General features: G+C 40.2%; 2 long non-coding RNA genes across 2 annotated transcripts; one reads left to right on the top strand and one right to left on the bottom strand.

Moving 5' to 3' along the window:
• Window positions 1–20,982: 20,982 nt before the first annotated feature.
• LOC125311847 lies at window positions 20,983–23,245 on the bottom strand. Its single transcript, XR_007196535.1, has 3 exons — window positions 23,135–23,245; window positions 22,377–22,739; window positions 20,983–22,139 (listed from the first exon to the last, which is right to left on the bottom strand). It is a non-coding gene; the product is annotated as an uncharacterized LOC125311847 (long non-coding RNA).
• Window positions 23,246–28,831: 5,586 nt separating this feature from the next.
• Window positions 28,832–40,686, top strand: LOC125312017. Its single transcript, XR_007196555.1, has 4 exons — window positions 28,832–28,878; window positions 36,909–36,977; window positions 40,369–40,491; window positions 40,588–40,686. It is a non-coding gene; the product is annotated as an uncharacterized LOC125312017 (long non-coding RNA).
• The last annotated feature ends 31,403 nt before the right edge of the window (window positions 40,687–72,089 follow it).

Here is a 72,089-nt window from a genome sequence, read left to right as displayed (position 1 = left end):
TGTTGGTGTAAGATGGTCATGCTGGTTTGCTAGAATGACCAACATAAGCTGGCATGGCCAGTTAAACCAGCAGTGTAGACCAGCAATACCAGCTAAAATGACCAGCTTGAGGTGGTACAACAAGCAAAACCAGCCTAATTACCATCATAAGCTAGGTAAACCAGCTGAAGGTATGTTTTCACAAGAGTTTTGGGTCAACCATCATAAGGTGGTCAAACTAGCTGGTTAACAAGCTGGTCAACCAGCAAACCACCTTAAGCTGGTCAGGCTGTTTTTTTTTTCAGCAGGGTACTCTTTCTTTCGGTAGTTTTGATGTTTACATAGTCATAGAACTCACTGTTCTATGGGTCTTGTAAAATCAGTCAAAAGACTGTAAAACGCTTGGCAGTATGGGGCGCTCTGCACTGAAAATGGCTGACATTTTGCCACACAGCCTTTATCAACGTTCACAAACAATAAAAAGTAAAAAATGTGTTGTTCTGTTCTCAAATAACTTAGCTCTGCGCTTCATGGCTTGTTTGTTTTTTAATTAAATTAGGAGGAAATACTTGTACATCACAATGCACAAAATTATTTTGCATGTGGTGAACTTATAAGGGAGTGTGTGCGTGTGTGTGTGTGTGGGGGTGCTGTTTCACATCTGTACTACAAACTTGACTTTGACCCCAATGTCACTCAGCACTGTGTTGTGGAGGAGGAGTCATGCAAACAACAAAAGGTTTGATCACACACACCTACACACACACACGCACACACACATGCACTCTCACACACACACACCACACACACACACACAGTGGTGGAATAAAACACACACACACCCCACACACACAGTGGTGGAATAAAACACACACACACACACACACACAGTGGTGGAATAAAACACACATACACACACACACACACAGTGGTGACATGAAAATAGCTTCTGAGACATCCAGTCCTCTGTCTCATCCCCCCCATCAGTTTTATTAACCCAAGTTGAGAAATATGCTGAGGAGTGTGTGTGTGTGTGTGTGTGTGTGTGTGTGTGTGTGTGTGTGTGTGTGTGTGTGTGTGTGTGTGTGTGAGAGAGAGAGAAAGAGAGTCAGATAAAGAGAGAAACAAAAAAGCAGTTGTGTAGAAATCTCTGATTTGATGTGAAATGTAGTTTCTTCACAGGAACATTAAAACAAAACATGGTGGATTACACTGCACTGAATTGCAGACGCCTTTGTCCAAAGCGACTTAAAATGTATAAACATTGCATTATTAGTTTAAAGAGTTTTCATATTTACAAGAAAACATAAGCATACAAACCATAACTTTGTAAGATAATTTATTCAAGTGCAGGCAAGGTGAACAGATGAAGTTTTCCTCTTTGCTGACTTAAGTAGCTTTTTTACATAAAACAGTATGATCATGAGAAATGCAGTTGTACGAGTGTGTGTGTGTGTGTTTATAGGGGCAACTGATTGTGAGCATCTCAGTAGCCTGCAGTGCCCAGGTCACGCCTCTGTGAACCAAGAACCCTGTCAGTAAACAACACGATGGAAAACAAACATTGTCGTTGCAGGCAGTTGGGTAGTGCGCAGGGCACACAGCAGGTAGTTGGGTAGTGCGCAGGGCACACAGCAAGCTGGCGTGTATCTGGGACCAATAAAACCATAAAGCATGAACTCAAGTCACCGTGCTGTGGTGCCCTTCTGCTTTTGTTTGCTTTTGTTCATGTAAAGCACCATCATAGGCGTGCATACATAGACACTAGGTGGTGCTAAAGCACTATGAAGTTTTCCCTTTATCAACGAAAATGCCCTTTTGAAACTTTTTTTTTATTTTTTATTATTAATATTATTAAGATTTTACTGAGGTCAGTTTTGAAATGATCTTTTGAAAACCTGAGCCATTAAAAACGACTGAAACAATGCCCCGAAATGAGCCACCTCCTTGCGCACACCCGACCAGCCTATCTCTCTTCCTTTGTCACGTGAATTTCGCATGTCAGCGCAGGGGACACGCCAGATGCGCAACACCATAGCAAGTACAGTAAGCGTCTTCAGATAGCAGGCTGCTTCTCCCATGCCCCATCAGCCAGGTAACATACAGATCAAGCAAAATCTTACAGTTTGCCCTCTAAGCCCAACATGTAATAATTTTGTTGTGCAGCTGATAAACTAGTTAGATGAAGCTAGATAAAGTTTTACGCTGTAGCCCAAATCAATGACAGATAACGTGACGACCACATACAAATAATTTCGATTTTGCAAATTTATGTGTTAAAAAGAACATTTTCTGTTGTATATGTTTTGTTATGCAACTTGTATTAACACATTCATTTGTGACAGAAGAAACGGGAAGTTCCCCATTACCTGTGAAAAATGCCCATCTGCATTCATGCAATGACAACCGTCAGTAGCCCACTATAACTCCTTCTCGTACTGTTTGGTCTCTTTATTGTCTTACAGATTAAGTAAAATCGTACAGTTTGCCCTCTAAGCCCAACATGTAATCATTTTGTTGTGCAGTAAAATGTCTCATACAGCATCAAACAACTAAGCATTTTTAGCCGACTAGTCATCTGATAAAGTTTTACGCTGTAGCCCAGTCAATGACAGATAACGTGAGAATGACGACAAAGGCTACAAATAATTTCGGTAGAGTTTGCAATTGCAAATCTGTGTTAAGACGAACGTTTTCTGTTGTATAGGTTTTGTTAGGCAACATAAATTAACACATTTTGGTCTCTTTATTGTCTTAATTGTATATTGATTTACTAATTGCAGCACAAGTTAGATTTCATTCAACATGTGCGTGTAATTTTTTTTATAATTAAGTGTTCCGTCGCTAAAAGTGCCCCCCCTCCTGAGCACCTGCCCCCCAAAATGTCTGTGCATGCCACTGTAAAGCACATTGAATCGCTGCTGAAAGAACCAGCTTATGCTGGTTAGCTGGTCTTTGCTGGTTTTCTTCCAGCTCTTGCTGGATATGCTGGTGTGACCATCTGAGGAAGCTGGTCATGCTGGTTTGACCAGCCTGTCGTGTGGGATACAGCTGGTGCAAGATGGTCATGGTGACCAGCCTGTCAAGCTTGACAAGGTCATGCTGGTTTGCTAGAATGACCAACATAAGATGGCATGGCCAGTTAAACCAGCAGTGTAGACCAGCAATACCAGCTAAAATGACCAGCTTGAGGTGGTACGACAAGCAAAACCAGCCTAATTACCATCATAAGCTGGGTAAACCAGCTGAAGGTATGTTTTCACAAGAGTTTTTCTGGTCTAGCAGGTCAACCATCATAGGGTGGTCAAACAAGCTGATCAACCAGCAAACCACCTTAAGCTGGCCAGGCTGTTTTTTTTCAGCAGGGCTGTGTATGAAATGCGCTATAAAAATAGACTTGAATCTTTTTTTGTTCAGGCCTCAGTTGGGAAGGTCGTGGCCCACTGGTTAGGGCTTCGGGCTTGGAACCGGAGGGTTGCCGGTTCGATCCCTGACCAGTGGGAACGGCTGAAGTGCCCTTGAGCAAGGCACCTAACCCCTCAAGGCTCCCCGAGCGCCGCTGTAGCAAGGCAGCTCACTGCGTCGGGGTGTATTCACCTCACTATGTGTTCACTAATTCATGGATGGGATAAATACGGAGACCAAATTCCTTGTATACGCAAGTATAGTTTCATGTCTTAACATATTCCTCACCAGGGTTGTGCACAATCATGAATGTTACCTTAGCTTGTTGTGAGAAGCATTTTCTTTCCAAATGGTGGTTGTGGGGTAAGATGAGCAACCAGGGCTGGGCTAAGTTGAGCCAGCACACTCGTACTTGTATTGCATCTGTAAGATTTTTAAGTTTGCCTTGTTTTTGTGACCTCATTCTAAATAGTTCCTTAGTGTTGCAAAGAGCTACAGAGCGCAGGCAGCAAATTAATCTGATTTATTTAAATGAATTAAATGGGCGAATTCAAAGGTAAACAGGCAACCAAAGTTAGATGCCTAAACCTGTCTTGGCAAAATTGCTCATCTTACCCCATTCTCCCCTCGCAACATAGTGGCCACAGGCTTTAGGAGGGGCAGAGAGACGTTGAGACAAGATAATTCAACTAGTATGAGTATATATAACTAGTATGAGTATATATAACTAGTATGAGTATATATGGGGGCGGTGGTAGTGTAGTGGTTAAGGAGCTGGGCTAGCGTACAGTAGCCTGTAGGGTGGTGGTAGTGTAGTGGATAAGGAGCTGGGCTAGCGTGCAGTAGCCTGTAGGGTGGTGGTAGTGTAGTGGATAAGGAGCTGGGCTAGCGTGCAGTAGCCTGTAGGGTGGTGGTAGTGTAGTGGTTAAGGAGCTGGGCTAGCGTGCAGTAGATGGTAGTGTAGTGGTTAAGGAGCTGGGCTAGCGTGCAGTAGCCTGAAAGTTGTCGGTTCAATTCCCAGCTTCCACCGTTGTGCCCTTGAGCAAGGCACTTAACCCCAAGTTGCTCCGGGGACAATGTGATCCCTTGTAATATAGCTGACATATGTAAGTCACTTTGGTCAAGAAGTGTCTGCTAAATGTAATGTAATGTAATGTAATATATAACTAGTATGAGTATATATAAGTATAAGTATATATAACTAGTATAAGTATATATAACTAGTATAAGTATATATAACTAGTATAAGTATATATCAGTAGTATGAGTATATATCAGTAGTATGAGTATATATAACTAGTATGAGTATATATAACTAGTATGAGTATATATCAGTAGTATAAGTATATATTAGTAGTATAAGTATATATAACTAGTATAAGTATATATCAGTAGTATGAGTATATATAACTAGTATAAGTATATATCAATAGTATAAGTATATATCAGTAGTATAAGTATATATAACTAGTATAAGTATATATAACTAGTATAAGTATATATCAGTAGTATAAGTATATATCAGTAGTATGAGTATATATCAGTAGTATAAGTATATATAACTAGTATGAGTATATATAACTAGTATAAGTATATATCAGTAGTATGAGTATATATCAGTAGTATAAGTATATATCAGTAGTATGAGTATATATCAGTAGTATATATCAGTAGTATGAGTATATATCAGTAGTATGAGTATATATAACTAGTATTAGTATATATCAGTAGTATGAGTATATATCAGTAGTATGAGTATATATAACTAGTATTAGAATATATCAGTAGTATAAGTATATATAACTAGTATGAGTATATATCAGTAGTATGAGTATATATAACTAGTATGAGTATATATCAGTAGTATGAGTATATATCAGTAGTATGAGTATATATCAGTAGTATAAGTATATACAACTAGTATGAGTATATATAACTAGTATAAGTATATATCAGTAGTATGAGTATATATTAGTATATATAACTAGTATGAGTATATATGAGTATATATAACTAGTATGAGTATATATGAGTATATATAACTAGTATAAGTATATATCAGTAGTATGAGTATATATATAACTAGTATGAGTATATATAACTAGTATAAGTATATATAACTATTATTAGTATATATCAGTAGTATGAGTATATATAACTAGTATGAGTATATATCAGTAGTATGAGTATATATAGCTAGTATGAGTATATATCAGTAGTATGAGTATATATAACTAGTATGAGTATATATAACTAGTATGAATATATATAACTAGTATGAGTATATATCAGTAGTATGAGTATATATAACTAGTATGAGTATATATAACTAGTATGAGTATGAGTATATATAACTAGTATGAGTATATATCAGTAGTATGAGTATATATCAGTAGTATGAGTATATATAACTAGTATGAGTATATATCAGTATAAGAGCATTTCAATTGTGGAGACGTAACAGACGTAAACAGTTATTATACAGAAATGAATTCTCAGTGATATCGCGTGCGTGCGTGCGTGCGTGCGTGCGTGCGTGTGTGTGTGTGCGTGTGCGTGTGTGTGTGTGTGTGTGTTATCGGTTAAATAACAGTCATAAATGAGACCTTGTGGTGTGTAAGTTGAGATCATGAAGACAGATATAAACAGGCTTGTGGTCAGGAGCGACACACTAGTGAATGGTTAACTATAGTCCCTGATTCAGCCCTCAGCTGGCTGGGTCCAATAAATTGCACAGGACTGAAGACAGGCTTGAAGAGGAGAGGAGAGGAGAGGAGGAGAGGAGGAGGAGAGGAGAGGGGAGGAGAGGAGGAGAGGAGGAGAGAGATGGGAGGTGGGGAGAGGAGAGGAGGAGAGATGGTGGGAAGAGGAGAGGAGAGGAGGAGAGGAGAGGAGGGGAGGAGAGGAGAGGAGGAGAGGGGAGAGGAGGGGATGCCTGAAGACAGGCTTTGAAGAGGAGAGGAGAGGAGAGGAGAGAGATGGGAGGTGGGGAGAGGAGAGGAGAAGAGGGGAGAGGAGGGGATGCCTGAAGACAGGCTTGAAGAGGAGAGGAGGAGAGGAGGAGAGAGATGGGAGGTGGGGAGAGGAGAGGAGGAGAGGGGAGAGGAGGGGAGAGGAGAGGAGGAGAGAGATGGGAGGTGGGGAGAGGAGAGGAGAGGAGAGGAGGAGGAGAGGAGGGAGGAGAGGAGGAGAGATGGGAGGGGGGGGAGAGGAGGGAGGAGGAGGGAGGGGGGGAGGGAGGAGGAGAGGAGAGGAGAGGAGGAGAGAGATGGGAGGTGGGGAGAGGAGAGGAGGAGAGAGATGGTGGGGAGAGGAGAGGAGAGGAGAGGGAGGAGGAGGGAGGGGGAGGAGAGGAGGGAGGAGAGGAGGAGAGGGGAGAGGAGGGGATGCCTGAAGACAGGCTTGGAGAGTGTGTGAGAGATGCTGCTAGAAATTGTGGGACCTATGAAACAAAATTCAGATTTGACAGCTCAGTGGTGAAGTGTTCAGAAATGTAAAGAAGCTACTGGCAGGGACGGATCATGGCTTGTGCCAAGTGTGCACGTGCACAGGGGCCCTCAGCCAATGGGGGCCCTCCGGGATAAAAAAAAAAAAATTGCCATGAATTTAGGCTAGATTATGCCCGGTGCTTCTGTCTGTTAATTTGCGGCACAACTGGAATGGTATTATGGAACCGTGACGAAAAGAAAAATAAACTAAATGTTTTCTGATCAATAAATACTTCTTAATTCATAAAATATAGAGGCATAACATTAGGTGGAAGTGGTAGGCTATGAGTGCTCATTCAATGTGTTTCGCGAAAAAGTGAAACTGACCCACTAAATTAGGGTGAATGAAGTGGATTCCTGCAATGTTCATGAAAACAGCATAGCGAGTGGATAGCCTAATAAATCGCGACTTGTTGTGGGCCTAACAGTATTTATATCGTAGCAAATAGCCTATGGCGATGCCGATGACAGATAGGCCTACACTTATTTCACTCGTCTCGCTGGGTGGCTGCATAATGTTAGCAAAGAAATTAATTAGGAGATGATCTGCATCTCCATTTACCAACAGCTATAGTTTTGCTAACATCTCCACTGTTAACGTGAAATATGTCTCCATGCATGTAGTGTCAAGCAGCAGTGAAGTGAAAACTTATCATGCAGGTAGCCAATGTTCCACGTCACCTGAGTCAGACAGAAAAGCGGGCCCTGCTTGCTCTGTTAAAGTTTGTATGCCCCTTCCAAACTCGCGTTAAAGGGTATATTTAACAGCCAGAATTTCTAAATTTTCCCGGAGACACCCCCGACACCCGTAATATGATCAGCACCACCTCTCACAAAAAATACTATCAGCGTCCCCCACTACGGTCCGTCCAGATATGACAACTGTGTCAGTCCGTTTAGTGAAAAATGCTTGTCCCTTGGTCAGGGGAAAGGGCCTTTTTGATATTGTGCACAGGGGCCCATATTTGTTTAATCTGTCCCTGGCTACTGGGACATCCCCTCCCCCATGAGCCTGTTAAAACCAAGACAAATATGAGATATCAAAACAACCCTCTCACATACCGGCCCTCATTTATCAACCGAGTGAAACCAGTGCAGATCTGCGGGCAGGAATCATGTCACAACAGGACTCACGAGGGATTCAGGAAACGTTCACAATACTCCACTTCCAGCGTAAGAATGAGCGTGTGTTGGCTGTGTTGAAAACAAGCAAGATTTACATAGTACCACACCAACATATATGCTCATTTTGGAGGCCTCGTTCCCAGAATCTACAACATTGCACTTTTCTGCTTTTTTGCACTTCTGGTTAGAGGCAAACTGCATTTTGTTGCATTGTATTTGTAGGCTACTCTACAGAATGACAATAAAGTTGAATCTAATTATAGTGGATGGAATCCACTATCTTGAAATCTCCTGGCTTCTTCTTATTATTATACTGTAGTGGATGGAATAGAAATGGCCAGTTTTCCCGCTTTCTTGACTGTTCTCTTCTGGGCGTGTTCCGCACCTCAATTAGTATTAGATTAGATTAGTATTAGATTAGATTAATATTAGATTAGATTAGTATCAGATTAGATTAGTATCAGATTAGATTGGTATTAGATTTAGTAAAATGAGTACATATTCTTCTGGGCCCGTATTCACAAAGAATTTTAAGGCTAAAGGTAGCTCCTAACTGGTGAATTTAGGAGAAACTCCCAAAAATAATAGCCGTGTCACTCGCAACTTTAGGACTCCTAATTTTTTGGACTATGAGTAATTCACAAAGCATTTTTACACTAAAAGTAGCACCTAATGCCCTCCTTACACTGAAAGACTGCAAAGATTACAGTCAAGATTACACTACAGTCTCAGAGTTGAGAGAGAGTTGAGTCACAGACTAGTCACAGACTATGATTTTGCAACAACTAGGGATCATGTAATTTTTTTATCATGTGTGTGTGTGTGTGTGTGTGTGTGTGGTTTGTTGTTTGACTTAGTCGTTGACATAGGGTAGGAGTCATGGTAACAATAATGTTGCGGTTAGGTTTTGACATCTCAGTGGTGAAAGTCTTACGTAATGTAAAGAAGTTACTGGGACACCTCTCCCCCATGAGCCTGTTCAAACCAAGGTGAGAAATATGCTGAGGAATGTGTGAGACATCAGTGTATGTGTGTGTATGTGTCTCACCAAGGTGAGAAATATGCTGAGGAATGTGTGAGACATCAGTGTATGTGTGTGACATCAGACCCATTAGGATACACCTGAGTCAATGTGTTTACACACTCTCTTCCTCTCTCACTCTGTGTGTGTGTGTGTGTGTGTGTGTCTCCGTGGCTACACAACACCACAGGTGGCTACACAACACATCAGGTGGCTACACAACACCACAGCTACACAACACCACAGCTACACGACACCACAGGTGGCTACACAACACAACAGGTGGCTACACAACACCACAGCTACACAACACAACAGGTGACTACATGCTGCTCTCCTGTAGAAATGCAGACTGATAACAACCAAATGACAACACAGGATGATCTGATGTTGCAGTTTGCTCACACAGAGGATGCTAACTACAAGACAACTTTTTATTTATTGATAGGCATGACCAGGTCAGACACTTCTGGATTTAAAACTGAAATAATAACTGTGATGTCCCATTAAGCGAAATCATCATTGGGCACTAGGCAGTATCCTCTTCCTAAGCAGCAATAACTACAACCACCTTGTTTAAGCACAAATAATGCAAACAATAAAAGGTATATCCTCTGCAATAACCTTGTTTAAGTACAAATAACACAAACAACACACATTCACAAACAGTAGCCTAATTATCTTGAGCACTGGTTTTTCAGGTTCAGTTAAGGCGAAAAGACACCCTGTGTCACTTTCTTAAACTTGTTTGTGTGTGTGCGGGTAAACTTGTTTGTTTGTTTGTGTGTGTGTGTGTGTGTGTGTGTGTGGGTAAGAGAGAGAGAGTTGTAATTTGGGAAACACCAGAATTAAGTCACCCCCGAGAATGGAACATTTGGTTTGAACCACCAGGTGCGCCACAACATGGCTGATACAACACTGAAAACAGATACCGTCAAATAATGCCAGAGGTGGTTTATGCAAGAGCAATAAATTCATTTTCAGTGATCTCTGTAAACTAAGACGTAGTGGTGCATAATAGAGAAAAATTAACACAACATTTTATTATCTTTTCCTTTCTGTGCGGCTCAGTAGCACACAGTGTGAACGCTCAGGCTGACCACTGCAGCTGTGGTTAAATGGCCCACATCTAACTGAAACAGCATGATACCACTAGACTAGATGACACTGGTATTAGTTTTAAGAGAAGAGAAAGTATGCTAATACAAAACAAAGTCAATTACACAATATCAGAATATTTTTTATTGCCAAGTTGCAATATGCATTGCTCCCGAAAAATTTACACTTTCATGTTTTCATGGCCTTCTAAACAAATGTTGTTGTCTCCTTGGCCAGGAGCCAGGTCCACTCCTAGGCCAGGAGCCAGGTCCACTCCTAGGCCAGGAGCCAGGTCCACTCCTCAGGATGTTTATTGCTCCTTTTTGTTCACTATTATTTCCTATTATCTTATAGCTTGGACAAGTTGATAATGACCACCCCCAACTCGGCCCCGTTTCATCTCAGGTGCCCAAAAACACCCTTTTTGGGAAAAGCTTTTGGCGGAATGATGTAATTGTGAATATTAAGATACTGCAGTTACATACATAGTCATACTGTATTACCCTCAAATTCTGTATTCTGACACATAGGGGAAAGTAACAAAAAAGATTCTGGGGATTGCTGCCTTTTTTCTGTCAAATATCACCGTCAACATACCCCGAAAAAACAAAAAAATGTCTGTCCGCCTGACAAATTGGCAATATCACACAGACCTTACTGCCCTGTAACTGACCCTAGGCAGATGGGTCAGCCCTTGAGTCGTGGATCTGCTCGAGGTTTCTTCCTATATGTATCTCCAATTCTAGGGAGTTTTTCCCCTGTTCCCCTGTTACCCTGTTCCCCTGTTCCCCTGTTCCCATGTTCCCCTGTTACCATGTTCCCCTGTTCCCATGTTCCCCTGTTCCCCTGTTACCCTGTTACCCTGTTACCCTGTTCCCCTTCTTTTCTTTTCTTCTCTTTTATTTTCTCTGATTGTTTAACACTCTGTAAAGCGCCATGACACATGTGTAATGTTTTGGCACTCTATAAGTACAATTAAATTGAAATTGAATTAAGAGACAGCTGGATAAAGCCTGTTCTGTAATGTCAAATATTCTGATGATTGGCAGACACAAGCATTCTGAATCCTGCTGATTTTCCTGCAGTTTGTCTGGTTTTACACAGTGCTGTGGTGGACAGCTGGAGTTCTCTCTCCTCTTCTCCCCTCCTCTCCTCCTCTTCTCTCCTCCCCTACTCTCCCCTCTCCTCCTCTCCTCCCTTACTCTCTCCTCTTCTCTCCTCCCATCTCTCTCCTCTCCTCTCCAAGCCGGTCTTCAGTCCTGCAGTGTGCAATCGGGGCTGAATCAGGGACCATAGTCATCCATGTCATTCATTAGTACATCTCTCCTGACCATGAGCCTGTTTAGGTCTGTTTATATTTATGTGTTTATGATCTCAACTTATTTACTAACTCTCTTCCTCATTCCGTATTCCTCCTCATCCCTCCAACATCAGTTGTGCTGCTTGACAGTTCTACCCTCTGCACACTGTAGGAGTTTGAGTCGTGTCATGTCTGTACCTGTACAACAGGTTTCTCTCCCTCCTGGAGGAAGTGACCATGCAAAGCCACACACATGCAGGGCCAGAATGTGCTCAGGGATGGACTAGGACTAAAAAAAGGCCCTGGACTTTCTTCCTAATAGGCCCACTACCATACACAGTACACACACACACACACACACACACACACACACACATACTGTACACACACACACACACACACACACACAAACACACACATACACACACCCTTGCTGTCTCATATTATTTGCCAGTCAAGGTATCACATTCAAAAATAGGTGGTCACATTTTACAAAAATATTAATTATTGATTGGGTGCTGCTGGAGAATTTGGGCCCAATGTCATAAAATACTTTTGGGCCTTGGAAATTTATTTTGGAAAATTAAATGAGGACTTCTGGTGAATTTTGTGGAAACTAATTGATAAATTGACTTAAAATATATTATATTGTAATATCTAGCCTATAAAAACCTACACAGGTTGTTATATTCAACTAATTTTAAGCAAGTCTATTGGGAGTTTGATCTCATCACATACTACATCAAGCAAGTAAGCCTAGCTCCTGAGCAAGCTTTGAATAATGTAAAGGTCACACCTGTTAGAAAAAAATTAAATCTGATAAACCTTATCTTATAGCCTAAACAAAACAACACTGTCAGGCCTATGTTTTACCTCTAGTCTGTAGGTAAGGCTCACTGCAAATAACCCCAGAGAGAGTAATGATCCACCTTCTGTCAAGGTCCCCCCTAAGGTCAAAGGTCATATCAAGAATGTGCTGATTCGGGGGGGGCGGTGGGCGTTACCTTCCAGATCATTGTTGATCACGTGAGGTAGGTGTATCTTATGACATCATGATGGGAGGTCTTACTTTCTGCAGGCGTGTCTTATGACGTCGCGCAAAGGGGAACTTTTGGACGTCTGGAACTTTTAGATTTAGAGAACATTTAGATGTTTAGACTTTTTTTAAAATGTATAAAAGAAGTAATACTTTTTTTAAAATGTATTATTGAAAAATAAAAAGAAATTAAAATAAAAGTCTGTAAAGCACAACCTGAGTGTGAGAGGCAACAGTGTTGAACAGAATTTTTGAGAATAAAAGGAGCAGATACAATCAGGCCTGGGCAACCCTTTTAAAATTCTCTTTTAAGCCTTATGGTATAGGATTGAAAGTTCAAGCACAGCAGGGGGTAGGAGTTGCACATGTATTGCACAAGTATGTTGCAAACGCGAGCATTCCTTAAGCATTAAGACACGCTGAGTCATCAAGGACGAGGGATCGTAAACACAGAGAGAATAAAAGGAGCAGATACAATCAGGCATGGGCAGCCCTTTTAAAATTCTCTTTTAAAGGGGTGGTTCAGGATTTTGGACATAAGACCTTATTTCCAAGTAAGCAAGTGTGATATTTATCAGTGGAGACCGTTTTCAGCACGTTTCATCCAGTCCTTCTAATTGCAGAGTTCGCAGGTGCTAGGCTAGCGCAAGTCAACGGTATGTGCTAGCCTGCCACTAAAGACAGTCTTACCCACTCCAACGAGTTAGGAGGAAAAGAGAGATGGTGTAATATCGTTTTAGGAAAACGACTTTTTATTTTCAATTGGGGCAACTGAGTCTGTAGACCTATTCACCCCTTGCGAGTGACGTCACGTTTTGTTCGCGCCACAGCAAAATAGCCTTGTGGACGGCAAGAAATACCTAATCAAATCAATGGGTTGTAATGGGACATATCGCATACAGGGAGAGATTATAGTGAGATTTAACCGTAGTAATGCCCCTTCCACCACTGTTGGCTTATTGTTTGGAATACAACAACATCCCATGTTCTTGCATAGATATATTTTGGTTTGTTTTCTTTGTGTTTCGGGAGTATTTCTAAACCACAATTGCATGCTTATCTCCTCAGTGTATGAAGTACAGCAGCGGTTGCTATAGCAACCATAGACTCTGAACAGGATGGCAGATAGCACTTAGGCAAAGTCTTTGGCAAGATCTGAATGTAAACAGATAATACCGTTCGTTTTTTTTTTAATTTCCTATTTCTTTCAATTCTTTTAACTTAAGACATGTAAGAAGTAAAAGTTTATTCGCTGGGCAACGCACAAACTGACGAAGTTACATTAGCCCCTAGCACTATGAGCTACGATAAACGTTAGCTAGAATAGCTAGCTTCTAAGTGTGGCAGCTAGTTATTATTTCATGTTCTGATATGACATTCTTAACGTTTTGACTATGTTACAACTGATAAAAGCAAGACAAATAAAGTAACCAAATCGCTTTGCAATATTTTAGTCCAGAAATACTTATGGGTGTTCATTTACCATAATGTTAATTACAGTAGCCTAACGTAACGTTATCTCCCTTGCTGTTACCACCAGTTTTAATAACTTTACATTTGCATCATCATGACCCATTTCATCTAACAACACCACTGGCATCTTCTTTGACTATCAGACCCCAAACAGCAATACTTTGAACTACAAAGATGTTATAGTAATGGTGTTCAGTTCATCATAATTTTTATGACATAATGTAATTTGCCGTCCGTCTCCCATCATTTTGCCGTCCAGCATGGAGCCGTCACGTGACTTAAGTCACGTGTCTGCAAGGGGTGAATAGTCTACTGCGACGGGACAGATCGAGGGGTCTCCTCCGGACAACGCTATCATTCTGAGATCTTACGACTTTAAAACGTGTCAAGGGATCATCGGTAACTGTTTGAAAGGTAAAACGGAGGGAGAAGAGAGTATCTCTGCGGTGTGGTGCTCTGTACCTACAAATGATGAGAACGTGTCTATCAGGTGTATCAGGAGAAGAGAGTATCTCTGCGGTGTGGTGCTCTGTACCTACAAATGATGAGAACGTGTCTATCAGGTGTATCAGGAGAAGAGAGTATCTCTGCGGTGTGGTGCTCTGTACCTACAAATGATGAGAACGTGTATATCAGGTGTTTTTGTTGCCTGAAAAATGAAGCTCCGCTGTCTTTCTTTACTCTCTCTCGTCAAGTGGGTGAGGATGAGGAAAAGGCTACAGTGTAAATTGTGATTAGTTCACTTTACTTAAAAAACTGTGAAAACCTGTTGCCTTAGAAAAAGTAAGTAAATTAACTTGGTAAAGTTGTTGTTACTCACACACTCACAAACACACACACACACACATATGTACATGTATATAGACACACACACACATTCAACAAAATGTAGTCATTCAAACTAACTTGAGCTTCAAACTAACTTGCTTGCTTACTTAAAGATTATTAAGTAATTATTCCGGTTGTTAATACAACTTATATAGCACATTAACTTCCACAACTTTGCATCGACATAGAATGTAATGCTAAACTGTTTTCATTCAAATAATGACAATATTTACCACAAACATTACAGAGTGTGCACCCTGCATGTATGAAACTCAGGCTTTTAATACACATTTTTTGTTTGTGCAGAAGGTGATGTTGGAGTAAGGGGTTGCATGAGAAATGTATGTTAGATTGTGTAAAAGACCCATAGGGTTTATAGGCGTATAAAGGCCTGCATCTGCATAATGTAGGAGGTCAAACATCAGTCTATATGACGATTTTTCCGATTTTTCATAAAGCCAGATTGTATTTGAGTATATAGGCCTACTGTAGACATATCAGCATCACTACTTTAACTAAAGCAAACATTTTATATTCAACAGTTAATATTGAGATTGGATGTCAGTTGTCAATAAAAGACTGCGTCGTTACATTCCTTGTGTCACTGATTCCTTGTGTCATTGTCTTTTGCCTCACACATTCTTTATACATACATAGCACCGAACCCTTATTATAGCCCCAAAATGAACACGGAATTCTACTAAACATAGCATTCTACCTTGTTTTGAAGGGGACTGGTTGTTTTGAATGGTCTGGCACTTGCCTAAAGCTAGCCTCTAGTGTGAATTTGATGAGGTTTCACGTGTACTCTTCAGTTTTGTTCCAAAACTTATACCACTCAAGTCAATAGCTTCTTGCTTAACAACTTTGTTATTGTACCAAAAGTTAAATAATCCTAAGCACTGAGATAAACATTTTTCAAGGAATATAAGGTACAATTAAGCAATATCATTATTAAAAGTACCCATCCCCATATCATCAAATATAAAAAATAAAGTCATTACCAGTAGGAATTATGCATCCCTGACATCATCTTAAACCATCATCTAGTACCCCTACTCATGCTAATTCATAATAATACATTGTATTGTTCTGAAAACTGGATTGTAAACTGTATGTAAGCCAGCTTTCACAAATATTAGCTATCATTTTCCTAACTAGCAGTGTTAGCTCATAGATATGAGCATAGACTAACATGGTAAGCCAAACATATGCTTAATTCAAAAAGGATGGTAACGCTATAACATTAGTGTTGGTGAAAGAAGCCTGGTATGTGGATGCATGCAGTAAGCATGATCAGGGCTGTACGCTAACTTTTTTTTGTAAGTAACACCGTGCTACAGAGGTTAAAAGTTTTGTAGCACCAGCCATAAATTCTGTTTCATCGGAATAAAACCTCTAAAATCTCTAAAAACAATCACAAGTAGAGCAGTTCATCACAGTTCATCAATTGTGGTTAAGATCTAGGTCTACTGCAACTGGATTGATCAAAGGTCATGTAGTTGTAAACATCTCACCCGGCTACATTGTGTTTGAGAAGAGCAAAATCTATCAGCATGGTATATATATGCCATGCTATTTTGTTGTTGAATTTATAAAAAAACAAAAAAATAATCCCTGTCAGTTCGATGCAGTTCGACTTTTCAATGGGTATCAGAAAGAGAGGTCATGCTACTCGTCTTCAGTGTCCCACCTGCGAGACGGTTATCCCCCCTCCCCCTCCCCCACCCCCCAACATTCTAAACCAATTGTATGCACCGTATTGCTATGTAGCATGGTAATGGTATACACCATAGGTTCTCAAAGTGCGGCCCGGGGGCCAATGGCAGCCCGCGGAAACATTTCTGGCGGCCCACGATAGCATCTAATAACATCTGTAAAACTGTTAAAACTGTACAACTGCACTGTGTGCTTTGAAAAGAATGAATATCCGTTTAGTGGTGTTTTGTGGCCGTCAGGTTTTCCTGTGGTGCTTTGATAGCTAGAATTAGCCCTGAATAAGGCCTATGCTGATAAGAAGCAAGGCACACTGAGACTGTTTGTTCTAAATAAATTTGTACTTGAAATGGACTGCAACCAGAACTGTTATATCCCAAATTTGTCTGTTGAGGGTAGAGAACCCCAGGGATTGTGTGTGCATTGCAATTTTTCTTAAGATTTTCACAAGTTTTCCAGGTTTAGCTTCAGTTATGAATTAAAATGTGTTTAATGCTATACATATAAACTGTAGAGATGCAACCTGCTCATTAAAATCATTACAAATGGGGTTTAATGCAATACATATAAACTGTAGAGATGCAACCTGCTCATTAAAATCATTACAAATGGGGTTTAATGCAATACATATAAACTGTAGAGATGCAACCTGCTCATTAAAATCATTACAAATGGGGTTTAATGCAATACATATAAACTGTAGAGATGCAACCTGCTCATTAAAATCATTACAAATGGGGTTTAATGCTATACATATAAACTGTAGAGATGCAACCTGCTCATTAAAATCATTACAAATGGGGTTTAATGCTATACATATAAACTGTAGAGATGCAACCTGCTCATTAAAATCATTACAAATGGGGTTTAATGCAATACATATAAACTGTAGAGATGCAACCCGCTCATTAAAATCATTACAAATGGGGTTTAATGCAATACATATAAACTGTAGAGATGCAACCCGCTCATTAAAATCATTACAAATGGGGATTAATGCTATACATATAAACTGTAGAGATGCAACCCGCTCATTAAAATCATTACAAATGGGGTTTAATGCTATACATATAAACTGTAGAGATGCAACCCGCTCATTAAAATCATTACAAATGGGGTTTAATGCTATACATATAAACTGTAGAGATGCAACCCGCTCATTAAAATCATTACAAATGGGGTTTAATGCTATACATATAAACTGTAGAGATGCAACCCGCCATTAAAATCATTACAAATGGGGTTTAATGCTATACATATAAACTGTAGAGATGCAACCCTCATTAAAAATCATTAAAATCATTACAAATGGGGTTTAATGCTATACATATAAACTGTAGAGATGCAACCTGCTCATTAAAAATCATTACAAATGGGGTTTAATGCTATACATATAAACTGTAGAGATGCAAATGGGGTTTTTTCCAGGTTTTTTTTTTTTTTTTCCCCCCCGCCCCTTTGGTGGCCCTCAGGTCAACGTTGGGTTCCTGAATTGGCCCTCAGCTCAATGTTGGGTTCCTGAATTGGCCCTCAGCTCAATGTTGGGTTCCTGAATTGGCCCTCAGTTAATGTTGGGTTCCTGAATTGGCCCTCACCAATCAAAACTTTGAGAACCCCTGGTATACACCATTTGAAAGCTTGGACTCCAAACATGACAACTTTTTTCATGTACAATCTGTATAGTGCTTTACATTGTCAGATTAATCTTACTATGTCTCACTTACATTTCATCAAAAATGCCCCCCTTCCCCTCTATCACCTTTGGTGCTTCCCTATCTTCTAGCTGCAGTGTATATCCTTAGCAATAAGTAGATTCAGCATATTGGGTCTTGACATATTCACAGGAATCCATAGAAATGGAATCTTCATGCTGTTCTATCCAATATTCGATGTGCAGATGTATAGTCCATCTTATACACACCCATTGAAGCAACAAAGAAAATAGAACAAAATGACACTTTTGTGTAATTATTCCATATTTTATGTAGTCATTCTATATCAGAAACCCTGACATACAATTCAAATAGTCTACAAGAAACTTCAGAGTGTTATCTTTCATTTGAGACCAAGATTATGCTTCTACACAAAAGGGGTTCATATGCATGTAAGCATTTGATTATCAGTATGCATTTTGGATAACCAATAGTCCTATGGGGAGTTTCCATAGGGCATTTTACGAAACGCACGAGCATATCTTGGCAAATAATGGTCTAAAGTACCCATTTTCATTCTATATTGATCTACTGTTGCACACTGCTTCACAAGACCTGGTGCTAGGGCACTGCTTCACAGGGTGCTGGTGCTAAGTCGTATCAAGTCACCTAGAGGGCTGAAATGTGGTCAGTTCAGAGATGCTTGTAATCCGACAGAAAGAAAAATCTATATTCTAGCCTTTGTAACTCTGTGTCAGTACAGTTATTCTGATTGTTTCCAAAGAAACTACAGTGTCTCTGTCAAGCATTGGATAGGTGGCCTCTGAAGCAGGCGCTGTGCAATTTCAGGCAAAAATGTTAAATTGGTATTGAGAATGAGGCGGTTCATATTTTTTTATATTTTTGAGCAAGTAGAAGATGTGCTGAAGATTTTGTTCCACTAAGATTAAATTCATGTTTAGTTCATATTACCAAGTAAGACCTTCCATCATGATGTCATAAGATACACCTACCTCACGTGATCAAGAATGATCTGGAAGGTAACGCCCACCCCCAGCCCCGCCCCCCTGAATCAGCACATTCTTGATATGACCTCTGACCTTAGGGGGGGCCATCCATCATCTTGACAGAAGGTGGATCATTACTCTCTCTAACCCCTTATAACATGTAAATGATCTGTTTACATATTATATTCTTGTTTTTAATTTTTTCGTGTAATTATATATTTTTAAGAATGAAAAGGCCTTCTGCCTTTATGGGGACTTTTAATTTGAAAAGGGGTTATTGTGGTACAATACAGTATGTAGGCCCAGTGTATGTCTGCTGCAGATCGACGGCCGTTCTGGACTTTTCCCGAACGCACAGATTACCAGTCCACTACCTGAACTTGAACTTATTTCAAACTGATAAAATGAAATGTTTGACCGCGGTGGTGGGGTTGTCTCACAGCTATACTACTTGGCTTCAAACTTTGACTTTCATGTCACTCAGCACTGTGCTGTGGAGGAGGAGGAGTCATGTGAACAACAAAAGGTTGTTCACAGAAATGAAAATAGCTTCTGAGACATCCTGTCCTCTGTCCCATCCCCCCATCAGTTTGATTAAACCAAGATGAGACATATGCTGAGGAATGTAGTGAATGAGGTGTGTGTGTGTGTGTGTGTGTGAGTCAGACAAAGAGAGAAACAAAAAAAGTGGCCCACACTGCACTGAGTGACATTTCATGACAAAATTAATAGATTTTACTTTTTTGTATGGCTTATGTTTATGTTTTTGATATTTTGGCAGGTGCTTTTGTCCAAAGCGACTTTCAATATATAAACATTGCATTATTAGTTTGAAATAAAAGCTGACATCAGATTTTTCATATTAACAAAAAACCATACCATTTCATATTACATAAAACAATATATGCATACTGGCAGTTATACAAGTATAGTGGCCAGGGCCTTTAGTAGGACTAGAGCGAAGTTGCACAACATTTCAGTTGTGGAGGGCAATATGGGGAGGGATTCACCACAACAGTGAGGCTGGCTACAGGAAGTGACCGAGCGCACACTTCCTGACTTGCTGGCAGTGCGCATGTATTTTCAGTCATGTGCTGGGCAGCAGCCGCACTAAGACAACTGAACAGACTAGTACGACTGCTGGCTGTGGCCGTGGAGACTCTTTGCATAGATAGCAAGAGTGGATTTCAAACAGAACAATGCCGTGATTAGTGATGCAAAGCTCCATCACCACATGAAGAATGGGAAGCGCGCCAATTAGTTATCTGATCCTCCATACAGTCATGAGCCTTCAAACAGTAAGGTGCAGCACTGAAATGACACCGCTAAAATGGACAACAAAAGAGGTGTGACAAAAACAAGGCAGCTGTGGTTAAATGGCATCAAAACATCAAACTGAAATAGAGTTGCATAGCACAAGACAGGATGAAACTAAGGTTAGTTTTCTCTATGGTAAAGAAGAGAAATTATGCTAATGCAAAACAAAAAAAACAAAACAAAGAAGAGTCAGTTACACAATAAGCACATAAGCTCCCGATCATTTTTCATGGCCTTCAACATTTTTCTGTCTTGATCATCCCCCTACAGCTCAACTAACCTGTCTTGTTGCTCCACCTCCACCTCTTCAGACTCTATGCCAAAGACTGTTAAGTCTACATACCCTCGACACATGTTCTAAATCTGCTCATCTTTTTCCATATGTAACCCTGTTGAAAATGTATACATTAATATAAGATTTAAATACATAATTTCATAGTTAATAAATAGTATGTAAGGTTGGAAAGTTAAGATTCCTTGACCAGCAATGATGTTAGTAATTACACACACACACACAAGTTAAACACTGATTGCAAACTGATGACGTTTATTAGTGAAACCCCACTTATTTGATTGATAGTATAGTTAAAGAATTCAGGATAGCCACCTCTCACTATAGCCAAACACGCTAGAGAGGCGCTACACATACTCAAGTGAATATTATCAGATGACACCTGAACATTTGGTTGCTTACAAACAACTTGCAAAACAGGAGAAATCTGGAAGTAGGAATAGGAACTGAAAGTCTCTCTCTCTCTCTCTCTCTCTCTCTCTCTCACACACTCTCTCTCATAAACTGTAATATGTCACACATTCAACATGAGTTGCATCACTAGATGAAATCAAAAGTTAGAGACAAAAGAACTAAGTGTCAGCCTTCTGGCAACTGTTGCAAAGATAGGAAAGTTGAGAATTCTGTTTGTTTCAGACTGTTTGTCTTCAGACTGTTCTATAGCATAAATAATGGTGAAATTATTATTTTTTGGTGTCCACACTTTGTTTTTGATCATGCAGTCTGAATTTGAATTTCATACTTTGAATCATATCTTTTTAATATTGAAATAATGATTTAATGAATCATGTGACTGCTCAAGGATGTGCGTGTTTGTGTGCGTGCGTGTGTATGTGTGTGTGTCTTTGTGGCTGAGATGGAGAAATAGAAAGACAGCGTTTATGGAAAGTACCGTATTATAGCTGATGTGTTATTTTCAAACTGCTGTTTTGTAGTTTTACAGAAAAAATCAACACAACACAGTAGATGGCTTGCTGCACACTGCTCTCCAGTAATATTGTGTCTGACTCCATTTTATTTGTAGAAATCATACTAGACCAGGCTAGACAATGACTTAAATATCCAGCAAAGGATTTTGTTATCCAGCAAAAGATTTTACAGAAATGATGACCAGCACTAAATGTGAAATGGTGATGAACCAATATAGCATAAAAACCAACAGCAGTATGTAACTTTGCACAAACATTACAAAGCACCTATTTGTGTTATTCACTTGGTACATGAAGCTCAGCGTAAGGCTATGTGTGTGCAAACTTTCTTGTATAGCACCTGGTTAGAAAAAGAGAAACACACAGGGAGGTGGCTACAAACAGGAACAAAATATTTACAGATAAAAGTAAATAATTAATCCAGGAGAGTAATGTTGATTGGGGTTCATTTGTGATATTTGATATGATGAGTTCTGAAAAAACAAAAGTAATAATTTGAATGGAAAAAATCAGTTTTGGATTGGTGCAACACTTAGGCTGCAATTTGAACTGACATACAGGTGGCTGTGGTTAATCCATCTCAAATAAATAGCAGCTGTATTACCACAGATTACACAGATTACTAGAAATTTGCGCAGAATGCACATAATTGTCCTATTAAATACTGATGTTAATTGCTACTGTAAGATAGTAAGCAATTGAGCCAATACCTGTTGGCTGAACTTTGTTAAAGATGTCAAGTACAGTTCCATGTCCCACGGCATGTGTCAGTTGTCTATTCTCATAATATCTGGCAAAACATAGCAATGTATCGTTGTCGTTCATGGTCAGATTGGCCAGTGTGAGGACTGTAGAGTTTCCTGAGGTCTTTGTGTGCTGACGAGATGCATATGCTTCCACCTTTGGTAAATCTATAGTTGCATCTATCTTCTGTGGATCGAGAATTACCCACTTCATTAGCTTCACTTTGACATTGTTATGATCAGCGTGGAGGTTGCACTGAATAACAGCAGTCTCACCAGCTGTGTAGTGCAGCTTATCTGTCTGCTGGGTAAGCCACACTCTGGCATTTCCTGTACATGTAAGCCATCAGAGAGAGGTTAAGCCATAATCATGTAGTGCATAAATACTTCACAAAAATATCCTAACAGTTACATTGTTTATCCACAGTCAGCATGCATTTCAAATCTTACACAATTTGTGCTTATATAATCATATCTAATCTCATCTCATACAAAATAAAGTATACTTACGAGTTTACTATTATAAACTGAAAAGTGGGCCAATGTAGTCCAAAGAAGTATTAAAATAGTACATTTACAAGTATATTACAAGTATATGTATATATAAGTAAACATGGGAATTGTACATCAAGCAGAACTTAAAGTTAACTTTATTAAGTAAAATTATGTGTGTGTATATTGTGCCTTTACCACCAGAAAAAAGAATATTTAAGAGATGTACTTACCTGTAAGACAGAAAAGGGAAAACAAACAAAATCTCGTTTGATGAATCATCATGATGAATATAGCTAAACGTCAACTAACTGCCTCTTCTCTGCTAATGCAAAAAACTTATCTTTTGATAGATGATAGATGCTTTGAAAATATGAATCATTGGTCTTCTCTTTTAGGCTATGAAAGTGTGCACGGTGAGCTCTTTCACCTTTATACTGGAGGAAGGAGGTAGCTAACACCTCTAACCACAAAGACAACCCTCATTATGTCGAAGGGTAGCAGTGAGGGGTTAGGTGCCTTGCTCAAGGGCACTTCAGCCGCGCATACTGGTCAGGGTTCGAACCAGCAACCCTCCGGTTTCAAGTCCGAAGCGCTAATCAGTAGGCCACGGCTGCCCCAACTATTAATGTTATTAATCAGACTGCAGTTGTCTCTCATCTCTCTCTTGGCAGCGTATCCTCATGACACAGGTGGTGTGATATCATACGAAAAGTTTGTACGATATCTAGCTAAAATCTGGCAAATGAGTGCAATCTAGCTATGCAGAACCAACGCGCCCAACCTCAAATCAACCTCAAACTTGTTAGGCAAAATCAGCTCGTAGGCTATGACACGATGACAGATCTACTCCACTGATTATACAAAAATTCAACCTTAAAGGAAAATTCCGGTATTTAGCACTTTGAATCCCTTTTCTGGTTTGTTTTGGATGAACTAGAGTGGTAGACACCGAAATTTTGACGATTGGTCCTGTTTCGACTCAAACATGAAACAACCCTTAACGTTCGTTTTCAAAACTGTGCAACTCACCGAGTGGTTAGTGGTGTTTGTTGATGTTCCAAAACAAGTAGCGTAGCGAAATACAGTTTCTGTCGTGTTTTATTTGGCATTTTGTAAAATTCCATTGATTTCTGTTGGAAGACTCATTGCACGTTGATATTACTGCGCCACTGTCTATGCTTCAGGTTCAAATATTGAGCGGAAGTTTATACACGGTTGTGAGGTGTCTGAATAGTTCCACAATAGCAAATAAGACGGCTGGAAATCATACATTGTGCCGATATATTTGATTTTAAAGCAACACCAAAGAATGTTCCCTCTGTCGCACACATGCTATTTGTTTATCCAGCACAGGCTTTGCAAATAACGATGTCCACAGACAAGGTATAATATTTTGCATGACTTATAAAAGTATGATGTATTGCGACATCAGATGCAAGTCAAATTTGTAGTTTCTTATGTCTCATTCCATCGAACTACAGATCCGCTACCCGATCTGGCAAACTTACATAGTGCGGTTATAGCCAATAGAGGGCCGCGAAGCGAATGCAGAATTGCCGTTCACCCTGTTATGAGTTGATGAACCACTGAAACGATTTTGGAAACGTTATTTTAAGGTATAAAAAACTCTTTGGTGTTGCTTTAATAATCAACAAACACCACTAACCACTCGGTAAGTTGCAGTTTTGAAAACGAACGTTAAGGGTTGTTTTTGGACATGTTTGAGTATGCCTGTTGGCAGCCACTATGAGTAGTCAAAGGCGATTCAAAACGAGTCAGAAAAGTCGAGACACGACCAATCGTCAAAATTTCGGTGTCCACCACTCTAGTTCATCCAAAACAAACCAGAAAAGGGACTCAAAGTGCTAAATAGCGGAATTTTCCTTTAAACGGACCGGACAAGAGTTGTCATATTTCTGACTGTCCGGTAGCAGGGACGTTGATAGTATTTTGTCAGAGGTGGTACTGATCATATTACAGGGGGTTCAGGGGTGTTTTTACAAGACGATTTTATACAGACAGTACCTTCAGGAAGTTTACCGTTCGGCCCAATCTTGAATTTAGTCACGATAAGTCGAGGGACGAGTACGAATGAACAGGTATGATAAGGGATCAGATTCCGAGTGTGAACTTTTGTCTCATAGCTCATCTCGGCTTTTCCCCTTCACTCCGAAATCTGGCGCTAGCTAGCCGATGCTATTCCAGTTACTTCCGTGGAATCTGATCCCTTATCATACCTGTTCATGACTAAATTCAAGATGGCAGTGAACGGTGAACTTCCTGAAGGTACTGTCTGTATGAATTGTCTTGTAAATAAACTACCAGTGCTTTTTCAAAGTTCTTAATGTCTCGTTTTAAATGTCAGGGAAGTCTACCAATGAAGTGTGGAGCTACTTTGAGCCTCGTAAATGGCGTAAAACAGTGATTTATTTGCATGGCTAGTCCGATGCCCGAGGCACCCCCCATTGAAAACCTGTTGGTAGCATCAGCTAACTTGCGCCTGATTTCGGAGTGTAGGAGACAAGCCGAGATGATTGTATTGCTGTAGGCTAACTGATTAGAGCTCTTCATAGGTCGACTTTTCTGTATTATAAATTCTTTATCCTAATATTTTGAGATACTGGGATTTTCTATGAACTGTAAGCTGTTGTCTTGAAGATTATATGACAGTTTCACTATTTGAAATTGATTATGGGGAAGACGTTTATTTGTAGTTTGTAATTTGTAAAAAAATATATTAGGCTTTTTGTGTGTTGCCCTTTATAAATCTGCATTTCTGTGTGTGAAGTGTTGATTCTGCATTTGTGGATCCCCCCTTCACACGCATCCAGCATTGTGTGTCAATCAACAGCTATATGTGTCAGTCTCCACTGACTTTGTTTTGGGTCATTCCAGGGTCAATTCAACCAGGGCCCAGGCACTTTGGTCTCAACAAATTCTGAAAAAATTACCAGGTGCACCTTTGTTACCCAGGAGACACACTGTAAAATTACTTTTATGTAAGATCAATACTTTCCAAGATACGGCCAGTTTTACAGGGGGAGTGGGATGTCGATTTTGTATGGCCTTTTGTTTTGTCAAAGTTCACAAGCCCATATCAAGAACTAAACCATGTAGGAGGCTCATATTTTGCATGCTGATACAAAAATAGGAATAGTATATAGCAAAATTGTCACGTTTGGTCTGGATCAGAGGTTCCCAAGCTGTGAGGCACGCCTCCCCTGGGGGGCGCCAAATGATTTGAGGGGAGGCGCGGAAGATTGATTCAAAAAAGAAGGAAAAACGTTTATTTCATGTTAGAACTATCTATGTTTTTTTCAATGATTATGTAATTGTCATTATAAAATCGAAATAAATAATAGAAGAGATGCATACTAAATCATTGGGATAGTGGAAATTATTGTAACGATTTGATAGCAACACACACAGTTGTCCAATCAAAAGGTTTATTAGCTGAGAACGAGAGCCGGGACACAGACACAGAACACAATACACACAGGGCAGGTCAAGTAGACACACACACTACACATACAGGGGAGGACGCAGCCCCCCACACAAAAAGGATCACACACGAGGGAGAACTAAAAGGGGAACATGTCACAATAAAGATGCTAACATTACACTCAAAACTAAGGAGAAACACAGACATAAACCCCAAATGTTTGCTCCCGTATCCCAGCATGCCCTGCGTGGGAGAACGCTACGCAATGTCTTGTGCGCCGACGTTACATAGCTCCCCCAACAAGCCATTGCCGTCCTCGGCAATGACCACGAGGTAGCCACATGCTAACATCGGCGCGCGTCGCCCGCCACTCAGTCCAGTGCAACAGTACCGCCAACTCACGTGGGGTGCACGCCGCAGGAGCTCACTCAACGGGGAGCCACGCTGCTAGCAATCCAGTGCGGGCGTGCTAGCAGCCACGTGGCCGTCCCCGCTCGTCACCAGCTCCCTCTCAGCAGCCGCCCTCAGGATGCACTTTCCGCGGCGTGTCCCCACGGCACTCCTCCTCTCCTGGTGGGGCCCTAGGTGGCCTTTTCAACGGTCGACACTGTACCAAGCACCAGGGTTCGAGGGGGGTCAGATGAAGCTGCATCGCGGAGGTGTCACTGTTTTCAGAGGGGAGGCCCACATTGATGGAGTTTGGGAACCCATGGTCTGGATGATCCAACATGGTCATAGCTGTCCCTCAAAGTTGTTAAAAAATGTATTGGAGTTTTTGGCTGGGCTGTTTAGGCCTTCAGGGGACATATTTGTACTCAACATAGGCTCTTGATTTATTTTCCTTCTTGAGGTAAGTAGAAACACTATCACAAAAAGCCATGAACAGAAAGTAATTTTTTTTAGAATTTTTTGACACCTAAGTGCATGGGCCCTGGTTGAATTGACATGGAATGACCCTTTTGCGAGAAGGTGCCTCTATGGCATTTGTGAATGAAAATGCCTGAAAATTGTGCTGTGACAGTGTGTGTGTATTGATCAAGAGCTATTTGTTTGTGGATCGGATCAGTGCAAAAATAATGTCTCAAAATTATGTCATAGAAGGAAGTGCTTAATGCCACTGCAGCTTTTAGGCATTTTTTATTTTTCACTCAAATTATGCATCTTATGTGTACCTCCAGGGTGAAGTATGGCATCTGTGTTCACTATCACTACTGGTGAAACGCTGAACACCCACGAAAGCTTCAAGTCACATCTCCCTTGGTGTTCTTTCAAAAATGTGTCTAACATCACAGACTGTGATGTCATCCTTGCTTTCTGCCCAGTCACATCTCGAGTTGGAATTAACATTGTGGCAGCATTAAAAGACATTCCAGGTACTGTACCACCAACACAGACAGCTGACCAGACAATGTCACATTAAACAACCACCTTTCCCTTGGGTGCTCATCATTCTATCTTTTTATGTTTTATTATTTCTCCACAGAGGGCAAACCTTTAGCGTTGGTAGTGCTTCACCACACATTTGACAGCAACTACGCTTTGGCCGACACAAAGAGGTTCGTGAAGCAGCCTGACTCCATCACTGTGGACTGCCTGTTCACTGATGATGGACTTTTGAGATGCACTTGTAATAATGACGCAGTGTGAGCTGTCGCCAAGTTCCTGCGGCAACACCAAAAACTCAGTCTGAGAGGCAAGCTGGCCCTGGTGAAATGTTCTGTAAAAAGATGTGAAAAATTAACCAATGAAAAAGTGTTAACACATTTGCAAGATATGACATGCTGTTCTAAGAAGGTGAAGCTCAAGATCAAGTGGATCCCAGTTTCATTAAGTGCATCTAAGCGATCGATAAAAACTGTAAATGAAAAACATACCGAACATGGACCACCATACTTTGAAACTCACTTTGACTATAAGGAAATCATTTAGCATATGTAGTTTCTGAGAAATCTTTAGCGCGGACAGGCTACACCATGTAGTCCCTATTGTAGGCTATCGTTAATGTTTGTTGGCTGTTGTAATGTTTGGTTATGCCTATGTCCGGTTTGATTGGCAGACGTGAATTATAAAATATTATGTGGTTGCACACAATTACAGTAGCCTAAGTGTACTTCTAACAGTTTTCTTTCTTGTTATTTAGAGTCTGTTGCTTTTGAGAATTGAGAGATGGCACAAATGAAAAAATCTAGCATCCACAGGTAGTCCAGTTTGATATAACACCTGGCTACGTAGCTGAGTTCATTTAGCTACATTTTTGTTTTTCATGCTGTAATGCTTTCTTGGCACTTTCAATAGCCTACAGTTTTGTGCTATATATCTCACCTCCTGAGTGCGGTCTCTACTTTTCTACCTGACTGAACTTCACCTTGGAGTTACGCACTGTGGCGCAGACGTCACCTCTACCTACGTGGCTGAGTTGTCATTTGATATTAAAAGTTTCAGTTTTGGTTTGAACGAGTATTAGCATACGATCGCACCGCTGTTCCTTTTTTTGCCGGTTTGAGGACGACAGGATCAGCCAAAACACTAAGGGTGGGTTACCTTCGTTTTGATCATGCACGAAATGTCAGAATGCCGACTGTGTAATCAATCATAAATGGCTATCAGTGGAAAAGGTAGTTGAACAAATTAAAGAAAATGAGAAAGGCGCAGTGCAGCATATAATAATTTGGAACCCTCAAAACTGATGCAACTGAACCTATTCGGTGGAGGGCAACTCTACGTAGAGTAGAACGAAGCAACTTATTAGGTGAGGAGATATTGGATAGCCTATAGGATGAGGAGCGGCTTATTTGCGAATGTCACAAAAAGTGTTACATAGGCTATTATGGCTATGTATCTATGTGTCTACATAACCTATTATGGCTCTAGGCTACTGAACTACCAGTAATTGCGATGGACGAAAATAAAGCACATTTTTGATAAACAGTGGAGAAATAACTTAAAGGAAAGTAAAGGAGACTTGCACCAAATAAAGGCAGTGTTGTGGGTTGTGTTTCTACAAGATGTTGGCACAAAGCTTAATTTCTGTTATAAACGAAGTAAGCTAAGGGTTTTCTCTCCATTGTCAACGTGAACTACTGGTATGTTCAAGCAGTGACATTTAACGTAACGTGTGTCAGACAGAAGATGGGCCTGTCTTTAGTTCCCGAATCCGGTCCCTCTCAAGTCACGTTAAATGGTGTGATTAGCAACTAGAATTTAAAACAAATCCCGGGAGTGACACCCCCGACCCCCAGTTTTTTCATACTGTAGCCTTGTTAAAAACAAATTAGAGGAAACACAGATAAACGCAAAGTAGGCCTACATGCACTGGAAAAGGCACAATCAACTCCAAAAATAAACCCCCTTTTGATTAGCAAAAATAACCCCCTTTTTTGCGAGTTTGAAAAAGATTAAATTTAAACATATGTTTTTGTTAAAACTATTTCTTTGAGGTATTTTTCTTTCTCAAAATAATAATGAGGTAAATTTCTTTCTCAATAATTCCTTGAAGGTTGGATTTCTCCTCATTGTTATCATTGACAAAATATGACATTTTGTGCTTCTTCTTGCTTGACATCATCAGGGTAAATCTGGAGGGCACTGTATTAACAAACCAACACTTTCAATGGAGTCACATGTGAAATACAGAGAACTGAGAAGACATAATGAGAAATATATTATTATTTATGATACATTAAGTAATTATTATGAGTACTTAATTATGCATAATTATAAGGTAAATATGAAGATAAATTCATGCAATATGTCATAATTGTTACAAGCTTTATTGTATCTGATCTATTGATCACTAAATGAATCTGGAATGCAAAGTTGATATAGTCAAGTGTATTGTGGCCACCCCTGCAGGTAATTGATAACCTGACCCTAGCCAGATGAATGTCGTTCCGCTTAGCTCCGCCTAGCTTCACTCACATCCATCTGGGACCTCTTCCATTGAGAGTGATTTCTCCAACCAACTTTATGGTTTAGCCAATCAGGGCCAGGGGGAGTTTCATAGATGTGACATAGCGTAGAAGCGACTGTGAGTCTGTTATTAGCGTCCGCGGGTTGGCTTCGATGTGAGTGGTTGAAGTAGCACGTCAATAGATGACGGACAAGTGGCTTATTCAATCATATGCAAGCATTTTTTGATTAGGCCCAGCCTTCTGAAGCAACACTTCAATGGATCGGTTCCAGATGGATGAGTGGAGCTAGGCGGAGCGAAATTCATATGGCTATTGCCAGGTTAGGTAATTGAAGGAACCTTTCATATCTGTATATGTAAGCAAATTTCCAATGCCAGGCTCTTAACACTTTGAATGCCACGCTGTTTACGGAAGCTTTGGCTCAGAGTGCCTGCAATCTACATCATTGTTGACGATTTTTGTAGAGCCACAGCATTATTTCTCCAGATAGCGAGACGGCGGTGTCTCCGATTCCACTCGGTCCACAGTTGAAGACACTGGAAGAATCCCATAAACTTCAGCTATTTCTGCCGTTTGATTGTATGCCTTTATATAACCCAACAGAGATGCCTGCTTTTGTTCCATTTTATTTTACAATACTTTTGTTAAATACACTGCTGTGATCGCATTAACGCCTCCATGTTAATGTGGGGGGGTTGTTGTCTTATTGGATGAAGGTGATTCCATTCAGTGGCGTTAATTTCTTCCAGCTGCTCATGATGAGTGATTGCAGAGGTAGTTGACACGTATCTTTGCCTATGTTTTACTGGATAGGGCCTATACGCAAACCCATGAACTTCATAGATATTAGAAAGCTAGATACGTTGGACTGGTTGAATGCATAGGTTGAATCACTGATATTAGAAAGCTAGATACGTTGGACTGGTTGAATGCATAGGTTGAATCATAGATATTAGAAAGCTAGATACGCTGGACTGGTTGAATGCATAGGTTGAATCATAGATATTAGAAAGCTAGATACGCTGGACTGGTTGAATGCATAGGTTGAATCATAGATATTAGAAAGCTAGATACGCTGGACTGGTTGAATGCATAGGTTGAATCATAGATATTAGAAAGCTAGATACGCTGGACTGGTTGAATGCATAGGTTGAATCATAGATATTAGAAAGCTAGATACCGCATTGACTGATATTAGATTACATCGTAAACACGGCCGCCATATTGGTGGGGGCATCGTAAACACGGCCGCCATATTGGTGGGGGCAGCTCCTTTACTGTCTACGGGCAACACTTGCAGCCAATCACAGACACCTGTCTGATTTCCAGTCAGAGTCACATGCTCCTCCATTGGCCTCCAGTGATTGTTGCCCCCACCACGATGGCGTTTAGCCTGGAAAGTCCAGACCCTGGTAATCTAGAAAGATGAAGGGTCTGGCAACGAACAATGTAATGGCCCAACTCGAGGGGCAGCACCAAGCATGCATTTGAAAATCTCACTGCACGCAATTGGATAACACTAGACCAATGTTTACCATTGGCGGAGCGAGGGGGTGGCTTCGGGGGCTCAAGCCCCGAATCTTTTTTCAAAAGCCCCGAATCTTTTTTTGTATGTGTTTTCAATTTCCAACAATTCTAATTTCTAATTTAACGTTCCCTTGGTTTCTCTATAAATGTTACAAAATGAAGGCTACTATTACTGAGCAAATAGGCTATCCCTTATTTTCAAAACCCAATATTGACAGATAATCTGATTTCCCACACGATGAGTTTAGGCAATGGCACAGCCGAGATGTAGCGGCGTACCATAGCATTAATTCCTGCAGGCGCCCCTGATGCCCGGTGCTTCTGTCTGTTAATTTGCGGCACAACTGAATGGTGTTATAGAACCGCGGACCGAAAGAAAAATAAACTAAATGTTTTCCTGATCAATAAATACTTCTTAATTCATAAAATATAGAGGCATAACATTAGGTGGAAGTGGTAGGCTATGAGTGCTCATTCAATGTGTTTGCGAAAGTGAAACTGACCCACTCGTGGGTGAATGAAGTGGATTCCTGCAATGTTCATGAAAACAGCATAGCGAGTGGATAGCCTAATAAATCGCGACTTGTTGTAGGCCTAACAGTAGCTTATATCGTAGCAAATAGCCTATGGCGATGCCGATGACAGATAGGCCTACACTTATTTCACTCGTCTCGCTAGACGTCTTGCAATGACTGAGGCAGGGACTAAGCTCGTCTCGCTCAGTCCCTGCCTCAGTCATTGCAAGCGCCTCTGATTTATTAATCACCACCATGTGGATACTGTTTTTAGAATTGATTTAGATTAAGTGTTAGTATAATTTGTATTTTTGTAATTTGTATTTTAGTATATTTTTATATATTGTATTAAGTGTTAGTATAATTTGTATTTTAGTATATTTAGCATATTCTTTATCTTCTACTGTCCTTACTGCTTAGTTGTGTTTTTATATTATATACTTTAATTACTCTTTCTGCTGTTAAAGAATGTGTTTGTGTTGTATGTATGCTGCTGAGACCTTGAATTTCCCCTGGGGATCAATAAAGTATCTATTTATCTATCTATCTATCTATCTAGAGTGAGCGCATAATGTGGGCTGTTGCGCAAAGAAATTAATTAGGGAGATGATCTGCATCTCCATTTACCAAACGCTATAGTTTTGCTAACATCTCCACTGTTAGCGTGAAATATGTCTCCATGCATGTAGTGTCAAGCAGCAGTGAAGTGAAAACCTTATCATGCAGGTATGTTCACGTCACCTGAGTCAGACAGAAAACGGGCCCTGCTTGCTCTGTTAAAGTTTGTATGCCCCTTCCAAACTGCGTTAAAAGGGTATATTTAACAGCCAGAATTTCGAAAATTTTCCGGGGGAGACACCCCCGAACACCCCGTAATATGATCAGCACCACCTCTCACAAAATACTATCAACGTCCCTGCTACCGGTCCGTCAGATATGACAACTGTGTCCGGTCCGTTTAGTGAAAAATGTTGCTGTAGACTGTTTGGACAGCAAAGGGAGATTACAGCCTAATAATAAAAACAGCTGCTGGAATTCATTTCTGTGTGGGCCTGAGTTATAATATATGACATATGTGCACCAGCCTGCACAGCGACAGCAAAGAGAGAAGTGCTGGCTGCACGTGCACGTCACTTGTGCGCGTCGCGGTCAGGGGGAGGGGGGCCTTTTTTGATATTGTGCACAGGGGCCCATATTTGTTTAATCCGTCCCTGAGTAGCCTAGGCAAATATGAAACGGACATGTAACGTGGCTACCGGCGGGATTTTGAACTTGCATGTTTCATGCATTTTAGGGCAAAAAATACCATGATATTGATGTGTTCTATTTGAGGAACGTAATCAATTGCGGACGTGCACAGACAGCTCAGACACAGCGCATGCCTAGGTTAGGCTACTTTCACTTAGAGTGCGCATTAATTAAGTAAAAGATGCTTCATAGTACCAAAACAACGATCAAACATTATCAAATGTATCGTGTTGTCACAAAGACTTACTCCAATTAGAAAATCGAAACCAAAATCATGTAAGTGTAAGTGTTCTCTCATTGACGCCTGTAAGGCCTATAAGGAAAATGCGATTTCAGTTTGTAAAATGTATATGTATCCCACCCCTCCCCAACTGAATTAGTCCCCCTATGTCATTATTCCCCCCATTTTGAAAAATGAGCTTTAAGCCCTGAATTAAACGTAGCTTCATGTGTTCCATTGAACATTATAACAAGTGGGTTCACAATGTGTGGGGCTGTGCTAAACCTGACCATAAGGCTACTTTTGCCAGAGTTCAAAGTAAAAATGTATTGAGACAAGGTAGCATCCCATCAGGGTTATCTCAGCATAGTATACTAGCCTCTAATATACAAACCATAACTCATTAAAAAAACGCTTAATTAACTAAGTGCCTGCTGATCAGATAGGCTATGCTGAAAGACCCAAAGTGCCACCCGTGTATCACGTAGACTACACCCCTGGGAGGTGTCTACACCCAGCGGGAGATGTAATGTTGCGTCGTGCAGCATCTTAATTATGGATTTAACTGAACTCCAGGGGATGTTCACTGACTGTAACAGTTTTTGTATCACTTATCACTTAGGCTTTTCAATAACCTTTTTTCTGAGATGTTTGGAGTGTTATTTTGTCTTAATGGTGGAATTGTGTGGATACTGATCGACCTTCCAGACACAGGTGTCTTTAGCCTTACTATACTATACACATTCAAGGCCAAATTAAATTGATCAAGATTCCATACAAGCAGTAAAAGGGGAAATATCCAAGGGGGTGAATAGTTTTTTAGACTGCTACATTAATAATAATAATAATAATAATAATAATAATAATTAAATATAGCTGCAAGCAGCAATGCGGGGGCCAAGCAGTGCGCTATAGCAGGAATGGCATTGCCATGCCATGAGCAAGTTTGATTGCCATTGGATAAAGAATGGCTGAGAAATAAGCTTATTTACTTTGTTACAGCGCCCCTAGAGGCCAAATTACACCAATGTCCTTGTGCGCTCTCACAATCAGCTACCATGTCCCTCTACCAAGTTTGGACTTCATACACCAAAGTGTTGCTGAGATGTGAGCTCACTTTCTTTATTACAGCACCCTTAGAGGTCAAATGAGACCACATTCCTTGCATGTCCTCACAATCAGCTAATATGTCCATGTATCAAGTTTGGACTTCATACAACGAAGCGTTGCTGAGATATGAGCCCACTTCTTGTATTACAGCACCCCCTATAGAGGCCAAATGATTCCAATTTCCTAGTGCGTCATCATAATCAGGTAACATGTCCTTATACCAAGTTTAGACTTTTTACACCGAAGCGTTGCTGAGATACAAGCTCACTTTCTGTATTACAGCGCCCCCTATAGAGGCCACATGATGCCAATTTCGTAGTGCGTCCTCACAATCAGATACCAAGTCCCTGTACCAAGTTTGGACTTCATACATTAAAGCATAGCCGAGATGTTAGCCCACTTCCTGTTAGGCGGCATCGTCACCATGTGTGATTGGCTGTCACGGGCAAATAAACTTGAAATGAAAAAATCTGAAGTATCGTTTGTGCGGCTCGGGCTGAAGATCATCTCCGCCATGTTCTGTGAAAATCGGATGAAATTTGTAACCGCTGAAACTTTTCGTAGTGTTTGGACCAAATCCAATATGGCGGAGGTCCAATATGGCGGAAAGTGACGGAATAGGGGCCGATGAACTCTGTATGGTCCAAGGATTCAGACACTACCTCAATTGTGAAAATCAGACAAAAGAGTCAAGGATCATGCGCATGAACGCATGTCCAGCATTGAACTAGTGGTGGCGCTAGAGTGTTCAATGTATATGCATAAAAAATGCTGTGAGTGATTGGGACAGTGTCCTGACTAATCGTATCGAGTTTTGTTATGTTAACTCAAAGCGTCACAGAGATGTTAGTCCACTTCCTGTTTGGTGGCTTCATCGACATATTTGATTGGCTGTCACGGGCAAACAAAAATGAAATGAAAAAATCTGACAAGTATTGTTTGTGCAGCTCGGTCTGAAGATCATTTCCGCCAAGTTCTGTGAAAGTCGGATGAAATTTGTAACCGCTGAAACTTTTCGTAGAGTTTGGACTAAATCCAATATGGCGGAGGTCCAATATGGCAGAAAGTAATGTAATAGGGGTCATTGAACTTAGGTCAGTCCAGGGATTCCAACTGTGCCTGATACGTGAAAATCAGACGCAACGTTCAATGGTCACATCCGTGAATGCAATCCAGGTTCGACCCATTGGTGGCGCTAGAGTGTTGGGCATAGAGTTCTGGAAATTGGTGAGAGTGATCATGGGACAGTGCTGAATCAGTGTGCCAAATTTCATAACTTTAGACCCAGCGGTTCAATTTTCGGCCAGATTTTGACCTGTTGGTGGCGCTAGATGGCTGGGTTTAGAGGTCCGTAAATGAGTGTGAATGGTCAGTGGAGTGTCCCGAAACTTTCTGCCAAAAAATCTGAACTTTTTAGCCAGGCGTTCTATGGGCTGCCATAGACTCCAATGGCAGAGAAATAATAATAGGAAAAGCTAGTAACTCAATGGGTGCCTTCGCTGCTTGGCCCCCAATAATTGTACATAATGATAACAATGTGTAAAGTATGAATATTTTTACCAAACAAGTTCATCTACATCTCATTCCCACATTCTTACTAGTCAAAAGTACAACTGAAATGTATAATGTAGATCATTTTAGCACCTGTGATGTAATTACCATAATTTCCCAACTATTCGCTGCAGCTTATACATTGATTTTGCAAAATCTTCTTCAGCTATGAGGTTAATACACGGGGGCAGTTAATATGGTATATGGTTTTCTTGGCCCCCAATAATAATAATAGCTTCATACTAACACAAATCATTAACATTTGCAAACCATGGCTGTAACATAGTTAAATAACATGGGTAATTGGTCAGATACAAATGACTACTCAAGTACTAAAAATATAAATATATCTTTTATTCAATATCAATTTTGTGTGCTTATGTGTCACTGTGGCTGTGTAGGCCTCTTTTTGAGAATTGCCTGGATTGCCATGGCTCCTCAATTCTTTACTTTTAATAAAAATGTATTTCTTTTCCCCAGGATTTCAGATGGCGGTTTTAGGAGCTTTGATCATATTCTTGTACCTGACTGTTTGTGAAGCCTCACACAGTAAGTAAAAACAGCTAAATCTCTGTTGTTCCCCCAGCTGGTAGTATTAATAACTGTTGTATTTGTCTCCCTTTGTCTGGGAGCTTTGATGTAGCATTTTGCAGAACAGCTGTGGTCATGTAACAAATACACATTTGGCACTGTTGATTTCGTTATTTTTTTTACGGTCAAGATTGTGACTGCTGGGATTAAATAGGCTATAATGTTTATTGACTCAGAGGGAAATTTAGGCTTACAGGAGCTTGTATGAAATATACATAGCAAGAAAGTATACAAGAATAACTGACAGTCAATCCATCAGAAACGTATATGTATTCCGAATTTGCCTGAATATAAGACAAGGTTTTTTTTTTCTCAAAATATGTCTGAAAAAGTGGGGTCATCTTATATTCACGGCCTAGACAAAAGAAAAACAAAAAACCCAGTGGATGGCGCTATATAGATATTTTGGAACAAATGTTGTTAGCAGCCATCCTTCTTCATGTAACAGAGGTCTCTCCCCTCCCTTGTTCACTCTGCATGGTGTATTGTGGAAGAATGATGGACGCCACAACAGGCCTTAATTTTTCTGCTTTATTGCTCTATGAAGTTAGCCTGGGTTTTCCCATGCTGCCTTACGCGCGCGATTTTATTCAGGCTGCTAGGCAGCCTGGATTCTATGGACTTCGTTTTCACCTCAACGAAGGAACCAATCACAGAACGGAGGGAGGGCAGCAAGACGATGACGACACACTAAAGCCGTTAAGAGCTACGTACAGATGCATTTGATAGACATTCGTAGCGCCCAATAAACGGCTCTGGGCATTCGTAAACCACGTTTCAAATACGAGAAAATGAATGTCTAGTTCCCAGACCATCTCTGAGATGAGGTCTGACATTAGCCAGGCTACTATGAAGTATGAAAAAGCAAATAAAAGAAATCAGGCAGGAAACAAGCTTCACAGTTCCTCTGCCTCAGGACAGTTGCAAAAGATATATATTTTAAACATCACAAACAATTACAATGTAATGAAATAAACTGTGGCATTAGGGGCAGCGGTGGCCTACTGGTTAGGGCTTCAGACTTGTAACCGGAGGGTTGCCGGTTCGAACCCCGACCAGTAGGCATGGCTGAAGTGCCCTTGCGCAAGGCACCTAACCCCTCACTGCTCCCCGAGCGCCGCTGTTGATGCAGGCAGCTCACTGCGCCGGGATTAGTGTGTGCTTCACCTCACTGTGTGTTCACTGTGTGCTGAGTGTGTTTCACTAATTCACGGATTGGGATAAATGCAGAGACCAAATTTCCCTCATGATCAAAAGAGTAGATATATATATATATATATATATACCTGAAGTATGGAAAAGAAAAGAAATCAGGAGGGAAATGAACCAGATGCTTCCCAGTTCCTGCCAACAGGTAAACCACAATCAAAACACTGTACACAGGACACATACTACAGCACACTGTCTACAAGCTAGTTAGCTTAATTCCACACCTTCAGCCATGCTAACAAGCTGTAGCATGAAAAATCACATAAATTGTGCACTGAGCTAATATAAAAAACAAGGTAACACGGGTGTGTTTTTTTTTTTTTGGGGGGGGGGGTACAAACTTGTTCAAACCCCGGTTTTTTCACCAATTGCACCCTGGCGTTAAGGGGTCCCAAGCGTGGGAACCAACTCCTGCCACACCCAAGCCACACACCCTCTACTACCTACTGTACCCCAAAAGGTAATTGCAAAATCTGCACAAAAGGAAAGATGGGGAAATTCAGGGAAGCATTATTACCCCTGCTACATTCACAACAGTGTACATTCACAACAGTGTACATTCACAACGTTTTCTACAGTTTGTGAGCAAGCGGACAGGTGAAGTTGAGCGAGCACGAGAGAGATCTCCAGAGCGAGCAGAGAACAGTTTATGTGAGGGTTGTTGTTGCACATACATATTAATCTTAGCAAACATGCAACACATTTGTGGAGCCAGAATAGATTCATGTTTGCTCAACTACAAGTGTTTTGGGCTCAAATTTAATTTTTCCTCAAAATATTGTTTGTAGATAGATAGGGGAATTTCCAAGGGGAAATTAAACAAGGGGAAATTGTTTCTGCGCTTAAATTATTCTACTGCTCACTCATAAAAGAGCCACAAATGTAACACCATAGACTTCCAGCAGGGGGCATAACTAGCAGGGGCATTAACTCTTACTAAATTGTTTCAGAAGGTTAGTGTTATAGCCATTTTCTTGGTTAAAGTCTTGAATGTTATTATTTATATGTATTGAGAAATTTGTTTGGATTAGTTATGAATGCTTGCAATCACTTAGTATGAATTATAATTTATTTTTATTTATTTATTTTTGTGCTTAGCACTTTGAGGGCGTAGCAGGCGAGGGGTGACGTAGTTGGCATGACGGCATATGGGGACTGGTGCACCTGAGGTCAGGGGGCATGGAGTGCGATAGCTTGGTTACAAACATTTTTTTGCTTTTGTTTAACAAAACCACTTTAAACAGTTATTTCTAATATAATTTTTGCTGTGAAAGTGTTTTCAAATATTTAAATTCAAATGAATCATTGATTAATCAGCATTAGTGACAGTAAAGTTCAAAAACTCTTTTATTATTATTTTCACTGTTCAAATAATTGCCATAATAATCTATCAATACTTATTTCTTTGCATTGATGTGCGACTATAGAGTTGATGAACTCCGGTGATATGCAAATTCCTTGCTGCAGACATTGCAGAGGACTTTATTTTCAACACATTTTTTATCAAAACCATCAGGCCGTTTTTTAAAAGTAAATGTTCCAATCAATGATCCAGGCAGCACATTTTCTTCTCTCTCCTTCATTTTACAGTCTAATTTTTACTGACTAGAACAGCTCGGGGTCAAAGGTCATACGGAATCGATTAATCTGCACTAATTTTAATCAGTTATTTTTTCTCAAATTAATTAATCGAAATTAATCAGTTATTTTGACAGCCCTAGTTATTTCGTTGATTTCGTTGTTCGACCTTGATGTGGACTAATTTACAACAACTTTTCATTCATCTTTCGTTGCTGTATGGACCAATAAAAAAATGTTTTCTGCCATGTAAAGGAGAAGGTGTGTTAATCCTGCCAGGCCTATCGTTTCACTGCCACAAAGAACTTTGGATAAAAATGGACTACACAGTTAGCAATCTCGTAAATGCAGTTGTTTACTGAATATCAAAGAAAAACACGTCCATGTCGGATTAGCTATTGTATTTGCATGCCGTGTTTTAGGAACATTGGAAATGGGCTTTAATGGCCTTTTGGCCAGACGGACCTGCAGAGCAAATCGCAAATTTGCCAAAAGTTTGTATGGGTTTTGCCAGGCTATGCCATTGAAGTACTTGGAGTAATTTTTGTGGTCTTGTTTTTAGATGTAGAATGTGAGGATAAGAACTTGAAACACAAAATCTGTTCCGATGCCTCCAGCTGCAATTGGAATCCCGGAAAAGAATTGAAGGAACAGATGACAAGTGATGAATACATATGCTATACAGGTACGTCAGGATTTGACTAATTACTGAAAATTCACATATGTGTGAAAGCTACATCATCACAGAAATCACCTTTCACTTGTCTTACTCTTACTTCAGATAATGGAATGACGTGTACGGAGGACAATACATTGAAAAAGAAACATTTGTGCTTAACATATGAAGAATGTAACTTCACATGCCCTGTCCGGAAAGAGGTTGAGTGCAAATTGTACAGGAACAGAGGCAAGTTTCATATTTTTTTTTATCTCTTCTGCTTTTCCCAAGTAAAATGTTATGATGACCACGGGTTTGGTGTGGTGGAACAGTAGATATACTTATTCAATACATTAAAATGTCCCAGATTGTATTCCACAGCTACAGTGTACAATAAACAAACAAAAGGATCATTATTGACAGCTGATCATTAAAGACAAAGAGCCCTAATTTAAATCAGACCTGGCAGCTGACACCAATTCGTGGGAGACACAAATTGATCCACTGTTATTGCGGGAACTTAAATTTATCACATTAGGGGGCAGGGGCCAATGGCGCCTTAAAGGCGCTCTAAGCCAGTGTTTCCCAAACTTTTTTTTCTGGGGACCCACTTTTTAAAAATGACAGACCATTGTGACCCAATTCACTTTAGATCTAACATGCAACGACCTATATTTCCCAAAACGTCTACAGTGGGCAGTGCTTCGACTTGGCCAGCTTCACTCGCGGTCCGTGCGTGGGATCACGCGGTATCACGCGACTTTAATTTGTATTTTTCCAGTGAGACGCTGCAACAACCCAAACAACCGGTAGATGGCTCAAGTGAGCAGGGTGTCTCGTAAAAAGAAATGGAGCCTGGAAAACCCTACACAGACTTCACTACAGACTTTAGCAGACTGGTTTAGAAATAATGTAATAGCCAGAAATATGCCTGCCCTGCCCTAATAAAGAAATATTTGGTTAACTGCGAGTGAATCCCGTTTGCAGCCGTAGAGACGCAGGACAAATTAAACATTCTGGTTTTCTCCGAGTGCAACGATGATAGACAGACATCATTTGGACAAAATATAGAGTATTAACCTCCGTTGCTCAGCCAAATGCCTTCCTGTTACGTCCTGTTATCACGGAGTTACAGGCGATAAACGATTTTTGATGGTCACAAGTTTACTTCATTAGGGACTGTTCGTTATTTATTTAAGGGGCTACCGGAGGAGTTTTGGGAGCATTAGTCCAAAAGACGTGACCCTCCCTCGCCAGCAATACATTTTTCTATGACCCTCCAAAGTGATTATGAAAAAATCACTGTCAACTTTTTCCGGGTTTATCGCCTACTGTATTTTAACGTTTTCACATATTTAGCCTATGATAAACGGCTTATGGCTATCACGAAACCAAACTACAAAGGCGAACACTTTAACAGGGGGAATTAATTGGGCATGAATCATGCTGAACGCTATTTCGCTACCTTAGAATAATAAGGTTCTATCTGCGTTTTGAGTAGGTACAACCGGGACGATTGAAACGGGGAAGAATGAAACATTCCGGTTTTCTCCGAGTGCAACGATGATAGACAGTCATCATTTGGACAAAACATGGAGCATATTAACCTCCGTTGCTCAGCCAAATGCCTTCCTGTTACGTCCTGGTATCACGGAGTTACGAGCGATAAACGATTTTTGATGGTCACAAGTTTACTTCATTAGCGGTTTATTTTTTTGGATTATTAAAGAGTGTTTTTCATTTAAAGGTTTGACTTCGTGCTTATTCAGTAGAGCATTTAGTGCTCTCCCCAATCCCAGACGTTCACATTGCATGTTTGTTTGTAATGGATGCTGTTGGATGTAATGGAAGTTGCATGACCCTCTCTTGCCTGCTAGAAATTGTTCAATGACCCTCCGATAGAATTGTTAAAAAATACATGACCCTCCCCTGCCAATTGTCTTCCGCCCGCGCCACAGCCACACACTTTGTGATAACATTCTTTAATCAATCTTTCCCGTGAGCTTGCATGCTACCAGTCCTTCCTTTTCAAATGTGTTGCGCCTGTTTGCACAATTTCACAAATAATCATATGTGATTAATAGTATGACAAATAATCCCTGTGCACGGGGACCGAAACAATGCATGCCAACTTTTTCCGTGTTTATCACGTATTTTAACTTTCTCCCGCTGTCTTGCTGTTTTAATGTTTTCCCGTAGAATATCCCATATTTTAATACTCTCATAACAGCCCTGCCATCGGGCCTGTCTCTGTGTTGCCCTGTTGCTACCCCTTGCCCTTCCAACGAAACAGATGTCTTCAAATCATCGTTTTCCTTGCTTGAAGGCGAACTTAGAGTGATGTTAACCTATTTAAGTTTAACGGCGCGATTGTCATGAGAGCACGATTCATTGGCGCTTGCATGTTCGGTCTTGTGTCTACGTGCGCACCTGAGGCTACTCAGCTGCAAGAGAAATAATTTCCCCTCTTTGTATGTTCACTGCAAGTTGGTAACTTTCAGTGTTTTACGATGTCTTTGTCACGGGGAAGTGTTTTTCCCCATGTATTTATTCTAGGTTACTGTCAGTGACTGCCGTGAGAGAAGCGGGTTCTGTGTTTCGTTCATGTCAGTGACTGACGCGAGAGAAGCGGGGGTCTGTGTTGTGTTGTGTTGCGTTGCGTTAATTTATTTTCATTGGGCATACCGTGCCGTGCCGTCCACAGCTCTTCAGTTCTGACAAAGCCAAAATTACTCCTTTTGAAACAATGACTGCAGGAAGCGCGTTTGTATGGTTATATTGCTTGATGGGGGGGGGGGGGTGTCCCAAGCAGCTTTCAGCCATAAGGCTACTTTGAGAACATTTCAATTCACCCGACACTAATATTCAAAATGTTGAAAACTATTTCGGCATAGCCTATAAAGCAGTTTAATTAAATGGAATGTTAGTTGTAAACAAACAAGCTACTTGGTGAGGCTTGGCCTCACAGATGAGCTCGTGCCTTAGATGGCAGGAAAAATCTTCACGATAGGCCTATTAACTAACCACCCGATTCACGTTGGCTGGGGGGAAGGGGGGCCATCAGACAATTGTGCCCAGTTAATCCGGCCCTTCCCCCAAAAAATCCCACTTTCCCACCTCTGACAGCTTAAAAGAAGTCAAGAGGACTCCTTACTCACAGACCTATTCACAAACCTGCGGTTTTGAAATCCTATGCAGCTACAGGAGCTTCCAATCGCGAGGAAGCAATTTTGCATTGTAGGCATAACTAACATGCAATAAGCGCCCGCCAACAACAACCAAAACTAGGCTAATCATTGTCAACATGTAAATTAAATGTAACATTATTGTGAATCAAATTAAAATGTTCTCTTTTGCAAACGTAGGCATAGTAACAGAATAATTTAATAATGTTACAAGATACTACATCAATCCGTATGTTTCATTGGGCTACTAGGCTATTTGTTTTGCCTTGATTCATTTAGGCTAGGCCTTTTATTCAGGGGCCATATTCACAAAGAATTTTAAGGCTAAAAGTAGCTCCTAACTGGCTTAATTTAGGAGCAACTCCTAAAAATAATGGGCGTGTCACTCCTAACTTTAAAAGTAATTCACGAAGCATTTTTAGACCTAAAAGTAGCACCTAAGTCTGGGACAGCTTAAGTCGAGAGGACTCCTAACTCACTAAGACCTATTCATAAACAGCTTTTTGTGGCATTTTACGTTGCGATGTTTTGAAATAGCCTATGAGCAACAGGAGCTTCCAATGTGAGGAACAATTTTGCATTCATAAAAGGGATGCAATAACGCCACCAACAACAACCAAAACTACTCATTGTTAACATGTAAATGAAATGTAACGTTTCATTGTGAATCAAATTAAAATGTTCTCCTCTTTGCAAACGTAGCCTAGGGATATGGTGACAGATTAATTTAATAATGTTGCAAAGGTAGGCTACTGCATCAATCCATAGGCCTATGTTTCATTAGGCTACTAAGCTATTTGTTTTGCCTTTGCCTACTCTTTATTCATTTAGGCTAGGCCTTTTATTCAGTTATTAATCATCTTCCGTCCTTCAGACTACTTGTGTAGCGACGCATTCTCCGACCTGTCACCTGTCAGTCATCATCGGAAGAGAGGTGTTTGGAATTCCCCGTTACAATCGCCAGCCAATCAAGGTGGTCACTTCAGTCAAGCTCGTGCATGAGTAATGACGTCATCCATAGCCACGAAGACTCACTCCTAGTTTAGGAGTTGTCTGAAAGGCTTTGTGAATAACTTTTAAGAGAAAACTCCAATCTAAAATCTTTAAGTGCGATTTAGGAGTAGCCTACTCCTAGTAGTAAGATAAAGCCTTTGTGAATAGCCCACGGCCCCCAGTTATTCATCATCTTCCGTCCTTGTGTAGCGCATTCTGATTCTGAGACCTGTCACTCATCATCGTAAGGTAGGTGTTTGGAATCATGCCCGCGTTACAATCATCAGCCAATCAGCCAATCAAGGTGGTCACGCTTGCCCATTTACCCAAATTAATGGTCGAATATTACTGATGATCATTGTTATTTAAGAACATGCAGTGTGTGTAGGGTACCAAAAACATCTTGCTCGTAAAAAAGCATCATAACGCACATTCTGGCGGGTCTGTTATTTACTGTAGGCTCGCAAAACCACATGCCTTTATTTTGGGCAAGCCTGCATTCATTCATTCATTCAACATTTATTTATTCTCGGAGGGTCACTGAGGGAAGCCCTCATTTTCAATGAAGCCGAACTTACAGAAGCTAAAGCAAAGCTCCACAAACAAGACAACATTGAGGCCTTCTGTTGAAGAATTTTATATAAAGCCTGCGCTGACATAATCCTCCTGCCCCTGATAGGCCTACCACAGCTGTGGATAGTGTGGAATGTTCAAGTAGCCTAATAACACAATCCAATGTGTGTCTCAATTGTCCCCCGCTGACCACCTCACACATTTCTCTAGATTTTGCAACGAACTTACATGACACAATGCCATAAAATATGCCAGTTTTAAGACACAGAATAATGTTTGTAATGATACCAGGTAGGCCAGGTATTGTCGAAGGTGGATGGTGAAGTGAAATTTTTACTTTGGAAAACAAACATTTGCCGATATCATCGCCGATCATCAGAATATTGCAACAGATTCTGTGTTCTGGACTGCAGGTAACTTGTTAAGCCAGTGGTTCTCAAACTTTTATTTCATTCCCCACTTTGATCAAGGGGGATGACTGATGATAGTGGAGATAGCGTGTTATATCGAGGCTTTTGCAAGTCAGCATCTTCGACGGTAGTCTATAAAAAAATATTTTCGATGTCCCAAGCGGAGAGCCATACTTTATTGTTTTTAACGATCTCTATGCTACTCACAAAAATGTAGGCATGGGGACATGATGAAGTAGGTTATCCAACTGTCATGTGTTAAATTATTGTGATTACGAGCCAGTGGTTTTCAAACATTATGCGTGACTCGGACATCTAACTAAATGCAACAGGCTCATATCGTCCTTGCATTCGCAAAATGAGGACCAGTGTTTTGTCAAATTGCAAATAGCTATTCGTTTTAACAATTTTTTTATGATAGTAGCCTATACAAAAAGCACTTCATACTATCTTAATCTTGGAATATGGGGAGGGAAGTGGCGCGTCTGCAGTCAGCCAAATATGAATGTAATTCTGCGGCATAAAGCAGATGTAATTGTTTATCGTACAGAAAAATAAAAATGACATGTCAAGCAGTCAATTGACTACATTGCAGTCAAGAAGTAGGGCAAATTAATCTACGAAACCAAAACGTGGGTCATAGTTGTCTAAGCCTCTATTGCGTAGCCTGTTAAAAACGTCGCCAGATAGTATTAAATCGGCAACAACATTGTTTTCTGCAGAAGCCTACCCAAGGCTACAGATTAATTCTGAACAGTTATTTCTCTACTGGCTCAATTATCACACCACTGTTTTGATTTCGTAGTTGCGTTAACCCCAACACTGACAATAATGTAGACAGCAAATTTCGATTTCGATTTTCGTGTAGTCAAGCCTTAAGCCATACCCAAGTAGCCTAAATCGAGGTAATGTTTAATTATGCATGATTTATTTTGTTATTGAATTCGTAGGCTGGGATTACTCTCGGCAACAATTATGTAAGGGATGGCAGGCAGAGCGATGTACAGTGGCAGAGCGACGCACAGTGGCTGAAAGTGGTACTAAAGCTTCACGCAGCTTCACGCCGCGTAATGCGCGAATGAAGTGGTCATTTGAAAGCGATGCCCACTGTATGTTTTAGACCACAGGTTCTCAAACTTTTCTATGCCGGGCCCCCTAAACCATACAGTGCCATATCTGGTGGTTGGATAGATATCAGCGCCTACTAGGTCTGGCCTACTACCACTATATGGTTTGGTGATGCACTGATTCCTCAGTTTTCCCACAATTTGCAATCTCCGTTACACTCATGAAACAATGTTAATTATTTTGTTATGCCCCCTGCTAGGGTCAGGGAACTATAACAAAGCTAAATAAAGCAAGGGCAAAATACGGCAGACAACGGTGGATAAATTTTAAAATAATCAATAATTTATTATAATTAAACTAGAACACAAATTAAAGGAATTATCCGGAGTAAAATGCACTTTAGATCGATTGGAGTCGATTGCCAAGTGTGCTCTGGAAATTCACAATTTCGTCGCCGTTTCGTAGTCCAGTCCATACAACTTCATTTCAATTTCAAAAGAAATACTGGACTATGTTTTTTTAAAACGGCGACGAAATTGTGAATTTCCAGAGCACACTTGGCAATCGACTCCTACGGACTTTCCCCCTAAAGATGGCAGCAAAGATGGCAGCAAAGATGGCAACATTTCCGGAAAGGTACTGGCTTGATGAAATTCATTCTGGACTCTCTATCCGACCACATAAAGACCTCGGGATACTTCGGTTTGGCTTTAGGGACCCTCTACTCACTACCACGTAAGTGTAATGTTGTTTGGAACTGTAGAAGAGGTATAAAAATAGCGTTTTGTAGCGGCGAAATAATATGCCCTTCTCACTTCCACGCTAACAAGTTTTGACTAAAAACGGTAACATCGAACTTTCTCAAAACACATCCGAATGACATGATTTGGATGTCAACTCAACGTATGTACTCCCAATCATCCGTAAATTTATCTAAAGTGCATTTTACTCCGGATAACTCCTTTAATGCAAAGAGCAATGTTCTAAACAAATAGCAAGTGAAGGCCAGAAGGCCAAAAACAAAGCCGCCCAATTTCCAAGCCTCTCTCCCAGACTCTCAATCTGAGAGGGACTGGAGACCTGGACGGAGTGTGGGGACGTAGTGTGGGGACGTAGTGTGGGGCGTAGTGTGGTTTGCGTGTGTGTGGTGAAGTGGTGTGGGGCGTAGTGTGGGGGTGAGTGTGGTGGCGTGGTAGTGTGGGGGCGTAGTGTGGCACGCGTGGTGTGGGGGCGTGGTGTGAAGAGGGAGTGTGGTGTGGGCGTAGTGTGGGGGCGTAGTGGCGAGTGTGGGGCGTGGCGATGGAGTGGGGCGCGTGGCGTGGCGTGGCGTGGCAGCGGTGGCGTTCTGCGAGGAACCAAAAAAACGAGCCGGCCCCCGGAGTGACGTCAACCAGCTCCTTTTATAGGGCTGGTCCAGCAATTAAGCCCCCTGCTGGAGTGTCTGAAAAATACAAAGAGACAGCAGGAACACAAACAGCTAGGGACGTAACAATTTTCAAATTTATAGTTGGACATGACTAGCCTACCAAAAAGATAAGTTTTGATGTGTACATCCGAGAGTTTGGGGATATTCTGGCATGCTATACATCACTCTTCAGCATAGTAGCCTAAGCTGCTCCTGTACAGTATTTCTAAAGATAGATGTTGTAGCCTAGGCTATGTTGCGTTGCAGACAAATGGATCAGTGGGCAATTACGATGCAAACAACAAATAACTCAAGTCGTTATATTGTAGCCAATTTGTAAATGTTTCTGTATTTCGAAAGTTTATTCCGCATTTTCCTCTAGACTTTAACATGTGCTTATTTGTGCTGAGGCTTTGTGTTGTGTTTGGCTATGCTGTAAGAATGTGAAATGAATAAATAGCCTATCAGAACAAGAGTAGAAATAGCTGAAAGATGAACGATAATGCGCCTTTACTGTAGTGGAGTTCACGAGATGAAAAATAAGATGTAAATAGCCTTTAAATGTCCATTTAAATGTAGCCTATTGTAATGCACTGTTGTGCATTTTGAATCCGAAATAAGAAGGAATGTGAGGAGAGAGAATGCTTTTAACTTTAAAGAGTATAACAATTAAAACTAGGCTATCTATGACGCAAATTTAATAGCCTTATGTGGTCTATGGATGTCTGCTTCAGCTGTTGACAGCACGGTCTTTGAGATTTAAAATGATACTTTTTAGATTTTAACAGGCCAAGTTGAAGAGCTGCTTAGTTGTTTGATGCTGTATGAGACATTTTACTGCACAATGATTACACGTTGGGCTTAGAGGGCAAACTGTACGATTTTACTTGATCTGTAAGACAATAAAGAGACCAAACAGTGCGAGAAGGAGTTATAGTGGGCTACTGACTGTTGTCATTACATGAATGCAGATGGGCATTTTTCACAGGTAAATGGGGAACTTCCCGTTTCTTCTGTCACAAATGAATGTGTTAATGCATGTTGCCTAACAAACATACAACAGAAAACGTTCTTCTTAAGCCTTCTGACCGAGGTTCTGCCTGCTCGCCACACACTCACTCTTCCTCAACCCACATCGCCCCCTACAGTTCCTTCAGTTGGGTTGTGGAGGTTAGCATACTAGAATAGAATACTGTTAGAATACTGTTGGGTTGTGGAGGTTAGCACACTATAACGTTACAGCACAGGGTAATCCTAATTTTATGGATCAAATTTATTCCAATCCAACTCAAAAGTTTTGAACAACACAATGGTTTTATCCTGATCAAAACCAAGAATAGATTATGTGATCTAATCCAATTTCAGGATCCTTGTTTCCCTTTGAACAACTTTGAACTACAATTTTCAAGATTTGAAATCCGATAGCCGAAATCCGGTAACTGAAAACCGATAACCGAAATCCAATCACGTTTTTTTGAACAATTGGGCCCAAACAATCGAAACATATGTAAACTAAAAAGCTGTGCTACCTCATGTTCATTTTGCTCGGACCCCGTTAAATCACCGCTTGCGGTTATATTTGTTATTATTATTATTATTATTATTATTATTATTATTATTATCATTATTATTATTATTATTATTAATAGCAAATAAATAGCATCCCCTTCTTCCCCTCCCCCTTTTATTTACATTCTCTGATAACTTTTCTAATTTCACTCTTTCTCTCTGCCTCTCTCATCGTTATTCTGACGGGGCCCCATTGGATGGCTTGGGAGACTCGGTCCTTGCTTTGTCAAAATTTTGCTTTGTCAATGTATCATGGAAGAGGTGTATCTGACTCCAGCCTCTATGTCATGATCTTTGCCAGATGAGCCTGAATCAGATCATCCCTAACCTCTTGTGTTGCTTTGCCTGCTGTAGATATGCAAATGAACTCATGTTCCTCTGAAAATGGATTGATCCAATTTCAGTTTCTGTCTCATCAGATCTAACTGTGTAGAACTGTTGTAAATGTAGGTACTTGTAGATCAAGTCTTGGAAAATAGTTATTATTTCTTTTCAATGGAAATGATTTTAACATCAGATGAAAGACAATTTTAAGTATGATAATAATAATAATAAATATAGCTGCAAGCAGCAATGCGGGGGCCAAGCAGTGCGCTATAGCAGGAATGGCATTGCCATGCCATGAGCAAGCACTCACAGCAAGTTTGATTGCCATTGGATAAAGAATGGCTGAGAAATAAGCTTATTTACTTTGTTACAGCGCCCCTAGAGGCCAAATTACACCAATGTCCTTGTGCGCTCTCACAATCAGCTACCATGTCCCTCTACCAAGTTTGGACTTCATACACCAAAGTGTTGCTGAGATGTGAGCTCACTTTTCTTTATTACAGCACCCTTAGAGTCAAAAATGAGACCACTTTCCTTGCATGTCCTCACAATCAGCTAATATGTCCATGTATCAAGTTTGGACTTCATACAACGAAGCGTTGCTGAGATATGAGCCCACTTCTTGTATTACAGAGCCCCCTATAGAGGCCAAATGATGCCAATTTCCTACTGTGTCCTCACAATGAGGTACCAAGTCCCTGTACCAAGTTTGGACTTCATACATCAAAGCGTTGCTAAGATAGGAGCTCACTTCCAGTATTGCAGCGCCCCCTATAGAGGCCAAATGATTCCAATTTCCTAGTGGGTCATCATAATCAGGTAACAGGTCCTTATACCAAGTTTGGACTTTTTACTCCGAAGCGTTGCTGAGATACAAGCTCACTTCCTGTATTACAGCGCCCCCTATAGAGGCCACATGATGCCTATTTCGTAGTGCGTCCTCACAATCAGATACCAAGTCCCTGTACCAAGTTTGGACTTCATACATTAAAGCATAGCTGAGATGTTAGCCCACTTCCTGTAAGGCGGCATTGTCGCCATGTGTGATTGGCTGTCACGGGCAAATAAACTTGAAATGAAAAAATCTGAAGTATCGTTTGTGCGGCTCGGGCTGAAGATCATGTCCGCCAAGTTCTGTAAAAATCGGATGAAATTTGTAACCGCTTAAACTTTTCGTAGAGTTTGGACTAAATCCAATATGGCGGAGGTCCAATATGGCGGAAAGTGACGTAATAGGAGTCATTGAACTTAGGTCAGTCCAGGGATTCCAACAGTGCCTGATTTGTGAAAATCGGATGCACCGTTCAATGGTCACATGCGTTAATGCAATCCAGTTTTGACCCATTGGTGGCGCTAGAGTGTTGGGCATAGAGTTCTGTAAATTGGTGAGAGTGATCATGGGACAGTGCTGAATCAGTGTTCCAAATTTCATAACTTTAGACCCAGCGATTCAATTTTCGGCCAGATTTTGACCTTTTGGTGGCGCTAGATGGCTGGGTTTAGAGGTCTGTAAATAAGTGTGAGTGGTCAGTGGAGTGTCCCGAAACTTTCTGCCAAAAAATCTGAATTTTTTAGCCAGGCATTCTATGGGCTGCCATAGACTCCAATGTCAGATAAATAATAATAATAGGAAAAGCTAGTAACTCAATGGGTGCCTTCGCTGCTTGGCCCCCAATAATTGTACATAATGATAACAATGTGTAAAGTATGAATATTTTTACCAAACAAGTTCATCTACATCTCATTCCCACATTCTTACTAGTCAAAAGTACAACTGAAATGTATAATGTAGATCATTTTAGCACCTGTGATGTAATTACCATAATTTCCCAACTATTCGCTGCAGCTTATACATTGATTTTGCTAAATTTCTTCAGCTATGAGGTTAATACACGGGGGCAGTTAATATGGTATATGGTTTTGTTTCTTTTAACTTGCATAAAACACTGTCCTGTGGCTTATACACAGTACGGCTAATACACAGGAAATTGCTTTATGTATTTCATGTGCCCTGGACATGATAAAATTATAATATTTATGTTAAGCTGGGTACATGTGGTGAACAATTTTCATATGGTATTCCTTGAATGTAAAGGTAATATGTGATTGGTAATCATGATGTTTTGATCTCTTGGAATATCTCTTATGGGTTGTTTCAATAAAATACTAATTTACTGAATTTTGGGGTGTTTCCGAATAGTACATTTACAAATAGTAAATAGCATAGCAATGCAGACCTATGTAATCATTTGTATTTCAAGTCTCTGCTGGGAGGTAGGAAGGTATAAATACATTGATTAATGAGGTAGTGGGCATTTCAATTAGTGCTGCAACACATTGTGTCTGAAAATGTAGATTTGCTCATTATTACACATAAATCTGGAAATTTATCAAACAAAATGAAGGGCAAAATCACATAACGATTCAAAATATGTATGCCAACATCAAACACCACATATGCATCAGTAATAATGAGGTTTGGATTATTTCCTGGGCTCTTATGAGTGGTTTAACAAAAAAAAAGCCAATAGGCGGGATTTCCTTTTTTCAAATCAGAGGTCAACTTTGAAGGCCTGTACAGCCACAAAGCTACAAGATCCAACTTATCATACCATTTTATACTCCAGAGATATGTAGCTTTCAGAAAAATATAGTGAGAATTTGCCCCCCCAAGTGGTAGTGACGACCCCCTGTGGCTCATGGACTACAGGGCCCACGCACTTAGGTCTCAAAAAATTCTGAAAAAATTACCAGGTGTACCTATGTTACCCAGGAGACACACTGTAAAATTACTCTTATGTAAGATCAATACTTTCCAAGATACAGCCAGTTTCACAGGGAGAGGGGTTGTCAATTTTGTCCGGCCTCTTTTTTTTTGTCAAAGTTCACAAGCCCACAGTGCAAGAACTAAACCATGTAGGAGGCTCAAATTTTGCATGCTGGTACATAAATAGGAATAGTATGTAGCAAAGTCACATTTGGTCTGGATAATCCTGCATGGTCATAGCTGTCCCTCAAAGTTGATACAAATTTTATTGGAGTTTTTGGCTGTTTAAGCCTTCAGAAGACATATTTGTACTCAACATAGGCTCTTGATTTATTTTCCTTACTGAGATATATATATAGATAATAAGATCCAACTTGCTATCATACCATTTTATACTCCAGAGATATGTAGCTTTCAGAAAAATATAGTGAGAATTTGCCCCCCCAAGTGGTAGTGACACGCCCCTTTTTGGGCCTGTGGCTCATGGACTACTGGTTGAATTGACGTGGAATTACCCACTATCAATTGCTACATAGACGTGCATACATAGACTCTAGGTGGTGCTAAAGCACTAGGAAGTTTGCCCTTTATCAACAAAAATGCCCTTTTGAAACTTGTTTTTTTTTTTTTATTATTAATATTATTAAGATTTTACTTTGGTCAGTTTTGAAATGATCTATTGAAAACCTGAGCCATTAAAAACGACTGAAACAATGCCCCGAAATGAGCCACCTCCTTGCGCACACCCGACCAGCCTATCTCTCTTCCTTTGTCACGTGAACTCGGCGCAATCGCTGGGGCAGAAGGGCACGCCAGATGCGCAGCACCATAGCAGTTCAGTAAGCCGTCTTCAGATAGCAGGCATGGTCGCTGACAGGCTGCTTCTCCCGTGCCCCATCAGCCAGGTAACATACAGATCAAGCAAAATCTTACAGTTTGCCCTCTAAGCCCAACATGTAATAATTTTGTTGTGCAGTAAAATGTCTCATTCAAAGTCAAAGTCAAAGTCAAAGTCAGCTTTATTGTCAATTTCTTCACATGTTCCAGACATACAAAGAGATCGAAATTACGTTTCTCACTATCCCACAGTGAAGACAAGACATATTTTACCAATTTAAGTCCACAGACAAACATAACATTCAAGTAAACAAAAAAGTAAGTAAATAAGTAAATAAGAGGGCACATATAATAATGAAAAAATAAGAGCAGCAAAATTTGTTTGAAATTGTGCATAGACAGTCAATAAAATACTAGTGCAAAGTCAGGCCAATAAGAGGCTTGGGTAGTTCTGTTTGACCTAAGTAATAAAGAAAGTGGCATAGTGGTGCAAGTTATGTAAGAGCAGCAGAAGTGTTGTGTTTTCAGGACAACACCAAGTTGTAAAGTGTACAAGTGTTCAAGTGTGCAAGTGGAGTAGTGCAGGCGGCCATTGTGGGTCCAATGTCCAGGATGTTATGTAGCTGAGGGTGGAAGGGGAGAGGAGGGAGAGAGTTCAGCATCCTTACAGCTTGGTGTATGAAGCTGTTGGTGAGTCTGGTAGTGCGGGAGCGCAGGCTTCTGTACCTCTTCCCAGAGGGCAGTAGATCAAACAGATTGTGAGCGGGGTTCAGCACCAAACAAGCATTTTTGCCGACTGGTCACCTGATAAACTAGTTAGATGAAGTTAGGTAAAGTTTTACGCTGTAGCCCAAATCAATGACAGATAACGTGACGACCACATACAAATAATTTCGGTAGATTTTGCAAATTTATGTGTTAAGAAACGTTTTCTGTTGTATATGTTTTGTTAGGCAACATGTATTAACACATTCATTTGTGACAGAAGAAATGGGAAGTTCCCCATTACCTGTGAAAAATGCCCATCTGCATTCATGTAATGACAACAGTCAGTAGCCCACTATAACTCCTTTCGCACTGTTTGGTCTCTTTATTGTCTTACAGATCAAGTAAAATCGTACAGTTTGCCCTCTAAGCCCAACGTGTAATCATTTTGTTGTGCAGTAAAATGTCTCATACAGCATCAAACAACTAAGCATTTTTAGCCAACTGGTCATCTGATAAAGTTTTACGCTGTAGCCCAAGTCAATGACAGATAACGTGAGGACGACCACATAGGCTACAAATAATTTCGGTAGAGTTTGCAATTGCAAATCTATGTGTTAAGACGAACATTTTCTGTTGTATAGGTTTTGTTAGGCAACATAAATGAACACATTTTGGTCTCTTTATTGTCTTAATTGTATATTGATTTACTAATTGCAGCACAAGTCAGATTTCATTCAACATGTGCGTGTCATTTTTATAATTATTATTATTTTTTTTTAATATAGCACCTGCCCCCCAAAATGTCTGTGCACGCCACTGAATTGCTATATGTTGCTATATCTCTCAAAATCTCTTGAATGACTTTTAAGCATTCTGGGACTTTGTAATTTAGATCAACAGGTGTTTACTCGGGTAATTGGCTCGCGCGGTAAGTGTGCCACCAGTCCAAACCAAATTGAAACACCACGAAGCCTCACTTAGCCATGGTGATGTGACATGGGCGTTTTGAACCACACTTCGAAACACTTGCGTTTCGGAAGCTCGACACTGTTTCGAAACGTCAGCTTCGAGCGTCACATCCCTATGTAAGAGTCTTGCGCGTGGGTCCTATCCTCGTAACCCTGACATAACCATAACTAGTGATGGCGAACTGAAGCTTTCTGAACCAGTGAATCTTTCAATCCAATTGTATTGAAAAAAGCTTCAGAACTCTATAATGACCTCTGCTGGTGAAAGTTAAGGATAGCATTGTGTCACAAAGTGTTTCAAACATTAGCCATGAATGTGTTTGAGTTGAAGATGAATAAATGTTGAGCATGAATTAATGGATAAATAAATAAAGTCATAAATAGGCTCTAACGAAGCCTATTTTGAACCATGCATAAATACAAATGTAATTGCCTTCTCTACAAAAACAATAAAGGTAGTATTTTGTAGTGGTGTCAACAATAATCGATTCGGCGATGCATTGCAATGCGGGGCCTGAACCTGCATTCCATGATTCACCGCTGAACTACGTTGTACCGGAAATGCGACTGAACGAACGATTCAGAATGAATCATCTTGGCGAACTGAACGATGCGAACTGTGTCATGAGAACGAACAATAAAATCCACCTCTAATCGATGCGGCAACGTGCCATAATCGATTATGTCACTGTTTATTTTCTGGCCTTGAGTGGACAATAAAGTTGTGAAGTTTCAATTACTTCTGGGGGCATTTCTGGAGCAACGTTGTAATGCCATGCGCAGCCTGTAGCTACATGTTAAGCGGCAGCACTAGCTAGCATAACAACAACACTAAAGAATCAAGATGACGGAGGGAGATGAACGCGATAGACGGGTAATTAAAAACGCACCCAATGCTTGGAAAGCGGACATCTGGGCACATTTCGGATTCTACGAAGTTAATGGGAAACTAGACAAGACGTACATGGTGTGACCTGTACGCTAGACAAGACGTACACGGTAAAACCTGCCACACTAAAATCAAGCACGTTGGCAATACAACGAACTTCACAAACCATGCCGATCGTTGGCATCCTGAGTTGACTTCGTTACTGTGTGTGCAGTATGTGCAGGGTAGGAATTGAGTTGGCCGTGATGCCCCTTTGAAAGAGGTTTACAGGCCACGGTGGCCTTGGTGTCCCCTTCTTTCAATATTCTGTCAGACTAATAACGATTTTTATTCAGCCTATGGCCTGTCAAAGAGTAATCCAGTTTTGAATTTGCAGCAAATTTCGACATGCATGGATGTCTCCAAATTTGGGCTTTAAGTTTTACAATGTGTTTAAATTATTAAACTTATTAAAATGCCATATCCAATACTCTGTACCATTCACTCTGTACCATTTTATTTTATTTAATGGTATTTATGTCAAAGATACAGGAGAGTGATAATACATGTACACACAGCAGCCAATAAAACTGCTTGTATTGCTTCATGACCTCAAAATTTGCCTTGTTGTGTGCAGTAGAATTTTGATACATCGCAATGCATCGTAGAATCGAATCGTTACCTGGTGAATCGTAATTGAATCGAATTGTGAGGGCAGTGCCAATGCACACCCCTAGTATTTTGGCTGTGAACATTTCTTGTATTTGTAAACAAATACATCAATTTAGGAGGGAGATGAATAAAGAATGGGCATGCACATTGCACACACATTTCTGTGATTATATTGAGTACGTAGCCTAGACCAATTTAAATCTGGGTTGTGTTGAAACTGCGCGATTCAGTCCTGCACTCGCCTGGACTCGAACCCGCGAGACAGATGCACCTTGGAAAGGGAGTCAAGTGTGCTGACAATTGAGCTAAAAGCCCGAGCTATAAGCTTTCGTCTCAGCAGCACTATTGACTCTGTTGGCTCTCCTTCTTCAACAACCCACAACGGCGCGCCCCGTGTCGTGCAACTTTAATGCTTTGAATTAAATATCGAAGCGGTCACGTAGGTGTGTGTGAAACGAAGCTTCGGACGTCACTGATCACGTAATTGTCACAAAACGAATCATGCTCCGATACAAAGCTTCACTCCAAATTGGTTCATGTCTTCGATACACGCTTCGAAACAGTGGGTTCATGGGTAACATCACTAACCATAACTAGAACCGATTTAAAATATATTATATCCAGCTGCGTGTGGGTATCAGTCGATGTAAACTCCCGAAGTGCAGATGGCGCCCGGCTGTCCAAGTCGTCAACTGGACTTCAATTACTTCAATTCATTGTGTTTCTCTGACGACATATGGTAATAACTTTTGACATGGTTACAATTTATTTTCCATTATTTCCTACATACTGGTCCTTTAAGGCCTGAGACTGACAGTTGCTGCAGGTGGCCTGTACACCTGGCACAGGATTCTAATTGCTTAATGGCCGTATTGTGATGTCATAATCGCCCATGTTAAGTCTATGGGGAAATTTTGAATCATTTTTAATAGACCGGTTTCAGGTCCCTAACAACGTTGTTAAGGACGAACTCTGGGGACAAGCAAACTGTTAACTTTTGGCAGAGAAAAGCAGACTCAATTTCCCCTGTGTGGTACAGGAGACATCTAATTTTTTTGTGACTTGTCCATTTAAAGCTAAAAATGTTTAAAACGCCAATAAATTAGGCAGGCCTAGGTGCTAGACATTTGGACACGAAGCATGCATTATGAAGCTACGAAGTTATGCCACAAATGTTATCTTCATGCTCAAGAGGAAAAACTGAAATCATATGATGTTAATTTATCACAGTGTTTCCCAAAGTCTGGGTCGCGACCCACAGGTGGGTCGCAGGAGATTTTATTTGGGTCACTAGCACAATTTATGTTGTGTTATAGGCAGGGTAGGAATTTCACGGCGGCCACTACGGCCATGGCCGTCGTAGCCCCTTGCGTTGGCCGTGAGGCCCCTTTGAAAATCAGAGGTTTACAGGCCACGGTGGCCTTGGTGCCCCCTTCTTTCAATATTCTGCTTTGCGTCCTAATAGCAATTTTATTTAGCCTGTGGCCTGTCAAAAATAATCTTAGCATTCACAGCGCAAATTTATTTAGTCTTTTACGCAGTGGAGAAAGTGACAGCGCAAGAAAGAAATTCCGTCCAAATTCACCCATTCTCAGTTGAACTACTTTATGAAGTAGCCTATTCATCACACAGACATCACAAGTATCACATGAAAGAGCTTTTCTCAGCTTTTAAACAATGTTAGCCGATAATTGCTGTGTTGAACGGTTCATGAAAAAGTAAATAATATAATTAAATTTAATCATACATTCTACTGAAGGTTTTGCGTCCCATGATCTCCCTACCCATTCATCTCGGTGGAATACTTTCTTAACCCTTCTTTTAACACATGACAAACCATATATCAGAATAAACAGGAGACCTTACCGAACACAAAAAAGCAGTCCCCTGTACAGTTAGCCGTCCAGAGTAATCCAGTTTTGAATTTGCAGTAAAGTTCGACATACATGGATGTCTCCAAATTTGGGCTTTAAGTTTTACAATGTGTTTAAATTGTTCCACATGATTTCATAACGGGCCAAATACAAAATAAATGTTACAAATATCGCCTAGATATTGGTAAATCCGAGTACAGCTGACATCTAGGCTATTTGAGTTTCTTAAAGCTGAGCTGTGATTAAATTGTTCAATACATGATTTCATAACAGGCCAAATATAAAATAAATGTTATATATAGCCTAGATAGTCAGATGATTTACAGTTCTATGTAATATGTCATGTTTTCATTTCATGTTTTTGTAATGTTTCATACAGTGATGCAGGTCTACTGCAGTGAATAGGCTAAACTTTGATCATTTTTATAGCCTACTACTGTATAGTTAACTTTGGCCTTGGTGCCCTGACATGTGGCCTTTGTGCCCCCCACCAAATATGCCCAACTGAAGGCCAAGTGGCCTTGCCCCCAGAATGGTGAAATTCCAAGCCTGGTTATAGGCCTAACTGATACCATTTGTCATTTGATACCAGGAAAGCTAACAGTTTTCTATTAGGATGTAGTTTGTTAACTACCACAGTCACGGTTTTGTCATAAAAGCTCATGAAACTGGGGGGCAAACGCATCGCAGAGGGGGTGCCAGAGCATGGATATCTACCTCTCAAAATGAAAACGTTCTGTGGGGCGCCTGCCATGTACCTCGCAGTTGCAAACTACAAGGGACATTAATCTGCCTATTTGAATGAACATTAACAGATACTAGCTCCTCAACTTTACCGATTAAAATCTATGACCGTGCTGTCAACTAAAGCAGACATCCATAGACCGGACATAAGGCCATTCAATTTGCATGTAGATGCATGTCGATTGTAGATGGAATCTTTAAAGTTAATAGCAACCTCCTCACATTCTTATTTCACAACAGTGCATTATATTAGGCTACAATTTAAATGGACATTTTAAACACTATTCCTCTCGTTTTCTACCTCGCTAACTTCAAAGTAAAGGCGCATTCTTCCGGCTATTGCGCAAAAGACTCTTGTTCTGATATAACGACTATACAACATAATATAATACAATATACAATACAACAATACAATATAACGACTTGAGTTATTTGCTGTTTACATCGGCATTGACGTCCACAGTGTTATGGACCCATTTGTCTGCAACGCAACATAGCCTACAACATTTTTTTTAGAAATACAGGAACAGCTTACTATGCTGACGAATGACGACTGCGCATGCGAGAATTTCCCCAACTCTCGGATGCGCATTAAAACGTATCTTTTCAGTAGTCATTTCCAACTTTTCACGCTGATGGTGCTCAAAATGCAACACAACCGTGTTCAAAGCAGGATCTATCTATCTAGATCCTATAGCAATGTATGGTTGGGGGAGGCATAGAAAAGTTGGAGAACCTGTGGCCTAAAACAATATTGGTGGTTGCAGGGTAGATCTGAAGTGAGATGGGTCGCGATGGTCTGTCATTTTTAAAAAGTGGGTCCCCAGAAAAAAAGTTTGGGAAACACTGTTTTATCATATTCCTCAGTATATCATTTTAATAAGAGACTTGATCCATGAGAACAGAGGTTAATGATAGCCTAAAGTTAAAGTTGACACTCCATTTGAGTTGTTTGTTTTCAGAAAGTAGACATGGGCTTGCAAGTAATGTTATTGCATTACTATAAGGTAGCCTGGCATAGCTAATCCATCATGTATAGGCTACTTTCCTGTCAGTTAACATCCAGCCCAATGCATTTTGTGAATTGTATTTCAGTCAGTCATTCTATGTGTGGCCAGCAGCATAAGTACTAGGCTACTTAATCAAAGTAATTATCAGTAATTATCCCCTGACCTCAGGGGGAAATGATTGCCCACCCCTGTCGTTATGTAGCCTTTGAGTAGGCAATGTTCTCTTTAATCTAAATCTAAACTAACTGTTTGTGCAGTCGAAGCCCCAACGTTAACATTAGCCTAAACCTAACTTAACTTTATAGCAAGGGCCAATTGTTTAGCCTACCTTCCGTAAAATCCGTTGCTTTTTCATAGGTAAATCTACTAGCAGTACTACACCTCTAGATGAAAACAATCCAGACACACCGAAATATTTTGGCAAAATGTGTTTATTCTTCATCTTACATCAAGTTCAGCCAGCTTGCTTTCTATGTGCTGTCAGTGTAAACAAACTATTGCTTGTCCTCCGAGTTCGTTCTTGACTGCGGTTGTTAGGGACCTGAAACCGGTCTAATAATAGTTTAAAAAGTATAAAGGTTACAAAGATGAAAACACATAGCACACAAGTCCTATATAGCAAAAACCAAAAGTGGTCAGTGGAAGAAGAAGAAGAAGAAGCCTAGGAAGAACAGCATTTTCATGCACTGTAATAATCCTTACAAAAACAAAAGGGCTTCAAACCTCTCGGTGCGCAAGGCCATCCCGGCCCTGCGTACAGTCGGTGCTCGGGCCCTAATAATTATAAACGGTTGTGTCATTGTGTCACGGCGTTATTACTCTGGAGCTAGCCTACCAGATCATTGAGCACATCGCACTGCTTTACAGTGACATCAGTGCAGGTGGAGTGAGGCCCCCTAGACAGGTCATCTGCTGGTAAAATTCACCATTTTGGGGATATTATTGAATTTATAGTTTTTGGGAAAATGTCTAAATGCCATATGTTTTTATCTGTTTAAGTTAAGGCACCCAATTTATTTGAACTGTATTTAACCTGTAAGAGGTTTATGTTTGAAGGAAATTGGATGATTTCTGATATTTGACAAATATCTGACAAAATTATAAATTTTTAAGGGTTTAAAATTGTTAGAAAAGTACTTAGGGTTTTAACCTCTGTAAATATGTATTTGATAGAAAAGGGCAGTTTTCGGCTAAAATGACACTGTTTTACCAGAAATGTTCCCATAGCATAGCATAGCAAAAAGTGTGTAAAAATGTGCCATTTTGGAATAAGGCGGCCATACTGGATTTTTGGACAAAATTCAACATGCCCCAAGTTTTAATCTGTTCCAATAGGGGTTCTGACCAGGAATCCATGGAGAAAACTTTGACCAAAAAATGGGCCTAATTTCTCCAGCAGATGACCTGTCTACCCATATTCCACGCATATTCAATGAGCATAGTGCCTCAAAATTCTGTGCATTATTCCAGAGTCAATGCCCTGACCTCTCTGAATACTCTTGTACCAATGATCTGGTTGACCAGTTTAATTCCATCTGCTTGTCTTCTCTAAATGTTATTGCACCCATGAAGGTTAGAACTAAGTCATCAGAAAGAAAGCAGCCCTGGATTAATAGTGGCATTCGTAGTTGTAGAAGGGATTGTAGGAAAGCTGAGCGTAAATGGAAGAAGTCTGGTCTTCAAGTTCATTATGAAGGAATCACTTAAACACTATAACATCTTGGTTAAGGATGCAAGATCACATTACTTTTCAGAACTTATTTCTGATCATCAGCATAATCCTAGATTTCTATTTAAAACAGTAGAGCAGCTGGTAAAGCCATCTACTCCCTGTGTCCCAGTGGAAAGTGATGCTGATTGTGAAACGTTTTTGTCCTTTTTTACTGAGAAAGTAGAGTCAATTAGAACCTCTATCACTCCTAATACTATGCACTCTGAAGTCTCTTTCTTACAGGATAGGCATACTTTAAACCACTTCAATACAGTTACTCTATCTGAACTTCTAGAGACAGTGTCACATATGACAGTATCTTCCAGTCCTCTTGATGTAGTACCAACAAAGTTCCTATTAAAAGTGCTCCTTGTTGGTGCCCCCCGCCCAATCCCAATCCTCCCCCACCTTTCTTATGCAGCCCTTGCCACTTAATCTACTAAACCCCTCTTCTACTGCACTTTTTACCCCCCCAACTTTGCACAAATAGGCTGACACCAGACATAACTTCACTGCATTTCTTACTTCCAGTAACTATATGCATGTGACAATAAACTTCCTTGTACCTTGTACCTTGTACCTATTAGAAGTAATTGAATCTGTTGAGTCCTGTTTGCTTTCTATTTTTAATAGTTCACTTTTAAATGGCATTGTCCCTGATTACTTTAAAACTGCAAGTGTGAGCCCATTGCTAAAGAAATCAGGGCTTGATCCATCTCTACCTCAAAACTACAGATCTATTTCCAAGTTACCATTTGTATCAAAGATTCTTGAAAGATCAGCTTGTCTCTGCACTGGAAAATAATAATCTTTTTTAAAAGCTACAATCTGGTTTCCGAAAGTATCATAGCACTGAGACAGCACTGCTGAAAGTTACAAATGACCTTTTAAGAACAGCTGATGATGGCATGTGTTCTGTCCTTGTACTTCTTGATCTTAGCGCAGCCTTTGACACTATTGATCACAGCATACTGCTGCATAGACTGGAACATTGGGTGGGAATTTCTGGTACAGCCTTACAATGGTTTTCATCTTACTTGTCAAATAGGAAGTTTTGTGTTTCTGCATACAGTTACACATCTTCATTTTCTCCTGTCAAGTATGGGGTACCTCAAGGGTCAGTTTTAGGACCAATCTTATTTTGTTTATACATGCTTCCTCTTGGGCACATTATCCAGAAACACTGTGTCTCCTTCCACTTCTATGCTGATGATACACAGCTGTACCTGCCCATTAGTTCCTCTGATCCTAGTATGCTGAATTCCTTAAATGAATGTATTTGTGACATAAAAAACTGGATGTCAAACAATTTCCTCCAGTTTAATTCTGACAAAACAGAAGTCCTCATCATTGGATCCCAGCTTATAGTGAAACAAATGATACCATCCTTAGGTCCCTTTCAATTTTTAGGCTGTGTAAAACCTGTTGCAAAGAATCTTGGTGTTTGGTTTGACAGTAATTTAAGCTTTGAACGTCACATCACAAAGCTCAGTCTTGTTTCTATCACCTCAGAAATATTTCCAAGATTAGTTCCATGTTAACTTTTAAAGACACTGAGACCATTATACATGCATTTATTTCTTCACGCCTGGATTACTGCAATAGTCTTTTTTCTTGTCTGAACCAAAAATCTATAAAGAGACTTCAAACTGTTCAGAATTCAGCTCCCCGGCTTCTTACTAAGACGAAGTACTAAGACATTACTCCTGTTTTAGCCTCACTGCACTGGCTCCTAGTAAGCTTTAGAATTGATTTTAAGATTCTTCTGATTACTTTTAAAGCTCTACATGGCCTGTCTCCTTAACTACACATATCTGATCTCCTAGTACCTTATACACCTGTGCTGTTTTTTAAGATCATCTGGTAGTGGTTTTCATCTATTCCTAAGGTCAATCTCAAAACTAAAGGGGAGAGAGCATTTAGTGTCAGGGCACCTAGGCTCTGGAATGACCTGTCTGATGAAATCAGGTCAGCCAAGTCAGTATGGTCTTTTAAATCCATTTTATTTTATTTCCCTTTTATCCCTTTTATTTCAGTAAGTTTTATTTCAGTGTAAGTTTATTTTCCTTTTTCAAATTTATGTTAAGTTCTAATTGAATTAGTATATATTATTTGATTGTTATATTATTATGTCTTATTTGCATTTTCATTTATGTTGATATTGTACAGCACTTTGTAACTTTGTTTTGAAAAGTGCTATATAAATAAAGATTATTATTATTATTATTATTATTATTATTATTACCCTGTGTCTTCTCGTCTAAAGTATAACACAGTGTAACAAAATGATGATATTCTTGCTCGGTAACACTTAACACACCCATATTCATCATTAATTAGCCAGTAACTAACATAATAACTAACATAATAAAAGTAAGATATTATCCCATAATTAGCAGTTATCACTCGTTAATTAATAATTTACAAGGCATAACCATGTAAACTGACCGCTGCTCAGTCCTGCACATTCTCTCCGAAAAATAAATCTGGTCAATATGTCTCCATCTCCTACTCCATCCCTTACTCTTACAACTTTTGTGTATGTAAATGAGTGTGTGGCATGTGTATGTTTGCTTTTGTGCATATGTGTGCTTCTTTCTGTGTGTGTTTTCACTTGTGAGTGTGTGTGTGGGTAATGTGTGTGTGTGTGTCTGTTTGCCTGCATGTGTGTATGCATTGTATGTGTGTGTGTGTGTATCTGTGCATTTATACGTGTGTCTTTATGTGCCTGCATGTGTGTGCATCAGTGGCGGACCGTCAGGGCCTTCAAAGCTCTCTGAAGGCCTAACTATTTTCAAACGAATGAAAAATAATAGTGTCTTTAATAACATTGTACTTTAGCATTTATTATTTGCTCCTACTTCTCCTTCCCCGATCGTTCTTTGACTATGGATATCCCACCGCTGTCCGATATGTGATTTGATTGGCAGATTGTGTGAACAAATAGTGAGGCGGTGCGATACATTTTTATCCAATCGCACGTCTTCTCTTGTTAAGTCCCGCATCAGGCCTTCACAAGGAATCACTGCGTTTTCGGTACCTAAGCAACTATTACAAATCATATGTTTGGATTCGGCTTGATTGATGGCTACATCTGACTGATTAGCCAATCAAATCGACCTGTTATGGCGTGGTAGGCAGGTCTGACTGCAGTTGGGCCTGCAATGTTCGAATAGAATACCCGGAACCGTTCATCACAAATTTTGACGCTGTCTGTTTTACGCATAGGGTTTTACACGATGAACTTCGTGAGCAACTTCTGTCAGTCAGACAGACATTCACTGGAAAAGTGAATTTGGGTGATTTTAATACAGATGTCAACAAGAGCTGCCCTACGTACAGAGCCTTTAATAGGTTTAGCAAATTATTTGATTTGAAACAATTGATTAAAGAACCCACTAGAATTGGCAAACGACCCTAACTATAATTGATCTTATTCTGGTGTCAGATGAATGTAACATATCACAACAAGGTGTAATTGCATACGGGCTCAGTGACCATTTCATCACATACTGTACCAGGAAGGTTCAGAGGCAAACTTTTTCAAGCCATAAATGTATTAAAATTAGATCATTCAAGAACTACTGCACAGACAGTTTTAAAGATCAGCTTAGTAAAGTAGACTGGTCTGCGGTGCTCAGGCTGGATTGTGTTGATGGAGCCTGGGATCTGTTTAACCAGTTATTTCTTCAGGTAGTGAATTCCATGGCTCCTCTTAAGCAAATTAGACTAAAGCAGAGATCAAGTCCATGGCTCAACCCAGAGATTTTAGATGCAATCCAAGCTAGGGAGGAGGCAGTGCAGAGGTATAAAAAGACACAGGACCAAGCTGATGCTGATATTTACAAGAAATGTAGAAATGAAACACAAAGACTTATTAAGGTAGCTAAAAAGGAATATTACATGAATCTAATAAATGAAAATAAAAACGATTCAAAGAAGCTATGGAAGACTCTAAAAGACATAGGCTGCAAGGGCAAGGTCAACAACGGTCAACAACCATTGGCCTTGAAATAAAGGGCACGATAGAATTTGATAAAGCACAGGTAGCCAATGAGTTTAATAACTATTTTGCCTCGGTAGCCAGCAAGTTGGTTGAGGCTCTGCCTCCCAAGACAGGAGACCATGGGGACGAATATATACAGGGTTTCTACTCCAGACAAGGTGTACAGGCTAATTCATTCTCATTATCCAAAGTGACAGCTGAGAGGGTAGCAGAGATGTTAGGAGAGCTTAACACGGTAAAAGCCACTGGCCTTGATAATATTTTCTGCCAAGTTTTTAAGGGATGGGGCACAGGTGATAGCTCCTTGTGTTGCACATTTGATCAATCTCTCACTGGAACAAGGCATTGTACCCAGTTGCACTAAACATGCTAAGATTATTCCCCTGTTTAAAAAAGGGAGTAGATCCCATTATGGTAACTACAGGCCAGTATCCATTCTGAGCGTTACATCTAAGATCTTAGAGAGAGTGGTGCATGAACAGATATCAGAATATGTTGATAGGGAAAATCTTTTGTATGAATTTCAGTCCGGGTTCAGGAAGAACTATTCTACAGACTCATGTTTACTTTACATGCATGACTTCATTAGAAAGGAGATGGATGAAGGGAAACTGTGTGGGATGGTTTTACTAGATCTCCAAAAAGCCTTTGACACAGTAGACCATAGTTTACTGTTTAATAAATTAAAGGTTATAGGCACCGCTACAGGGTGGGTCAGCTCATACCTGACAGACAGGGAGCAGAAGGTGGAGGTTAATGGCTTTTGTCAGACACCAAACCAGTAGTATGCGGGGTCTCGCAAGGGAGTGTTTTAGGACCACTGCCAATAACCAGTTGGCTGTGTGACAATAGACTGTCTCTACATCTAGGGAAGACAGAGTCCATTCTATTCGGGTCCAAACCCAGATTAAAGAAGGCTCAGGAGCTAAGAGTAGAGGTAGGGTCTGTGAGGATAGCAGCAAAAACATCAGTGAAGTACCTAGGGTGTGTTCTAGAGGAAAGTTTGGGTGGGGAGGGAATGGTGTTACAGGTGCTGGGCAAAGTCAACGCCGCACAAAGTTTCTTGCCAGAAAGGCCGATCTGCTGGACGGTGAAAGCCTACGCCTTCTAGCCAACTGCCTAATGCAGTGTCATTTTGATTATGGCAGCGTAGCATAGGCAGCAGGTCTGTCAACCTCACTAAAAAGAAAATGGCAGGTCTCCCAGAATAGGTTAGTGAGGGTTGTGATGGGGCTGGGCCCTCGAGAACACATTGGAAGGAGGCATTTCCAGGAGCTCAACTGGTTACCAGTTCAGATCAGAGTGACCCAGCTGAGGCTCAATATGGTACACAAGGTCATTAACAACAGGGCCCCAGTGTACCTAAATAGCCATTTTTCCAGATCTGGGGAATCTCACAATCATAATCACTAGGGCTACCGTAGCCAACCTGCACCCTCCGAGGTGTAGAACCAGTATGGGGCATTGCTCATTTGCTTATACAGGAGCACTGGAGTGGAACGATCTGCCTTTATTTATCAAACAGAACACAAGCCCATACAGTTTTAAAAAGAATGTTAGGAAATGGCTTTTAGCTAAAATCCAAGAATAGGTAGGCAGGTGGGTGGGTAGGTAGGGGTGGGAGGGTTTGTTGAGTTTGAGTAATGTGTCATGTAGTTTTATGAGTTTGGGTATGTGTTTTAAGTGTTGTGTTGTGTTGTGTGTTATAAGTGTTGTATATTATATGTACGTTAAGATCAAGGACCACAATGGAAATAAGTCTATGACTTTTTGTGCTATCCTTGACACTGTTTTAATGCATGATTTGTACCAACATGTATTTTAATGGTTTGTCAAATAAACTAAACTATGCAGGAATTGGTAAGTTTTGTTTTATGTTTATTTGATAACATAGACTTGTAGTACAGTAGTACTATAGATGCTTGTTATCTGGCCCTTTTCTATAAAAAAAAAAAAAACGTTTTTGTGCTGCTTGCAGACTGCAGTGTCTGCTTGGTTACTCTACTGTATGCTAGCTTGAAGTTGTGATGGAGTTGGTGGCTTTGGTGAAGATGTCTGGATCGGCATCTATGTGAAAACTGTCATTTGGTTCCCTGCCCTGCTAGTTTAGTCTGACTTTTTATCTCTCTGAATTTTGTGAAAATTATTGGTGAAATCAGACCATCAGACCAGGCTATCAGACATTCTAAAATAGCCAACAAGTAGCAGCATTAGGGCAATACACATAGATATACGGCAATAAATACATCTGGTGACTTTTATGTTTAATAGCATGGTGGTGTGCTGTGTACACACACACACACATTTTTTTTTTATAATTTTCTGTTGAGACATTTTCTCATAGTTTCAAAGTAGTCTGCACAAACCCATACTTGAGTACACTTGGTGTTCACTTCCAATATGACATGGAGACTAAATTGCACGTCTTTACTGGCAGCAGCAGGCAGCAGTTTATAATGTACTTGTGAATATGGGTGGTAAATAAATAGCCTAGCAGCCTACTTTGCTGCTGAGGATGATCTGTTAACCAATAAGCAATCGGAGCATTAATTGTTTGTGTAACGAAGATTCTAGTGCTACACAGACTCGCGTAAGAGAGAGAAAACTATTCCCCCCACCATGGAATGCTGGGAAATTGCACATTTTAACGCTGAAATGTAAAAAAAAACAATCTCCGCCGTAACGCCCCCCTATTATTATTTTTGTCAAAATATGAGTGCATGTGAGTGCGTGTGTACGTGTGAGAATCCTTGCAGCCTTACTGTAAAGTGTTACCTTTGATTGTTTTTTAATGTACTGGGGACGGTTTCCCGATAACGTTCAGTCGAGCTACGAAGATTCCAAAGGTAAACCTTACCAAGTTTAGCAACTTTGTTGTTCCCAAACTGTCTCTTAGGAAAAGCTTGTTACATTCTACTTACAAAGCACTGTCAGAAATCGATTCTTCACTTTACACGGAGGCATGTCAGCGCTCTGAGAGACAGTGGTTTGCTCAAATATCGCCTCCAGTAGGCTAACATTCACGGTATTTCAATATGGATGAACTTATTAATAACATACAATGATAAAAAGAAGAAATTAAATGATCTACCCTTAATAAACAAAGTTTTCACAAGGTCTGTAGGGGGAAGCGATCCGCAATCTGTCGGCATGACCAGCTATAACCCCCTTCATCACTCCATATCAAGAACTTATTTGAATAATAGTATTTCATTGTTTCTTAAGCTGATTGTCCAGCAGCCTCATTTAATTCAGTATTTTGTGTCATTGGTTAACATTAAACATAAAAAGCAACCCCCCACATTAAATTAGTGGCGGAAAAGGCAAGAAATAAGTCATTTTAATATTTTATTATTTATGTAAAAACATTTCCAGAAACTATTTTCTTAATGAGCCTACTTGCATAAAATCATTGCTGAATCAAAACAGGGATATTGTGGGCCTACCATACGAGTTGCATGCGCAACAGAGATGTCTAAAGATTGCTGTAAGCTACAGTGGCGGCGACTAGCGTCGAGAGCCGAAACATCGCTAAGATGCAGCTAAGAGAGCTCTAAGAGTGCTCCAGACCACTCTTACCAACGTAGGATGTAAGAAAGAAAAATGAATAGTACTCTCAAAAGTTTTTCAAGCAATACACTTGTATGAGCACTGATTGTGATTTTGATATGCCTCAGAACGTCCTTCTGGTCTAACTTTTATTGACATGAGCTGACTCTTTTCCTTGTAGGAGCAAAGGATTCACAAACTCAATCAGACAAAGTCATCTGCAGAAAAGGTATGAGTTTATGTAACTTTAGGAGGTTCCTGTAGCTCATCACTTGTAGTCACGTGTTGACTATAGTGAATTCCATTACTGTCCAGCAGAAGGAATTGAACTCCTCAGAACTTACTCTTGTTCTCCTTTTTCAGTGCCAGATTGCTCTATCTGTGACACCACTAGACCTGGTCCAAAAAAAGACAATTACAGCGGGGTGCAATTACAACAGTCCTTCCCTAAAGTTGTTGGTGTTTTTTTTATTTGTTATTTATTTTTATATTTGTCGGTAGCCTAACAGCACGGAATTGGCCTTAGTTACTGTTGCTATGTAGCCTTTTCTATCTTTATATCTGTACATTGTAATCTACTTTGCCTTTTATATCCATATATGTGTAAAATGTACATTACACTGTAATCCAATAAAAAAAAATGTGTAGGGCAGCTAGCTGAGTACACCATGTGTTTTGACAATGGTAGGTCAAAGGGTCAGACAGCGTAATAGTTTTAAAGCACTTGTCATATTGCTTACAGTAAGTAAAAGTGATTCCAAGTTTCGGGTTTGTCTTGTGTTTGGGAAACATGACATACATTGTATACTGTATATCACTGTGACTTTGAACTGAATTCAGCTTATCAGGTAGTACAAATGCTGTTGCACTCAGACACCGCCCTAAGCACAACTTTAGCAGGTTTAACGATGACTCGACAAAAGTATGATTCAACAACAAAAAATCCAAATGTTAAAAATCTTCTGTAAATATGTTTACTAATAGAAATATATATATCAACATACAAACCATACATACACATGTGTTTCCATATCTCAGCAAATCAAAAACAATATTCTAACAGTATTTTGTGCAATAAATGATTTTATCAAATTGGGTCTTACAATAATAGTTTAAGAACAGAAATGTTTGACAATAATAATATTGATGAATATAAGATTAATAATATTGAATAATAGATAAACTGATTCAATATTATTAATCTTATATTCATCAATATTATTATTGTCAAACATTTCTGTTTGTTTATAAATCACTAAATGGAGCAGGACTCTCTCTTTGAAGTAGCCCAGCCAGTTTCTCTGACCCTTTGGAGCACCGAAAAGGCTTTAGCCTGTCTTTACAAGTTGATTATTTAAATTTTTACTGTTTACTGTTCTTAAACTATTATTGTAAGACCCAATTTGATAAAATCATTTATTGCACAAAATACAGATGATCCAATCAGCAACATATCAAAAATAAAGAGAATAACATGTCATAAGACTGGCAGCCTTAACCCTTTACCCCCCACAAGCACGCCATATGGCAACTGTGGCAAGGAAAAACTCCCATATTCCAGGAAGAAACCTTGAGCAGAACCTGACTTAATAGGGGGAGCCCATCTGCTTCTGGCTGGCTGCGCCCTCCAAGAAGGATGAAGGACATGCCAATTATGAGTTCTGTCCAACATTGATGGCATAGGTTTAGAAAAAAAGTCAGCACATTTTAATTATATACCAATTAATAATACCAATAACCGTGATCATTTTGGTCATGATTTTTCATCAAATGTTCATACTGTATCTCTAGTGGCTGGTAAAAAAGTTGAGTGGCTGGTAGATTTTGCAATCCACCAGCCACAATGGTAGGTGGAAAAAAATATTTTATTTCCATCCCTGATTCATTCGTACACTCATACACACATTCATATTTGTATTACATTAATACACAGGATTAGATGATAAAATCCTTTGTGCCAAAATCCAAGGTAAAAACACATTCAGAAGCCCCTGCTCTCAAGTTTAACTTTAAAAAGCATGCTACCCACAAATCCGCCAGCAAATGGTCACAAACACAAGACAAATGGCCCATCCAACATTGGTATATAGTATGCGGCATGTCATTGGGGTTATCAAGTGGGCACCCTCATTCACCGATGTTTCGTTAAGTTAGGCACACAAAACCTCATGAAGGCTTAACAGTGAAACCAGCGTCCTGGAGACACTCCCCTCCATGCTGCCACCATATTACCACATTGAAATATCCAATACCCAAAATACTAGGTTGTGTGGATTGTGTCACTAGTGTGCATTGCTATTTGAACTAAGTTTTGCTGAATTTGAACTGATTGCGTGATTATTGCTGTGATCTCCTGAAGTGTCTCCTGTGGGTGAATGCAC

This window comes from Alosa alosa, chromosome 18, assembly GCF_017589495.1.
Source record: "Alosa alosa isolate M-15738 ecotype Scorff River chromosome 18, AALO_Geno_1.1, whole genome shotgun sequence".
NCBI classification, from domain to species: Eukaryota; Metazoa; Chordata; class Actinopteri; order Clupeiformes; family Clupeidae; genus Alosa; species Alosa alosa.
This window is presented reverse-complemented; position numbering and strand designations above follow the sequence as displayed.